The sequence below is a fragment of the Indicator indicator genome, chromosome 13 (genome assembly GCF_027791375.1).
Source record: "Indicator indicator isolate 239-I01 chromosome 13, UM_Iind_1.1, whole genome shotgun sequence".
NCBI classification, from domain to species: Eukaryota; Metazoa; Chordata; class Aves; order Piciformes; family Indicatoridae; genus Indicator; species Indicator indicator.
Window position 1 is genome coordinate 19,523,156 of NC_072022.1, and position 70,717 is coordinate 19,593,872.

The 70,717-nt window shown below is 45.1% G+C and overlaps 3 protein-coding genes across 6 annotated transcripts in view; 2 read left to right on the forward strand and 1 right to left on the reverse strand.

The window, feature by feature from the left end:
* Nucleotides 1-2,628, forward strand: part of PTMA (prothymosin alpha) — an 8,455-nt gene extending 5,827 nt beyond the window's left edge. For all 3 annotated transcript variants that reach the window (XM_054386160.1, XM_054386162.1, XM_054386161.1), the window contains exons 4-5: nucleotides 1,803-1,876; nucleotides 2,297-2,628. In XM_054386160.1, coding sequence (XP_054242135.1) covers nucleotides 1,803-1,876; nucleotides 2,297-2,344 — 122 coding nt within the window. In that variant the 3' untranslated portion in view covers nucleotides 2,345-2,628. The remainder of the gene's footprint in view (nucleotides 1-1,802; nucleotides 1,877-2,296) is intronic.
* Nucleotides 2,629-14,942: 12,314 nt separating this feature from the next.
* PDE6D (phosphodiesterase 6D) lies at nucleotides 14,943-56,607 on the reverse strand. The gene is made up of 5 exons (XM_054386059.1): nucleotides 56,587-56,607; nucleotides 24,309-24,397; nucleotides 18,808-18,933; nucleotides 17,873-17,978; nucleotides 14,943-15,540 (listed from the first exon to the last, which is right to left on the reverse strand). The coding sequence occupies exons 2-5, from the start codon at nucleotides 24,388-24,390 to the stop codon at nucleotides 15,459-15,461; spliced, it is 396 nt and encodes a 131-aa protein (XP_054242034.1). The 5' UTR covers nucleotides 24,391-24,397; nucleotides 56,587-56,607; the 3' UTR covers nucleotides 14,943-15,458.
* A 7,217-nt stretch (nucleotides 56,608-63,824) lies between these two features.
* On the forward strand, nucleotides 63,825-70,681 carry COPS7B (COP9 signalosome subunit 7B). Of its 2 annotated transcripts, XM_054385970.1 has the most exons (6): nucleotides 63,825-63,986; nucleotides 65,190-65,265; nucleotides 66,776-66,864; nucleotides 67,424-67,626; nucleotides 68,808-68,913; nucleotides 70,347-70,681. In XM_054385970.1, exons 1-6 carry the CDS (start codon nucleotides 63,825-63,827, stop codon nucleotides 70,503-70,505), a joined length of 795 nt encoding a protein of 264 aa, XP_054241945.1. In that variant the 3' UTR covers nucleotides 70,506-70,681. The 2 variants fall into 2 exon arrangements, with proteins under 2 accessions (XP_054241945.1, XP_054241946.1); XM_054385971.1 differs by lacking the exons at nucleotides 65,190-65,265; nucleotides 66,776-66,864.
* Nucleotides 70,682-70,717: the final 36 nt, after the last annotated feature.

Consider the following 70,717-nt stretch of genomic DNA (forward strand, 5'->3'; position numbering starts at 1 on the left):
TTGCTATTATTTTTGTTCCCAAGATCTGCTTGGATGAATAACATTGTTTATTTTTATCGCTTGTTAAGGCTGGAAGAAAACCATTTTTGTTATGCTGAAATGAACTTGGGCCCACGATTAGCTGTTACTGGGTTAATCCCCTGTGAATTTTCAGTTTGTGTGATGACCTACTAACCTGCTGGTTAGTTTTGGGAGACTAGGACAGGGCTGGAAATTCACTGACCATTAGGTCAGTACTTGCTGTGGCCTTTGGCAGGAACTGGTTCACTAAAAAAAAAACCTGGGAATCCTGGCCCTCTTAATACTTGGGGTTTTTAACCCTTGGGGACAGAGCATAGTGCTGCTATGTGCTATCCTGAGCCCATCTTCCACCCTGAAGTAAGGTTGGAAGTAGAAGGGGGAGTACTTGCCTCTCCCAGCTCCCCTCGGGCAGGATGGGGATGCATGTGCCGCATGCGCCTGTGTGGGGTGGAAGTGTTGCTTGGATACTGCTGTGACAAGCCCAGGGAGCTCTGGTCCTGCAGTGCCAGCCACGTTCTTCCCAGCTCACTGAGCGCTGGCATGGTTTGGAGCACAGTGCTTGGAGTCATGGATGCCTCACTGGGATCCTGCACAGGCTCAGTCCCTCCATGCCTGCTGCCCTCAAGTGATCCCTGCATGAGATGTACCTGGGCAGCTGAATGCTGCAGGAGAGAGATTCAAAGGCATCAAGGGCAGCTTGCATCAGCTTTTTCTGACTCTTGCAGCCAAACTCCATCCCAGAGCTTGACAGCAGCGGAGCAGCTTGAGGGTGTACTTTTCTTTCCTGTCTCCCCATCCCATTATTTGCTTTGTCTTAAAGCAGCTCAAAGAACTAAAAATGCTCTCAATCAGCTTGGCACTGTCACCTGACCCACCGTCCGGCCCGGTGCATGTGATGGCTGCCGGTGTTGATCCATTGCTGGGAGCTAATCTTGGCCCTTCCCACCACATGGACCATGCTGCTGCTGGGCACACACCAGGGAAGGGATAGGGGAAGGGAGGATGGGCTGACCTTAATCCCCCTGGCTGTCTCTGTGTGGCTCGAGGTGGTGGTTTAAAGCCAGCTTACTGGCCTTAACAGTCTAAGTTCTAGTAGGGTCTCCTGTTACACAAGAGACTTGTCTCAGCAGCTGGGAGGTTTCTCCTCTAGGGCCTCTGGTCTTGCCCGTGACACCACCTCACTACCTCCTCCCCTTCAGAGCTGGCTGAAGACGATGGACTCAGTCGTTCTGATCCACTGGCCTAGTTGAGCTCAAAGTGGGTCAAAGCCCAAAGCTCTCTGCTCATCCTGGCTGTAAGATAAGTTGGTAGCATTTGTTTGCTGTTCTGATAATTAGAAAGTGTTCTGACTCAGAACTAATGCGTTCTGGCTCTCTTAACTCATTAAAGATGGACTAATAGCTGCGAAGGGAAGCAGAAATAATCTGGAGTGGTTAGGCGGAGCAGCCACTAGAAAGAGTTTTTTGCTCTCCCCTTCCTCCCCTCCTTTTTTCTTTATTTTCTTCCCCCCACTTCTGCTGTGATTTTTGGTGCTTGTGGTAGGTGCTGGCTTTGTGTTGCTTGTGATACAAATACAGCATGAGCCAGGCTTAGTACCACTGACCCTTGTTTCCCCTTTAGGTCAAGTCAATTGGGGGATGCTCCAAAAGCCCCAGTGTCCTGAGCTGGGGCACTTAACATCACAGTGTGGGACTGAGCCAGAATTAAACCTAGAAGGAGAGGTGCATGGTGCTGTAACCCTCCAAGAGGGTTTCACATTCTTCCCCTTCTCCTTTGTGCAGGTGAGGAAGAAGATGGTGATGAAGATGATGAAGCTGAGGGAGCCACAGGCAAACGGGCAGCTGAGGACGACGAGGTAGGAAGAGTAAACAGCCACTTGGAGCTTCCCATGTCCCCAGAGGGTTCAGGGGAGCATTAGTAGGGGTGGAGAGGCCGTGCTGGACGCTGGGACTGCAACTCCTCCCTCTCCAGGGATCTGGCCCAGTTCAGTTTATTCGCTGGCTTTGTTAGCAGGGTGTCTGCTCTGGCTCTGGTGGAGCCACTAGCCCTGTGGGCCAGGGTGTGGGGGGTGCCTGGGGCTTCCTGAGCTGGCTGTGAGAAAGTACTTTGCATAAGAGGGAAACGCTTGTGTTGCTCTGTCCTTGTCCCTAAGGTGGGAAAGGGGCCCAAAACCCTCTCCTGCCTCACAGCACAACTTGGTGTGGCTCTTGCCAGCCAGCCCCCTTGGTAGCCCTGCTCCCTGTTACCTGTTCTCATGGCTTTGCTTTCCCCCTAGGATGATGATGTCGATCCCAAGAAGCAGAAAACCGATGAAGATGACTAGGCAGCATATTTTTTTTCTTTTTTCTTTTATTTTCTTTTTTTTTTTTTTTTAAATAAGGAGGAAAACAAACCAACAAAAAAGGCCAGCGTGTCCTCTTCACCCTTGGGACCCCCCTTGCCCTCCTGTTGCAGCCCCCTACACACAGACACCCACAGACACACCCACACACCCCTTTCTTTCCCTGTGGTCATCCTCACCAAGTAGAGTGAACCCCAGCCCCCCCAGCACGGTGCTGCCACTCAACAAACATACAAAACGATTGGCCCGTTAGCGGGGAGACAACCCCCCCCCCATCCCCCTTCCCACCCCACAGACCCCCTTCCCCCCAAGCACCAAAACTTCAAGGCCCTGCTTTCTTTCTTAAAAGTACTTTAAAGGAGAATTTGTTTGTATTTTTTATTTACATTTTATATTTTTGTACATATTGTTAGGAGGTCCACCATTTTTAAGTGATCTCGGATTGACCAAAAGGGGGGCTTTGAAGTGTATATCTCTTATCTTGTTACCTATCTCTGACTTTACTTGTGGTGTGACCAGGCCCAAAAAAAAAAAAAAAAACCATTATCTCAAAAGGAGAGAGAATAAAACAAAAAAAAAAAAAACCTTGTAAAAAAAATTTACAAAAAAAAAAAAGGACAAAAATGCAAAAAAAAAAAAAAAATTTACAATCTTATTCTGAGCATTCCAGTAACTTTTTTTTTTGTGTATGTACTTTAGCTGTACCATAGATCGTGGTTTGTATGAGGTGGCAAGGCCAAAGATAAAAAGGTTTTCTTTTTTTTTCTTTTTTTTTGTCTATGAAGTTGCTGTTGATTTTTTTTTTTCCTTTTCTTTTTTTTTTTTTTTTGGCCTGTTTGATGTATGTGTGAACCAATGTTGTCCAACAATAAACCGGAATTTTATTTTGCTGAGTTGTCCTAACAAGGCTGCCTCCCAACTGCTGCTTTTTGGTTTTTCTTTTCATTTGGTTTAGTTTATTTCTTATTTTACTTTTATTTCATTTCTTTCATTCCTTTCTTTGCTTTGGATGTGGACTGGAAAGAGAGCTGGAGAGGGGGGGTGTGTGTGCATGGGTGTTGCTTGGGAGGTGGTTCAAGGTGTGCTGTCCTGCTGCTCTTGGGGCAGGTGAAGCAATGTGTTCTCATGGCTGCCACTCCATGGAGAGCTGCAGCTGTGCCCCACCCCACCCAGCATGGCCTCTGTGTGATCCAGCCATGGTCTGGCCGCTCTTGGGGAGTGGTAGGTAGAGGTTAGACTGGGAAACCATCAGGCGTGTGGGTTAAGTGGAGGTGAGGTGGGCTGTGTGGGCATGGGGTGTGCAGCAATCCTGCTGTCTCTGCAGTCAGATTGTGTGTGCCTGCTGCAGCAGGGTGAGAAATCCATCCCAAAACCCCTTCTGTGCAATATCTGCTGTGGTTGGGTGACCCTCTCTGGTTGTGGGTGCTGAGGCTGTGCAAGCACCCTCCCTTCCTCTGGGCATGAGGCAGCACAGGGCTTGTTTACAGCATTTCTGGCAGCGGGTAGGAAGCTGGAGGAGCCAGCGCTCGGCGGGGAGTGAGTTTAGCCAGAACTGGTCCCAGAGGGATGCTCCAGCTGCCCAGCAGTTCCTGAGGTGCTGAGCTAGCAGGGATTTGTCTGCTTTAACCAAATCAAAAATGCTGTAACATAGCTTAGACCTCTGCTGCTTTGCTCTTAACCTTCCCACAACTCATTTTTCCTCCCTCCTCTAGGGCATTGGAGCTCAGAATAGCTCAGCCTGCACTGCCAGGTGTGTGGAGACCTGTTTGCAGGAACCAAACCATCACTCCAGCGAGTCCCCTTTCCCCTACTCAAAGCCCTGCCAGATGGCCTCGTTTCCTCCTCCTGCCCTGTGTTCCCTGCAGTCAGCGTTGGGATGCTGGGGGCAGATTTTCTTGAACAGCAGAGGAACTGTTGTGCATTCAGTATGCTGCCTGCAAGGGTCACAGCTCCTGACTCCCAGGAGCAGTCTGGTCACTTACACTCCACACCGGTGGCGAATAAGCCCAAAGCCTGGCTCCTTGTCCTTAATTACCTGGCTAATCATGGTGCTATCTGATAGCTTGTCAGATCTGCTGCCTCAATTCACAGGCCTGCCTCTTGCCTGCCTGGCTGATGGGGTGCTTGTGGCAAGGCTAGAGGCCAGTGCTTGGTTTGATCAGCAGGTGCTGTGATGTCCTTGATGGGATGTGGCAACATGGGAGCAGCAAACAGCAGTGCCAGTTGCCACTGTGCAGTGCTGGGAGCTGTGTTTGTGTCCACACTGTAGCTGCCCCATGCGTGGCTCATGCACCATGGAGGGCTCCAACATGATGAAGCATGATCTCTGCCTTGCAGATTTGCAAGGCAAATTATTCAAATGAGTTTCTCCAGAGAAGAAACAGTGAGAACAGGCTCTGTGTGTCACTGAAACATGGGGACCCTGCACACACAGCTGGTGCAAGGACCCCAGAGGGGAGATTCCAGGGGAGCAGTAGCTTTACTAGCCATGCATTGCAGAACAGGACATACCATACAAACTGCAGCTTGCCAGATCCTAGGGGTCTTGGATAGTTGGGTCCCCTTTGATCTGGGGTGTTCAGTAAACTGGAGGCTGCACCTGGCTTCCCAGCTGGTGATAGGATAGGGAGAGGTCAGGCTTAGGGGAGCCCCCAGCTCCACAGCTCCTGGTCTGCACCTGGCTGCCTTGAGCCTTGTGGCCAGTGATGGAGAGGGCAAGTCTGGCCAGCCAGGCAGAGGAGGCCTGAGGTCTGCACTCTGTCTCTACCCCCTCGTGTTTGGGGCTAGGGCATCGGGCAGCCGCCTTCCCCACCCTGTGGTCCTTGGATGTGCTCCTGTGTCTTCAGTGCAGAGAGTGCAGGTGCTGCCCCAGGAGCAGAGAGGGTGCAGGCTGGTCCCAGCACCCAGGGCTGAGATGGCACAGCTCTGCAGAGGCCACCACAGGCATCTTCTGCCCAGCCACACAGCCCCAGCCAATCCCCAGGCACTGGCACGGCCTCTCAGCCAATCCCATGCTGCCACCTGTCCTTCCCTCGCCCCCACATCTCTCTCCCTTGCTTGTGCTGCCTCCACCAACCGCACTCAAGCAACCCCCAGCCTGACCAATCCCAATCCACTACCTGGCACTTCCCCCCAGCCAACCACGTGCTGCCACCTGTCTCTGCTGCTGCCTCACCCTTCACAGCAGCAGCTCACCAATCACAAGAGCGATGGAGACTGCCCTGAGCCAATCCAGAGCTGCCACCTGTCAGTCATCTCAGCCAATCAGGGGCAGCCACACCCCACTGAGGGGTATAAAGGCTCCACAGTGCTGGAGCTCTTCCTGTGTTTGAAGCTGTCATAGGGTAAAGGAGGGATGGGTCCTTGGAAGAGCCTCCTACCTGTAAAGTCCCAGCGGGGATGCAAGCTAGAAGGTGGCTCTTCATCTGGTGCCTGATGCATGCAGGGCCTTCTGGGTGAATCCAAAATGCTACCAGGATTGCTTACCTGGATGACGTCTTGGGACAGGGACCTGGAGCAGGAAGTCCCCCTCAGCAGGAGAGGGCTTGCAGGAATCATGGTAGCTGAAGGCAGCTGTGAAGATCTTAGAAGTGGTCTCCCTTGTGAGCCAGCCTTGTGCCAGGGGCTGCCTGCTGGGAGCTGGGGAGTCCTACCTGCCTCTGGTGCACAGAAGAAGATGATTTTTACCCACTGCCTGATGATGAGAGCTGGGCTTCATGGTGGGCTGATGTCATAGGACTGGAGGTGAAGAGCGTGCAGCCATTGTGTGCCTTCGGACATGGTGTCATGATACTGACCTAGAGCTTCACAGGTCACATGTTCAACTGGCACCTGCAGAGCAGAAGGGCTGCTTGTGCTGCCCCTTGCCTGCAGATGTGACCCACACGTGATGGGTGAGCTGAATCCTGCTGGACTGCTGATCACACTTGCCCTGGAGACCATGGAGGCAAATGGCTGAAGCTGTTCTAGAGAGCGCTAGCTGGATGCTGACCACTGAATGTAGCCAAGGTAGCTCCCAAATGTAGATGGCAGGAGAGCTGCAGAGTGTCTCATACAGGCCAGGAAGGACCTAGGCTGTGCTGAAATGTACATGTGGCCACTTTGACCAAGAGCAGCCCTTCCCAAGGACTTTGCTGTGACAGGATCTTGGCTGGAGCAACAGTGTCCTGCGTGTGGCTGAAAAATGACATGAATTGAGAGTAGCTTCCACGTGGTTGGCCTGAAATGCAACACACCAGTAAAGCCATGCTACTAAAGGTCACAGCGTAACCAGTGGCGTTGAGGCCATGCCCTGCAGGCAACTGGACTGGGTGAAGACCAGCAGACCTACCTCCAGTCCTGACCTGCCTATAGTGGGTTAGAACCCGTTTCATTAGCTAAAGCTTGTCCTGCACCAGCTGTAGCTTTCAGTTAGCCTCATCCAAAGCTCTTGTTGAGTCTTGACAACCTTCGTGAAATTTGGAGCACCTTGAGGGCTTAGTGGAGAACCTGCCTGTGAGGAACGCAGGACTTGGATTCCAAACTAGACACTGGTGCACTCTGTGTCTGGGCAAATAATTGGCATCTACTTAAGAGTCTGAGTGAAACTGCCTTCCAGGCATAACTCCTCAAGATCACAAGAGCAGAAGAACTTTTGAGGGATTGCTGTTGAAAATAGACATGAAGAGCTGTTCCTCTGGCAGACCAATTGCTACCTGGCTCAGGGTGTGAGGTGTCCAAGGGGAGCAGACCCCTCAGGGCAGGCTGGGGAAACTGCAGGCCCTTGGCCAGTCTTGATTCATTCCACATAGCAAAGATCTACCTCCTAAGTGGCACAGAGATGTTTGCATGCTTGCACTGAGGGCTGTCTGGTGTGGCAGGAAAGCCCAGCCCCTGCTGAAGAGCAGATATGGGAGATCTAGTTCCTGTCTTATTCTTGTCCCTGTCCACAGCCCTGCCCCCTCGGTAAGCCGGGGCAGCTCTGGTCCTGGACTCTGACTTGCCAGTTGGAGGAACCTGGCAGTCCCCAGCCCGGTGTAGGTCCTCAAGATCTGAAACCCAGGTGCTGTGGGCACCTCTCTGCCCCACTCTCCTTTGCTGCAGGCAAAGCAGGCTCCTGGGCTTGGTCTTTCAGGGAGCTGGAAACCAGCACCCCTCTTCTGTGACTCAGGACTGGAGGTGCGAGGCATGATGCAGCTTGTACTCAGAGACATGGATGTGCAGCTGGTGCATGACCCATGGGCAGTGCTGAAGAGGACAATCCATAGCAAGTATGAGCCACCCACTCACTCCCTGACTAGCAGTCTGGGCACTGCCAGCCCCAAGATCCACAGGCAGAGAAGGAACGTGACTCCAAATTGCCTGTCTGGAGTGGCAGGGAGTGTGGTCCTGCGTGGGGCTGGGTAACCTGCTGAGCCTGCCTAGGGTTGTTTCCACTGCCAAGCAATGCCCCAAAGGCAACATGAGGGCTCAGAGCAGCTCCCTGGCAGGGATGGGTGCAGAGCAGCCCAGACCCCTGCTGAGTCAAACCTCACCCATTGCAGGGGCTGACTCCCTGTCCAGGGGCAAATCCCTCTTTGCCCTGCTCACCGTCCAGTGGCAAGGATGAGCTGCTTCCCTGGGATGTCCCCCAGGGCAGAGTGTGGAAGCAAAGTGTCCCAGTGGGGTGAGCAGTGGGGCTGTGGGAAGGGGCAAATGTGGGGCACCTGCCCCTGAGCAGGTACTGGATCTGCAGTTGCCCCTCCCCCCTGCTGCACCGTGGGGTGGCTGTGAGGTATCCCAGACAACAGGCTGGTTTCCATCCAAGGCTGGGGAGCTGTATTTGGTCATGGAGAACCACACCACACTGTTAGACGTGGCTCTGGGCTCTCGGGGCTTTTGTTGCGTCCCCCAGCGTGGGAGGGGTAGGGCTGAAAGAGGGAAGAAGGCTGGCGTGAGATACAGAGGTGGCAGTGTCTGGGGGAGGTGCTGGGACGCCTCACCCCATGGCAGGAGCAGCGCCAGTCTGCACCGTGTGCCCCTTGTATCCGCGGCGGCTCTGGGCTGGCTCGTCCAGCCCAATACAAAGAACTGCTTCTCTCTTGGGGTAGAGCTGGTGGCCCGTCCCATCCCAGGTGGCCCATCAGCCTAGCTGGCATGAGGCTGATCAGCCCGTGGTGGTCCTCGGTGGCTGGCCCAGGGTCCCTGGCTGACGCGGGGACGCCAAGCCAAGGTCCCTCCCGCTGGCTGTACCGGCGCTGTGCCGGCGCGGTGCGGGCAGCATCGCTGTGCTGCAGCACCATCTAGTGCTGTGGGATGAGCAAGCCCAGCATCCCCCGAGAGCTGTGGCAGCTCCGTGGGGACGGGCTGTGGCTGTCCAGTGCTCGTGGGTCATACTGCCAAGGTCATCCTGCTAGGATACCCTGACCAGCTGTTGGTGATGGGGATGAACAGGTGACCACTGCGTGTTCACTGGCCTGGGGCAGCCACAAATGTCCCTGCTCTATGCCCTTGCTCAATGCCAGAGGATTTCCTGCAAGGATCTCTGGAAACATCAAGTGGTGCAGCTGCTGCCATATTTCTGCTTGGCTTCTGCTGCTAATTTCCCACTTTCTTCCATGGAAATCAGGCTACTGTCTTCTCCTCCACCACTTCTGCATCTCTGTCAGCCAAATGACCCCCCAGTTCTGTAAGTCCATCTGTCACGGTCTTCACATCATTCTTGTGGTTTTCTCCTGCATCCCTGGCAGTTTCTTTGTTCCCATTCTTCCAAGGTGGTGTGAGTTTAATCCCCAAACTTGTCGCTCTTGCCCTTTTGCACAGCCAGGGGAATGCCAGCCCCTTCCAGACTGGCTTTTGAGAAACCAGAAGAGCTTTCTGCAGCACCATCCCACTGTTCCCTTCTCCTTTCCTCTGCATCCACAGTTCTTCACCCCTCCTCAGTGCCCTGCCTGACCCTGGGGTGCTGGGAGAGCAGGCACGATTTTGGCATGGGGAGGGTGATGCAGGAAGGATTTTGGCACAGAGCTGGATGCTGTAAGAAAGAGATAACTCTGCAAGAAGGACTGTGGCCATGGCTGGTCCCACTCCTGTCCTGAAGCAGTGGGGTACAAGTAGGGCCTGCTGCCGTGGATGTGGATGTCAAGTCTGCAGTGGGATGAGGTGGGTGCTGAGCCCCAACAGGGACTGCATCCAGATCCCATGGCACTGAGGGCCTGGGGGCTGGAGGCTCTTTAGAGCAGAGGGAATTTGGAACCTTGGGCTGAAAAGGGACCTTTTGGTCCTACCTCTGCCCCAGCTGCCCTCCTTTCTTTGGAGACAGAGAGGGCTGTGCCCAAGTCACCTGCCAGCTCCCAAGTGACATGGACAGTGGCATTCAGTGCACCCTCAGCAAGTTTGCTGATGACACCAAGCTGTGTGGTACAGCAGACAGGCTGGAAGGAAGGGATGCCATCCAGAGAGACCTTGACAAGCTGGAGAGCCAGCCTCATGAGGTTCAACAAGACCAAGTGCAGGGTCCTGCATCTGGGTCGAGGAAATCCCAAGCACAAATCCAGGCTGGGCAGTGACTGGCTGGAGGGCAGTGACTGGCTGGAGGGCAGTGACTGGCTGGAAAGCAGCCCTGAGGAAAGGGTCTTGAGGGTGCTGGTGGATGAGAAGCTCAACATGAGCTGTCAATGTGCACTTGCAGCCCAGAAAGCCAACCAGATCCTAGGCTGCACCTGGAGAAGTGTGGCCAGCAGGTCAAGGGAGGTGATTCTCCCCTTCTACTCTGGTGAGACCCCACCTGGAGTACTGCGTCCAGTTCTGGAGCCCTTGTTACAAGAGGGATATGGACATGCTGGAAGGTGTCCAGAGAAGGGCCACCAGGATGATCAGAGGGCTGGAGCACCTCTCCAGTGAGGACAGACTGAAAGAGTTGGGGCTGTTCAGTCTGGAGAAGAGAAGGCTCTGAGGTGACCTTATTGTGGCCTTCCAGTATCTGAAGGGGGCTCCAAGAAAGCTGTGGAGCCACTTTTTAGGATATCAGGTAGTGATAATACTAGGGGGAATGGAATAAAGCTGGAAGTGGGGGGATTCAGGATGGATGTAAGGAAGAAGTTCTTCACCATGAGAGTGGTGAGAGCCTGGAATGGGTTGCCCTGGGAGGTGATTTGCCCCATCCCTGGAGGTGTTTAAGGCCAGGCTGGATGAGGCTCTGGCCAGCCTGACGTAGTGTGAGGTTTCCCTGCCCATGGCAGGGGGGTTGGAACTGGCTGATCCTCGTGGTCCCTTCCAACCCTGACTGATTCTATGATTCTATTCTATGATTCTAAGTTCCTCTGTCCGAGGAGTTCAGTGCCTGGCTGGGACTCTACCTGCATTGTCCTGGTAACCTAGGAGTGAGATCTGTGCCCCTCAAAAGACATAGAGGGACTTGAACCTTCCCAGCCCTCCTGTCCCCTCTTGCAGTGCTCCTGGGGGAGGATGGAACTTGGTGAGGTGGGATGAGACACTGCTGACCCCACAGGCTGCCCACTGCTGCTGTGTGCCACCTGCTGCCACATACTGCCAGCTGCCATGCGCTGCCTGCTGCCATGCGCTGCCCACAGCCCCGGGAAGGTAAGAGTAGCAAAGCAGGCACTGAACATAACGTGGCCCTGGGCTGTTTGTGCACCTTTTGTTCGCCAGTAACCTTTGTGAATCAGCTAATTAACCGCATTAGGAAGGCTCTGCCTCCCCGCCTGAGCGTTATTGGGCAGGGCAGATCTGGGGCAGCATGCCAGCGGCAGCCCCAGTGCTGGGTGGGCAGGCAGCTGAGAGCCCCCACGGTGGCCAGGGAAGGTGCCCGGGTGGCAGCTGGGGTAGGTAGCACCCTGTTGGGATGGGCAGTGAGGGTGTGAGTGCCTGGTGCTTGCTGTGTGGTGGGGAGGAGGAGCTGACCCTGTTCCACCATCACCCTGATTGCAGCCTGCGGGCAAGAGCTCAACACACCCAGGGCCAGGGTCTCACTTCACAGCCAGCCTGCATCCCATAGTTGGGTGGTTTTCATCGTATAAAGCCATGACCCTGCTTTGGAGAGCTTCTGTGGTGTAACGGACCCCAAAACCATTCAGAGAGCTCCCCTAAAGCAAAAAATGTGTTATGCATCACCCTCCTTTCTGCTGCCTCATTGCTTTTACCCAGTGTTTGTGCAAAACCCTGGCTCAGAGGGCTCTCAGGGGGAGACATGGTTGATGGGCAGTGAGGGTGAAGCTTGCTCTTTACAAGCTTCACCCCAAATCTCTCCGTGCCAGGCTGCCCTTGCCTGCTTCCCCCTTCCACTGCTTCCAAATGTGCCTCTGTGGCCTCTGACTGCCTGTCCAGGCTCTGCAGGGCTGCCCTGCCCCTACCACCAGGCTCCTGCAGGCTGTCGGGGCAGCTCACAACCTTCCTGATGTAAGGGGCAAACCCCATGTGGTCTTCCTTCCTGCCCCTTTCGAAGACTGGAGTAACATTGGCTTTCTTCCAGTCTCCAGGTACCTCTCCTGTTCTCCATGATTTATCAAAACTGATGGAGAGCTGCTCAGCAACAACATCAGCAGCTCCCTCAGCACACGTGGATGCAGCCATTGGGGCCCATGGATTTGTGTGGTTTGTTTGTCCAGGTGATCTCTAACTCAGTCTTCACCGACCAGTGGGGTATCTTCCTCCAGTTTTGCTCTCTTATTTGCAGTGACTGAGATTCCTGCTTGCTGGTCTTAGGAGTGAAGTCTGAAGCAAAGAAGGCATTCAGCAATTCTGCCATCTTTGCACCTTCTGTTATCTCCTGCCTTGTTTAGCAGTGGGCCCACTTTCGCCCTATTCCTCCTTTTCTCATTGATATATTTGAAGGACCTCTTGTTTTCTTTAACCTCCCTAGCCAGACTAAGTTCCAAGAGAGCCTTGGCCTATCTTCTTGTGTCTCTACAAGCTCTGGCAACATTTCTATAATCCTCCCAACTGACCAGACCCTTTTTCCACATGTTGAAAATGTCCCTCTTCCATCTGATTTTTTTTTAGGAGCTCCTTGATTATCCACACAGGTCTCTTGCCTCCTTTACTTGTTTTTTGTTTTGCTTTTGTTTGTTTGGCTTTTTTAAGTGAATAGACCTGTCCTGAGCTTGGAGGATGTAGTGTTTGAATATTCACCAGTTCTCTTGGGCCCCCCTACCCTCTAGTGCTCTAGCCCACAGGATACTACTAAGTAGGCCTTTGAAGAGGACAAAGTTAGCCCTCTTAAAGTCCATGCTAGAAACTTCACTTATTGTCCTGCTTCTTTCCCTAACAATACTGAACTCTAACATGTCGTCCAGATGGGTCTTGAAAATCTCCAGAGAAGGAAACTCCACAACCTCTCTTGGCAGCCTGTTCCAAGTACTCCATCACTCTTACAGTAAAAAGTTTTTCCTCATGTTGAGGTGGAACTTCCTGTGTTCCAGTGTGTACCTGTTGTATCTGTTTGCCCTCCTCCTGTCACAGCACACCATTGTAAAGAGACTAGCACCTTCCTGACAGCCGCCTTCTGCTGGCTGGGACTTGCCTGTGGCAGCTGCTGAATCCATCCAGTTCCTTCTCCCAGGCACCACTTGGCCAGTCATATGCTGGTGGCTCCAGATAAGCTGGGGTTTTGTGGCTGGGCTTCATGATGGACTCTGGCAACAGTCTTCTTGCCTCACCCAGCTAGGTCCTACCCTCCCAGAATTGCTCCTCTTGCCAACATGGACCCTTCCCCTCATGCAGAGTCTGATGTGAGGACCAGGATGGAGGAAGTTTCCCAGCCTCAGAGGTGTATGCCGTGGCTGCAGGTTTCCAGGTAAGAACTTTTTTGGCTATATGAAAGGCAGAACACCTCTGTCATTCCTCACTCCCACTGCTCCCCCTGCCCATCCATTGCATAGAAAGACTGCCTGGAGAACATGGACATTAGTGGTGGTGATGAGACACACCCAGGACCTCCTGTCCCATGCTTGTCCTTTCCTGCCCTACTTTTGTCACTGCCAGTGCCTTTGCTGCCCCAGTGCCAATGGTCCCACGCCAGGGAGCTCTGGGGACAGCCATGCTTAGGGCAGGGCGTTGGTAGGCTCTCCTGTCCCTTCTTTCAAATCCCTGTCAGCCCCGTGGGGACCCACAGCTGTTTGGGCCAAGCACAAGCTCCTGCTCCCAGCACCCAAATGCCCTTCACCTGGGGTTTGGATGGTGTCCGGTCAGACCACGCTGTCCCCCCCGCCCTTCTGGGGCTTTTCTGCCGGCTGGGTCCGGCCCCTGCCCTCCCCCGGCTCCGGCCTTTGCTCTATCAGTTCTTTAAGGGAGGCTGCGCCCCGCACTGTGGGGGTGCTGGGGGCTTACTGGGAGAGGTTGATCCAGGGACAGGGGAGGGTGAGGTGCCAGCTATTTCCCATGGAGCCACTTGAGGGCGGCAATGACCTGCCGCAGAGCCGCCGCCGGGCCAGCCCGCTCCAACTGGGGGCACTGGGACAGCTCCGGCCAAGCCAAGCGGGGGCGGGCGGCGAGGGCAGGGCATCCTAGAAACAAGAGGAGACGCCTTCACCTTGCTTCTGACACACCTCCTGTGGGTCTAGCAGACCACCCCTCCTAGAACGTGCTCTAGTACCTGTCCCCAGGACCCTCCACCTTTTATGCTTTTCCTCTTTGGACATCTTTTGTCTCTCATCTGAGGGACGTTGCCACCACTGGGTGTCGTGCAGGCAGGTTTGGTTGATCTCTTTGTACACTAGGACAGGTCACACTGCTGAGAAGACGCTGCCCGCCCCTCGAGTCCAGCAGTCTGAAATCCATCAGTAAGGTCTCATCAGAAAGCTGCTACAATGGCTAATGTTCTTCTCGTGAGGATTAATGGTCCAGCTTCAATTCACCTGAAAAAAAACAGATGGCTGCATCCCTCCCACGTACACCCAGTGGCTGCATCCAGGATCTGGAATGGTGCACTGCATTTCCCTGGGTCTCTCTCGAGGATCTCAAGTTCAGCCACAGGACAGGCTGACCAAGGTGCTGAGTGATCATAAAGATGTCTGTGATGTTTTAAGAGCAGAAGCTGGAGGTGTTCCTTCCCAGGATTTACACATGCCAGGCCTAATTACAAATGACAAGGGGAAAGGGTAGCATGCAGCAGGGCTGGAAGAGCCTGTCAGAGCAGAACTGCCACTGTGTGTCATTAAAGCAACACATGCCTAGAGATTGTTGGTAGCAGCAGCCACAGCTGCACTTCAGGGAGCTCAGCCCAACACAGGGCTGGCGCTGGTGGGCTCTGGGGAACACAGGTTTTCCAGAGGGGTTTGGGCATCCCCAGGAAGTTAGAAAAGCAGAACAGCTTGCAGGGCTGCTCAAGAAACCTGAGCAAAGAGAACAAACTGCTCCAAAGGACTGAAAGGAGGCCAAGGAGAAACCTTGGTCAGAGCAGTCAGGAAACCTCTCCTGTGTGGTCAGCTGGTGGCAGAGAATGTTAACAAGGCTCTGGGGACTGTGGAAGAAGCAGGGCTGTGAAGAGCCCTGCTCTGCTGCTGGCTGGAGTGACAGGAGGTCAGGCCTGCAGAGAGGTGTTTTTACAACAGAAACCACACAGCACTGATTTTGCTTCCCTTCTTTGGACAGTAGGAATGTTTTAATTGAGAAATTGGCTTAATTACATTAGGTGATCTCACCGTCTATTTTACAGGTTTGGGGAAAGAGGAAGTGTGAACCATTTACACAGAAATCCAATGAAAGGATAAAAACCTACCACATGGGAAAAATGAAAAGGTTAACTTAATGCCCCCCTCCCTCAGATGAAACTCGCTGGGAGTTTGGTGTGAGTGGAAATTGGAGATGATAGCAGGATCCAGAGAAGTACAAAGGATGCAACTAACAATTTACAGTATTGGTTCTGCATGACCATTGTTTGCCCATGCTCAGAGACAGCCTCTATTCTCCAGTGCATCGCCGAGCACATGGTCCTGTCTCTGAGGGTTTGGTCTGGTCTTGTCAGAGGAGAAAGCAAAATAACTGATGGGCAAAGGTCACAACCCACGTTGAGCTGGTCCCCAGGGTCACCACCTACAGGAGTGTCTTCCACTGGATAGTCGGGGGGTTCTGCACCAAGAACTGTATGGAGGAAAACTAAACAGCTCCAAAAAGCCCCATCTCAAACGTAGAAAAGTCTCACTCTGGAAGTGCTTACGAGAAGGTCATCATCATAGAATTTAGTTTCTATAATAACATTACCACTGTGGAAGGAAAAAAGAAGAGGTATTAGAAGAGTGCCTGCACAGTAGAAAATGATGGCTCCTCTCAATGCTCTCACAAACCTGAGCTGACACCTCACTCCCTGCAACACACACTTTGGCTTGGAGCCACACGTGGTAAGCAGAGTCCTGATCCAGAGCCATCAGGGCTGAAGGATCTTCCCACTGCATTCCTACATGGAGCAGTTCCCCCCATCCCTCCCTTGCTGTTCCCTTTCTGGGCACAGTATTGATAACACAGGCTGCAGGGACTGCTCACAAACTGCAAACTTCTCCTCACTTCTGTGGCTAAAAATAAATGAGCAGCCCTAGCACCTTCAGGTCCCTCTCTCCTGCAGTGAACTGTGAAGACCTATGGGAGTTCTTTTTTTATTCCCCGTCTCTGTCCTCTAGTGCTGAGCAAGCTACTTCAGCCAACTGAAGATGTCATTTCCCTCCAGAAGTGCTTAAATGCAAAAGCACAAGCACAAGCATATTTTATACAGACTGCAATGGAAATGTAGATCTGGGTGTGACAAAAGCTTTGATGATCTAACTTGCTGACCTGGGTAGACAAAATTAAGAACTTTGGGGCCATTACAACACTGGTCAGTGTGGTCTGACCATGTCTAAATAACCTGGTTCTTGAAAACCAAAGCAGTTCCATCTCCATGGCAGCTGTTGGTATCTAACACTGGCAAAGCTGAATCTGGCAAGAGCATAAGGATTTTGCTCTGGTGTGGGCAGTGCCTGAACTCAAGTGTCTGGGAATGTTCTCACTCTGATATTCATTCAGTCATCCTGGGAATCCTTCACAGAATGCCTTGGTGAGCACCAAATACCACATCTCTATTCTCTCCTGCTATGGAAGCACTGAGACAAACATGAAGTCTTTGAGAATAGCTGAAAGTGAGGGGCTCTCCAAGCCTGAAAAAAGCTGATTTCTTTAGGCTGGTGATTCTACTTCAAAATTGACTTTAGGACATCTCCATGAGAGATCGGGGCTGCCCATGACAAGTGCACAGATTCCAGGGAATGAATGAGACACTGGAAAATCCTCAAGGTCATTTGAGAACTGGATTCTCTCAACTCCCAGTTGTGAAAGTACCTTGATTTCCTGAGATGGTCAAAACCAGCTTGTCTGTTTCTTTACTCTGATTCCCAAATCTAGCTCCTCCTGTACTGCCTGAAAGCCACCAGCTCTGGGAGACAAGGATGCATGTAGCACCTACAAGGTTCTGAGCAGACTGTGCCAGAGAGCACCACTGGAACACTGATGTTCTCTTCTGAGTCCACTCTCTTTGAAATGTGCTGCACATAGACATCAGTGATGGTAGTTCCCATCCCAGTGCCTTCTCTATGCGATTGGCTTTCCTCCAGAGAGGGAATGAGAGGGAAAATGCTGGAGAGGGAGGTCTTCCAGAGGACACAGGGACCTTGCAGTGAGACTGGCTGCTCCCTGTCTGCCTCTTGCTGGCAGCAAGATTTCCATCCCCTTCTGCCTCTGCTGGCAACGGGCTCCTCCTGTGCTTGCCAGCACCCATCTAGCACTGCAGGGAAGGTGGCTTTTTGTCAGTGAGTACAGCTTCCCAGAGGCCTTTTCCATCATCCCACCACAGCTTCTGCCTTGCGGTCCACGCTCAGAGCAATGCTCAGCATGCAACACTCTGATGTAAATCCCAGGGACTGCTGATCTACTCAGCAGACAACGTGCAAACCGCAGCCAGGACTCCATGTTTCTGAGGAAGGTGTGTAAATCCCATTACTGGTGACTGTAAAGTGACTATTTCCTACCTGTTAAGAGTATTTTATCCCCAGATACAACCTCATGTGACTAAATGTATAGTCTATAATCCAAAGTAAGAGACACAAAGCTTGGTAAAATGGTACAGCAAACACTGGGGTAGCTCCAATGCATGATATACTGCATAAAAAACAACTACCTTGGACAAGAGCCAGTGGTCAACAGCTGGATCTGAAAATGGCCCAAACACCTCTTCCCCCCCCCCCGCCTTGGATGTAAAGAGTATTAAGCTGCAAAGCATTTTAAAATCTTTTCACGGCTCACCTTTCAAAAAAATGAAGTAACTCTAATAAAGGATCAGCTCCACTTTCTCCAAACTTTTAGTATTTTAATATAACACTAATTTGACCTATGGCAAAGAAGGTAATGAGGTTGACTTCACCCCTTTTATCTCACAACAGCTAACAGTAGTGAGGGTGATGCAGAGTTGGTAGCAGCTCCCTCTTTTCATTCCCACCTGTCCCCCAAGGGAATGCCACACATGGCTGTTTCTCTGCCTGCTCTCAGATTCTGTAAGCCCAAGGCACTCACGTTAAAACGTTAGCTGGCATCATCTGTGATTCAGGTGCTGCCTCTATCAAGGACTGCCAAGTGTTTGTGGAGTTAGGAATCACAAAACCGAATTCAAAGAACCATTCTGCAAAGTAAAAAGAAGATCCAGAGGCATTTGAAAGAAGAAAAAAGCCACAAATGGTCCTTTTGCTTTTCACCTCACAGACTGGGGAACTCCCTAAACTGTCCCACTGTGCTGCCAACATTTTAAGTTTAAACTTCTTTGTACAGCTTAAACTGCACTGGACCCTGCCCTCCTCCCTTCCTAAAACAGCTGATAGTAATGATAAAGTCACACCACTTCCTCAGCATTCAGCAGAAATGTCATCACACCTAATTGGGAACAGGAAACCCACACTCCCACTCTCGCAGACATTCCCCAGCTCCAGTTGAAACGAGGGTATAGCTGCTTGCCCAAAAGCCAAGGAACTCAACTCCACCTCCTTCACCTCAGATTAAGAGCAGTATTGTAGTGAGGGAGATCAAATGTGCAGCTCTGGAGTCACACAGACAATGCTTGGTCGCATTGCTGTAAGCAAAGTAAACCAGAGGCTCCTTAAGTCCAGTCTCCAGCCTGCTGGTGGCCAGCACTAGATACTTCTGAGGAAGATGCATGAATGCCCATAATGGGTCACTCTAACACAGCCTCCTTCCTTGCCTCAGGCAGCCTGCAGTGGATTCATGCCCTGAAGCACGATTACCCAGACTTTTTGCTTACATAACAAAGTGTTAATACACTTATGAAATGCTATCCCTAATACTGTGGCCCATTAGTCCCGACAAGATGAGTGCTTCAGCAGTACTCTGAAAAATTAAAATCACCACATTCAACCCAGATCAGTCTCTCTAATCCCTGCCGTGCTGGGGTCACTCCCTGCACTGCAGCAGGGCTGCACAGGGAGCAGCTGAGTTACCTTCTAGACACTGCCCTTTGAAATAAACTTTCTGTTCCAGTCGGAATTTTTCCATTTGTTCTGCTGAGGAAAAGTTTAGCTCCCGGGACACTGCTTTGCACTTCAGGATTTTTTTAGGAACTCGAGCTGTGAAACAGATAAAGAAGCATTATTTGGACACAATGAGAAAAACCCAACTGCTTCAGGTGCTGAGGTAACACACTTTAAAACAACGATTAGCACTAGTACAGCAACAGCAGCAGGACAAACGAAAACACAAAGGACTTTGTTTTCACATTTGCAGGAGTGAAATACAAGATGCAAATAGGTTAAGTGCCTTGCCCAGAGCCAGGAACAAAACTTGTGACAGAACCAGGGATACAACACTGATCACTCAGACTCCTGGTTCTCAACAGTTTATTACAACCTCCCCCACAATTCTTCAGGTAAAAATATGAGATGCAACTTAAATTTCTACTTTAGGAAGTGTGCTGAAGACCACAAGCAGCCAATGTGCTGCTCGGTACACCAAGCGTGTCAGCCCTTCTCACTTCTCTTTTAGGCTGCCCAGCCCCAGCAAACCACAAACAGACGTTTCTCAGCCCAGCAGCACTCTTTCAGCCATCTCACACAGATCTGAAGTGGGCCTGTGTACAAAACATCTGTTCCCTAAACACTGAGGCAGTAAAACCAGTACCAAACTGGTGAGTTAAAAAGAGAGAGTAATTGGGCAGTCCAGGGTTTCTGGGCCCTCGCAGTGAGAGAGACCAAGGACAAGTGGCAAACTGCACCTGGGAGATATTTAATGAGGATTTTTTTGGAGGTGGAGGAGTAAAAGAAGGGACAGTGTGTGAGCACTGATTAATATGCTGAAAGGTGAGAATACAGGGGAGAGTTAAGGTACTACAACTCTCCCAAGCCTGTCATACTCCAGTGGTGTGATTGTACAGTCCTGCCTGTGTATCAGAAAACGTTTCACATACAGTTTTAAGAAATAAAGAGAGGAGGGAATACAGCTGGCATGTGCTTTAGGAGACAAAGAGCTCCTAACTAGATAGGGTATCAAAACAGCCATGAGCAGACAGCAGGCTGCTGTTTGATTAAAGGAAGTGTCTACCAAACTTCAGGCAAATCCAACTAATCTAAACCAGTTGCAAGGAGCAGGACCTTGGTATGAAACCAATCCAGAGAGCAGGAAGGCTCGGGAGTGTTAGCAGCTGTCCTATCCCATAGAGAAGTACAAACCCCATGGTTTGTTTAAAATAGTAATAAGGGGAAAAAAGGCAAGAAAGAAAGTTAAAAGTGTAAGGGAAGACTTTTAAATGTAAAAGCTCTCCAATTTTTCTTCAGTTAGTTTCTTTTTTTCAGCTAGAAATCTGCATGGCACCATCCTTCACTGGCCTCAGAAGTTCAGACTGCAGCTTGTTGTCAACAAACATCCCTCTGCAGCTAAGAGTAAAATGACTTTGTTACAATTATTCTGCAATTTAATGATTACGTTTCTTTCATCCTCAAGACAGATTGCTGAGAATGTTTGCTTTAATACTGCAAAACTACCAAATAAAAGGTTACTTTTAATAAAAGTAGGACTGCACAGTCTTTAAATCTCTGATTTAAGAGATTTTAATTGGTATTTACACCATTAGGCAGGAAACTTTAATTGAAAGTACTTTAAACTCATTTAACTTTTAAACTTTTTTTTTTTTTCTATTAAAAAGAAGAGAATGAGGCCTGATTCTCATCAGTTAGATCCACTCTAAAACATGCAGAAATGTGGGAGGCTCTCTCCTAAGTTTACTACTGCTTTTTGTTAATTTGAGGATACACTATAGGTGCACATTTATGTAAGCACTTATATAGGTAACATGTAATTATCAGATAATTCATTCTGATTAGAAAGTGATGAATGGCACATTTCTTATTTACTAATAAGCAAGTGATTTGAAGTCCAACTGCATCTAATTAGAAACCTGAAACTCAACTACAACATCTGGTTACAGCACAGGTTAGGAGGTGATCTGCTTGAGAGCAGCCCTGTGGAGAAGGACCTGGGAGTCCTGGTGGATACCAAGTTATCCATGGGACAGCAATGTGCCCTTGTGGCCAAGAAGGCCAACAGTATCCTGGGGTGCATTGAGAGGAGTGTGTCCAGCAGACTGAGGGAGGTTCTCCTCCCCCTCTACTCTGCTCTGGTGAGACCTCACCTGGAATATTGCATACAGTTCTGGGCTCCCCAGTTCAAGAGGGACAGGAACTACTCCGAGTACAACGGGGGGCTACCAGGATGATTAAGGGACTGGAGCACTGCCTTATGAGGCTGAGAGACCTGGGGCTTTTTTTTTTTAAGTCTGGAGAAGACTGGGAGGGGATTTACTAAATGTTTATAAATATCTGAGGGCTGGGTGTCAAAAGGGAGGGGACAGGCTCTTCTCAGTTGCACCCTGACAAGGGGCAATGGATATAAACTACAGCACAGGAGGTTCCACCTTGACATGAGGAGGAAATTCTTCACTGTGAGGGTCATAGAGCACTGGAAGAGGCTCCCCAGAAAGGTTGTGGAGTCTCCTCTGGAGACTTTCAAGACCCATCTGGGTGTATCCCTGTGTGACCTGCACTAGATTCTGTGGTCCTGCTCTGGCAGGGGAGTTGGACTCAATGATCTCCAGAGGTCCCTTGCAACCCCTAACATCCTGTGATCTGTATCATTATTATGTTTTCATACAGTTTAATCAAAGTATCTAAATTTTTTTGGACATCTATCTTAGCCAAACTTACTGGATATTTTAAACTATTATCTCTTCTTAGACAATGAAGGGATTGTTTGCATTTCCTGAATGAAAGCTGGCTGTGGTAACTGGGAATAACACTGGGATTCTAAAACTGCTGTACCTCAGCAGCTTATTCCAGGATTTGCTCATGTATGGGAAGAAACCAAACGTTATAGATTTGCATCTCTCAGATTGCCTCCCAGTTTTGAAGGCACTGTCACTGAACTGAGCTGACTGGGCACCTGGAAAAGTTCCTGCTGTCAAAATCCAGTTTAGATGGTTAATTCCAGTTTCAGGTGCTCAGGCAGTGGTTTTCACTACTTTCAGCAGTCTAATGTTAAGACTTGGCAGCAATTCAACACCACATTAACAGTCTTTTATTTAATCTAAGTGGTAAGTTCAGGCAGTAATACAGTATCATGATTTGAAACTTAGGAGTTTATTTTTTAAAGAAAACTGTACTTAAATCAAATCGAAGTCCTGTTTAAAAAGCAAACAGAAGTCCTGCTTAAAGGAAATATATTTTGTTCACTCTCCTATGTATCTGGATCCTTTGTTTTGCTATGTCTATACTGTGATTTGCCCTGAAGGGCCACAGAACACACACACAAGTACTCTACAATGACTTTGAGACAAACAGGGCCTTCCTTTTCAATTATTCTGACCGTTTGCCCTCACTGCTTCAGTTGCAGGCTTGTATTAGAACCATATTTCCCCACACCTTCTTTTAATTCATAGTCAGATTATCCCCCTTTGTTGGTCACCTCTCCCTTTTCTTGGCCTATTTATTGAGAATAATCTATCCAGCTCAGCCTTCTTTTCTTTCAAAGCCATACAAAGAGTGGCTTTTTTCTCTCTTCTCCTAAGAAAGACTATCCTCCCATCCCTAATCCTTTCAGTCCCTTCTCCTAATAGCTCTTCTCTGCACCTGTTCCAGTTTGCAGTGATCCATCTTCTAGATGGATGACTGAAGTGCACAGCAGATAAGGTCTTAACAATTCCTTGTACAATGGGCATTAATCTCATGCCAGAGTATGCTTTAATTAATTCCCCATGTTCCTTTGATGGAGGTGAGGGCTCTTGTTTTACATGTGAGGCAAATCTGAGGCACAGTGAGGTGACATGATTTGCTGAAGTGAGGAAGATGGCAGGAGGGAAATGGGGCAACACATCAGGCTCTCCTGTGACCCATCTGCAGCTGTCCCCTCTGCCCCAAAGCACACCTTGCTGTAGTGTGTTCTGAACCAGGGCAGTGCACCAGGCCGGTGAGCCTGCGTGAAGGGGATTCCAAGACTAGCCATGTGTCCAAGGAGAGGCCTTTGCAGCACAAAACATGAGAAGACTGGCAATACTTCTGGGCTGATTTTCTTCTGATTTCTAAAACCTGATTCCTCATTTCTCCTAGCTCTCCTGATAGTTATTTCCAGGAGGCAAAGCATCACTAAGATACAGTTTAAGAAATTTAGTGTTAAACTGACAAATTGCCACGCTTCTTTCAAAAGTTGTGTTTCAGTTGCTTTCCTGCATTTGTAGATGAAGGTGCTGGAATGTTTCTCTTTAGTGTAGGTATCTTGTATGGTAAGCAAGAACACATATCTGTTAAGTCCTATCAGCAGAACTGTTTGGTATGAGAATGGGTGTACAGGTTAGCAAGGCTCAAAGGGACAAAGCTTGGGAAACACTTTGAGTAATCAGTGAGTGACAGCTTTGCTTTCCTCTGGCTCTGACCTGCAACCTCTACGCCTGGCATCAGGCCCCTTTTAAACTGAGACAACCTACTAGCCCTAATCATGAAATCTTGTCATAAAGCAGATGGATGTTGACTGGGGACCAAATGAGGAGAAAGTAACTTGTTTATCTTGCACCTTAAGCTTGCTTTGAAAACAGGCATGTTGCTGGAAGAATACTGGCCTCAGTGTTTTGCTACAGCTCTTCTGTATGGTCTCTGCGCAGAGGACAATCTTTATACACTGGTTGCCTACTTCAGACACAACTGATTTTCCAATTTTTGGGAGAAGTTAAGTCCTACTAGTGCCAGGCAGAACTCAGTCCTTATGTTTAACCAAAAATACATCAATATCACCAGCAGAATTAAATAATCAAGTTCGCTCCACTTACTGGGGATCAGTTCACATTATACAAAAAATAATAAAAATAGTAATTTAGTGAGGTCAGACTCATCACAAAGCCAAAACAAAGCTCTTGGCAAGAGAGGTTACTTATCACAGTGCTTTGTCACAAATGGGGAAGAGTAAGGGACAGTGATGTCCTCTGCCACACAGAGAGGGCAGAAGTGGAAGGGCAACAGGCTATCCTAGCAATAGTGGAAGGACAGGAGAGCAGAGCAAATGTGCCACATATGCCATTTTAAACGAGTGGTCAAATCCAGCACAGAAGAATATTAAGACATTTGTGGCCAGGCAAGGTGGTAACTGTGTATTCTTCTTCTCCACTGGGTCTCCATTTGATCTTACCTGGTTACCTACATTCAACCTGGCAAAGGTCAGCCACTCATTCCTTACCCAGCTGAGCTCCCTGCTTTGCACTGTTTAACTTGTCCTATTTGCCAGCCACTGGCCAACTCCTACCATTCATTCCCTGTGTGTCCTGAGGTTATTGTGGTGGAAGCTTCTGAAGGTGTGAAGTCACAATCAGGACACCTATTCCTTCAAAGCAGGGGTATGTTCACAACTCTGGCCACCTAGACATGCAGCACCATTCAGCCCCAAAACACACAGTAAGGCTACACAGTACCTTCATGCTCCACTCCAGGTACAGACAGATCTTCTGTTCCTTGCCAGAGGATTTTCCCTGTTTCTGCATCCCGAAGGTTCATCCAATTTCTGATTGGGAAGCAATTAAGGAAAACAAGCTCTTTACATCCCTAAATGCTGTGCCCGGTACTCTTCACTAAGCCCTGAAACAGGCTGCTCCAGCTGAGTTCCGATCATGTTTTCTGATTCTCTAGAGGTCAAGGAAAAGAGATGCTCTTTCCCAGAAAATAAATTAACAAACCAACCCCTCACCAGAATGAATGCAGTGAGAGCTGTGCAGTCACAGATTTAGTTTTCACTTCGGTCTAAAGCTTGTTAACCTCATTTATCACCTTCCATTGCTTTTAAAGGATAAAGGCAATGTCACTGTGCTACAGAGAAGCAAGAACATTGCTATCAATAAAAGGTGATTCCACATAAACAATTTCTGTCCTCCAGTATTAAAGGAATGCTAGAGAAAAAGAACAGTGTTTTCTATATAACATCAGAAAAAGAGTAACAGTGGATCGAGCTTGCTTTCCTAGTTTACAACATATTGATATCAAAGGTTGTTCTATTGCTGTTGACCTGGTAACTGCCGCTCCAGGGAATTCTTCAGCTGCTGAGTGCTAAGCAAAGTGAGATCCTCTCTTCTCACTCTCAGCAAGTGAGGCTGTGGCAGCTTTCAGAAAGCCCAGATCAGTCAGTCAGTCAGTAAAGTTATAGGCAAGCATGAAATGCTCATATTTTCAAAGGGACAACTGATAATGAGCTTTTGAAAAATGTCCCCCATAACATAACAACTCAGACACGACAGATCAGAACAAGGAGCCTGCACACCTGCCTGATGCCATTTTGCACAGGGACAGAGTCATCTGTTAGCCCAAGGCTCTGCAGCAGTCTCCTGCTCCACAGCTCATCGAGGTGGCTCTGAGGGGTCACCAGCAAAAATGCAAACCATCTGACCATAGTCTGTGAGATAAGGCCAGGCAAAGCAGTGCTGTTCCAGGCCTTTCCTTTTGCTGGATTATGGCACTGCACCCCTCTTGTTTAGCAATTCCTAAACAAGAGACTGGAAACTATCTGCAAGTAGCAGAGAGACCAACTGCTCCACTGGGTGAGGAGGTAGAGAAACAGAAGAGGGACAATATGAACCTTGATGTAGGTATAAATAGGAGCTGTCAGAAATATGCATATTGAACTCATCCCCTAACATACACAGTTTCCAGGCAGACTCACACAAACTTGTCACATTGATCACATTCTTCCAGAGCTCCAGGGAAGAAACAGATGCTTTAGCAAATTTTGCATTACAGTGTAACATTTGTTTTAAAATTATGTGTGTGGAGGAGGGAAGGGAAGATGGCAGCTTCATCACAGATGTGAGGAGCCTTTCCCTTCCTGAAGGCTAGCCAGACTTTCCCTGTTCCACTGAAAGGGCAACAGGGAGGAGAAAAGTGGGAATGTGTGCACAGGGTCCATTTACATGGGAATGTTACAGATTCCAACACTTAGCAGCAGCTTGGAGCACGGCAAGAGGGAGGACAGGGCTGCCTGCTCATGTCCTTCTAGTCTTGTTCTAAACCACGTAATACCTACAACTTGTTCTGGGACTAAGGCAAAAGTGAAAGGGGGAGAACACAGAAGGCATCATCCTTGGATGCATCCCATATGCCACCTCCACATTTTGGCAGAAAGCTCCCTAGCTAGTAAACCAAGGGAGGTGGGGGCCGTAGGTAGGCAAATCAGAGAGAGAGGAATGAGCAGCAGCATGGCAAGAAGAACCTGCAGCAAGGCTGGGCACTTCACTTGGTGAGAAAACCCAAAGTCTTCAGCCAAGGAAACTCACAGGATGGAACCACCCCAACGGCAATTTAAAACGTCCCCAAAAAATCCACCTTTTTTGGCACATCTTCCCACAGACACAAAGGAGCCAGGGTGAAAGCTATTTGCATAGCAAGCAAGTGTGCAATTTATCAAATACCATATACAAGGGAAAAATAACAAATGAGACAGTCTGAGCATCTCCCTGATAAATTCATTTATCTTCACATCACCCTGCGATGCCAACACTCTCAACTATTAGCTGTACAATAACTCAGTAAATTGGGCACTTGATAAACAAAACCCTGTATTTCCTTTTTTTAAAAAATGATCCTTTTCAGAAGTATTTACTTGCTATTTGTTCACTATTAATAACAGTGAGAGTTATGAGCTCACAGGTCTGGCCACACACTAGACAAATTCCTCTGAACTGGAGATGAAACACCAACCAGAACAGCAAACCCAGCACTACAGAGGAACTGATCCAGCCTCCCTAGTGCTGTAACAGTACTCTAACTAATGGACTATCTTCTTTTTCCCATGCCATGCCATGCCCTGCTTTGCTTTATTTTCCTGTCCCTCTTCCCTTATCAATTTTTGAAGAACTCTGAAACTACATTTACAGTTTTCAAAAGTATTACATAAGAAGTGCCCATATATAGCCTCACAGGTTAATTATTATCCTTACTTGAAATACACAGTTACAGAGTGATAGTGACCTACTGCTTCTGGTGTTAAAAAAAACACTATTGTAGACTACACAGCTCTGTCACTTCTCCTTTCAAGGATTCCTCTTTCAATCCAGTCCAAGAAAGGTGACACAAGTTATGTTGCCATGCTGAACAATGCTAGATGTTAATCTTTGGGGTATTAAGACTTTTATGAAGTGCCATCGGACTTTTTTTGTATTAATGTTCCACTGTAAGAGTAAAAACCAGGCAGGACAGCCTGCCCCATGATTGGTCAAATTAAAGATGAAGAATAAATTAAAAGCTCAAGACATCCCTGGTGATGAGAGCAAGCACATCAACGATGCATGTCAGTTCTTAGAAAATCTCTTGTATTTAAACAATCTGGACATTGCCAACCCATGTAAATTCCATATCAAATGAAACAAAGGCTTAGTGTCAGTGTAGCCAAAGGCTTTCTGGCCTAGACAGACACATGTGCAGGTTCAGGACATGCTTTTCCAACTTCTGCAAATAAAAAAAAATAATTGTATCAACTTGCTATTCAAAGTCATGGAGTCAAAAACATGTGGATCCAGACACGTATTAAGGGATCAGAATATTCCAGCCAGTTCACAAGTTTTTCCCAGTAATTACTGATTACTGTAAGGGAAAGACAAATCATCAAATCTTAGATGTGCACACACACACACACACACACACACACACACACACACACACAATCCTCTTCTATTGGAAAAAACACATTCAAAAGATTAATTCCTTTTTTTTTTTTTTTAAATCAATGTTTAAAAAGAAACAGGGATCTGAAAAAAACAAAAACACTTCCTAAGGAAAAAAAAAAACCATGATCATTTAGAAAACTTTGCTGTAATGGAATTAAAAAAAAGGAAAAATCCATCACAAGTGATTTTTTGGCAAGGGAATACCTGACAAAGCAGCAGCTGCACTGCTTACCTAGTTAGCAGCTTATCACACAATTTCTGTCATCTTGGATAGGAAAGGCTGGTACTAGGACATACCCCAGAGCGAAGAAAATGGAGATCTTGAACCAAACCCACACACACTGTTATCTTCTAATGTGTTTAATTGGTTTAAGATTCTTCCATCCCAGCATGAGAGATATTGTTACTAAAAATAAAAAGTGCTCCATCTTCCGAGCAGCAGTGGAGACCTGCAGGCAGGATGAAGAGGGCATTTTAAGTATTATTGAAAAGGAGAAAGTAAATTAATATAGGTTTAACACAATTACTCTTTTTGAAAAGGCTCATGTCAAGCCACCTGGCAGGGGTAGCTAAAGGAGAGCAAGTAGAGAGCCAGGCAGTTGCAGCGTTGTGAAGTTAATATATATGGAAAAAAAGGAAAAACAATAATGTATCCCTAATTCAGCTTTTCATTCTAAAATACACACTCTTACACCATTATAATTTCATACTCATTGCTTCTGTAGGAAACAATGTCTGATTTAAGACTCAATAGATCAAATGCTCTTCAATCCTGAAGGCGAGGAAGGATTAGGTAGAACAGCAGAAGGAAGGCTGTACTGTTGATCTATTTATATTCCACCACCTATTGGGTCAGCAAAGTCTTATATAAAAGCTTTGTAGTAGCTGGAATTTGACTTGCTTTATATACATGGCATGAATTAGCTTCCTCACAGGCCTACTTTGCTTAGCCTGATGAAGGGAAATGGTTTCTGCCCTTCTAAATTCAAGTTTTGCTGTTTTGTATCTGATCTCAGAATAGAAATTCTTTTTTGTATCTGTCACAAAGATCACAATATACATACTTATCTTTAAATGCTTTAGCATTGCAAAGGATTCTCATGTATTACCAAACTGGTAATTAAGAATAACCTTGAAGGAAAAGAATGAGTGGAAAGAAAACTAATCATTGAAGTAGTATGGAGTTAAAGAAGTTCTGTCCCCCTCTCTCTGATTGTTGTTTTTAAGTCATAATGTTTAGCACTTCTTGAGTATCTCCAAGTCTGCAGCAAACACCAGGTGTCATCTCTTCCATTAAAATGCTCCATTTTTCATTTTATTCCTTGCTGGCTACACCATTCTAAAACCTTAGGTACTGCTGCACTCGCATCTTTCATAATAAAAGCAAACCTACCATTCAGTTCATAGCCACTCCTGGAAAGGAAAGTCCTTCACCACATTAGCCAGCTTTTTTTTTTTTTTTTCCCTGCACATGAAATGCAGTATTAAGAACACTTCACTACGTGCCAAGTGCAAACAGGATCTCAACAATTATGTGTTAATAAGAATTGTTCTACGGGATAAATAAGAGGCAAGGTTGAGATGGTAGAGCTGAAAGCCCTGAATGATTCAGACTTACACCTCTGCTGCAGACCCAGAAAAGCTTCTGATCTGGATTACCCAGCTTTCACTCCTGATTTGACATCCTCTGTTGTGAAAAGCAGACAACAACCAGGCACTCATGACATGGATGAGCCTATGACTTTAAAGAATATCAGTAAATAAAGATCAACCTTTGGGGATTATATTTGTATTTTCCCAGAAGAGTATTTGCATCTCAGTTGTTTCAACTCAGTCTGAGTGAGGACCAAAATAAAATACACAAAATAACTACCAAACTACAGGATTACGACACAGACCACCCAAACAGCCTTATGCTTCTACTCCACTCATGCCGTTTGACCTCTAATCTTTCCAATCTCTAATCTCACTTTTTATTACAAGTCCCAAATCCCTCTTCCACAGAACTCTTAATCATGTGCTTAAATTTAAGCATATGCACAGACATTCTGCTGAATCAGGTCCTTAAGTTTACTCTGTCTGCACTCAAGAGAAATGGTCCTTTCTTTGGTGTTTGATAACCTCAAGTATACATGTTGGCAGTGTGGTAAGAGAAAAAGGAGTCTTTCCTCCCAGCCTAAGGCTGAAATTCAGTACTAAACCATATCTGAAGCAAATGAACAAGCATCAATCCATTCTGACTAGTGACAGAAGTACCAAACCAAACACACAAACTAGAAGCTATTCCTCAAACACTACTGGAGCCTTTGGGTATAGCACTATCAACTTCTCCTACTTTAAGACAGCAGCACACTCTCTTGGCTTCCAGATGAGTCAGAAAGTGTGCTACGACAGCTCTTACAGGAGCAGGTATTTTTAAAAACTCCACTGTTATAAACCAACTTTCCTGGAGTAATGAACAAAATATGGGTTACTGTGCTCCTCCAAAAGACAGCAGGTGCTGGGGACTGGAAAGGTGCTCCATTAAATCCTCAAATGGAAGGAAGCCAATTATCCCTTCAAAGCACTCCTGATACTCCTGTACTCACTGTAAAAGAGCCTGCTTTTAAAGTCTCCTGCACAGACCAAATTGCTGTGCAACAGAGGCCAGGGAGATCCACAGATTAATGTGAACCACATGACAAAATGCAGCAGAAGTCCTCAGCAACCAACAAAGTCATTTCACAGCAAATTATGTAATCAGAGGGATATATTTAACAGCTATGGTATCACAGCAAAAAAAAAAAAAAAGTAATCAACAGAATATCATATACTCATACACTTTGAGCTTCCCTTTCTACATTCCCCCTTACACCTTTACTTGCAGGTGCTGCCTATACGGATCTTACATGACCACCTATTTTCATCCAACATCAGACAGACCTGGATGAAGCTGTTCTTGGCCTGTACTTAGAAAGATAGTCACACATATTATTAAAAGCCATGTCCACCCTACCTTGATTGCACTAGAAAATTATGATAATAGAGCAGAAGTTAATATTGCTGTATTAGATTAAATTAAGTAGCCCTTAGATCATTTCTGCTGTGGAATAAGGTTGGTCCTGTTCCTAAACTACAGTACTTATTGCTACATGTCATACTCTCCCAGTAGGAATTTAACAAAAACACTCTCTGCACCTTGGGTAACCGTTCTGAAGATGAGCGATGTTCTCATGATGAAAGGACTTCCTGCTTGAACCTCTGAATATAGACTGTTTTAGCAGGGCTCACATTAAGCTACCTATAAAAGTCTACAACAAAAATGCATCATAGGTCAATTAATAGTCAGAGCAGCTGGAAAGAGATGCTAATCAGACAAGAGAAGTACAGAAGTTGTTTTAACTTTGCATACCTTGGAAATGTAGTAAAACCACACCAGCATTTGCTAATAAAAATTTTATGCAGACCATCCAGTTTAACATCTGCTTTCAAACAGTTTAGGTTGAACAATACAATCATTGTTCACTATTTTCATCAAAATAGACAATTAACGTACATCTCTACTCCACAGCACCCTAGTGGCATCATGTAGAGCAAGGTAAACCAGAGAGTTTGCTTTCAGATAGTTCATATTTAGCTTTCATTCTTGTCAATTTACTGGCTGAAAGTATTCAGAGTGAAATCTTTCCCAAATCTTCAGTATTTAAATCAGAATTGGTGACACCTGTCATAGGCTTAACAAAAGCAGGTACTTGTATGAAAACAATGCAGATGGAGAGCTCCTAGACTCTGGAAACAAATGTATCCAGCATGGGCAGGCAGAATGGGAGAATGTGTTCTGCTTCTTCAGTAATACACAGGAGCATTACAAACTAAGCTAAGGCTTCCGTTTCACTGACTTCCTCAAACCAAAGGAGCAAGAAGTGAACAGATGTAGATTTGGAAGGAAAGCGTTATAGACCTGCTGAGATGAAACTCAGGGTCATCAGGAGGGAAAAAGGTAAAAAAAGAATCCAGTACAGTGGTTTGCAAGCAGACGAACTAGGGACAGATGTAGGCACTATAGTTTCAAGATTTACCTCTCTGTGCCCACGAATCTAGTCTTGTAGGAGCTTAACTCTTACAATTCCTAGCAACTTTTTGTCACTGCTGAGAAATAGGAACAAATTTAGGCAATTGCAGGCAGCCTTTAACTTTTTCAGACAAAAGCAACAACATGATGTTGCCCAGCAGCTCCTGTCTCTAGCTGATGAGGAGACTGCCCAGTAAAGGCCACATTAGGCAATGCTTTCGGAGCACATGCTAGGAACTTCTCTAGGAACCAAGCTCAACCTAAAAAGACTAAGCACTTCTAAACTCCAAAAGAAAACCTAAGATTTGAGATCCCTAACAATGAAAGTTAAAGCAAACCCCCAAATGGACTGTTGGCACATAGCATACCATGCTGTTTAAGTGGGAATAAACTCCAAATAAAAACTACATGTACAAATCGCCAGCTATGGGGCAGGTTCCCCTGTCGGAGGGAGCCAGCTGCCTTTTGTACCAGAGCTGTGGAAATGCTCTGTTTGCTACTATTAGAAATGTGTTTTGTTTTCTCTAGAAACAGATGTTAAAATGGTTCCTAGAACCAGATAACAGTGCCAAAACAAAAGCAGGCTGAAGCAATGTAGTGGTTTTGTGCTGCCTTCTGCTGCCTCTGTTTTTGAGGCTTTTCTTTGGCTTTGAAGAGGCTTGACAGAATTCCTTTATACCAATGTCTCAGCAGGAAAAACACCGTGCAATTGCATCTGGAGATTGTTTTAGATCCTAGGTAGTAAAACAATCAATAACTCAGTAAAACTCATCATTGCTTGCAAGGCCATCTCAGAAGCATGAATTGCACAAAGAAAATTATGTTCTCTTTTCCAGTGTGGTAACACTCAGCTCCTCCCTATCTTTCCTGCATTTTAAATGGATTTCAAAAATTATCATGTTAGAAAAGCTTGAGCTCATGCTAAGAACCCTTTGAATATTAACATAATTAATGTCATCAGTAATACTCTGAGTTTGCAGAAACAGCAGGTGAATCAAGGGGAATGATGTATTCATCTGAGAAAAGAATGTGACCTTTAAAATCCAGAATGCAGTTTTAAGTGGGTTGCTTGCAGCTTAGTGGAAAGAACAAAACTGAATGTAACTAAGGAGAAAGCTAATACAGACACCACATACACAGGGGAAACTAAAAATACACTTGAAATATAAAACACTGGGACCTCCTTACAGAAGATGCCTCACCTATATCAAAAAGTGAGACAGATCACAGGACAGCTAGAGAAGCTACTCCAAGAAACTCTATGACAAGGGAAAGACAATTAAAAGAACATTCCTGCAATTCAAATCTGGCCAGAGAGTTTTTTAATCCAGAATGCTTAAAATTAAATGTTTTGAACTCCAAAACAATTTGGAGTAAGTTTGCCCACTTTTAATCTTAGCACATAAAACAATTTTCCTCTGCAAGTGAATGCTGAAAGCGATTCAGCGATTGAAACAACTTCATTTAATCTTTGGAACACTCAATCATTTCAGCACAGCTGAACTATTATGATAATATTTCAAGGTTCTCAGCAATAAGTGAACTAGAGGGAGTTTCATGGAAATAATCTATCAAGGGGTTCTGGAGAATAACTTCATTTTCATAGATGAGGTTGTAACCAGAAGCCCTCAGAGGAATTCATCTCCCTGTAAATCGTGATGGCTTATTGTTCTTTACTGGGTTGAAACACAGGATGTCATGACAGTCATGCAACAAAATTAGCTTTAATGGAATGCTGCATTTTGAACCTTGACATGCTTCTTGATTTTATACCATTGTTCAACTGTTTTAAAATATGCATTATATTGGCTTGCTTACCAAAGAAAGCTTGGCTTGATTTCATTTTTTCAACACTGTAGGAGTGGATTTTTTTTTTTCTTTCATGTGTCTAAAAGGATCTTCACACTTCCCCATACTGACAGGGCATAGACCTGAGCAGAGGAACAAAGACTTCTTTGACCAAATTTTTTAATGGGATAAACATGGCTGCTTAGCTGGCGTTTTCATCGTGTTTCACTTGAATGACCTGTAGCCTCCTGTGAAGAGTGGGGAAAAAAACCCAAACCTAACAGGCTTTAAAAAGGCAGTTTTATACAGCACTGTTTGTGGTCAGTTGATGCCTTTGTTCCTTGAAGGCCTCTGCAATAATTTCTCTATTGAGCAAAATGATGTTTATTGAAAACGGCACAGCTGAGCATCAGCAGGTCCCCCTGCTGTTCTGTTTATCTATCCTCTGAACTCCAAGCAACATCTCGGTCTGAAACTGTCCCCCTGGTAAAATAAGCAACTGACAACACAAAAAGCCTAGATGACTTCCAACTGCCAGTGCTTATGTTGTGAGTGCACACTTTTCCCCCATTAATGAATTTCTTTTTTTCCTCTTCTCACAAAGCTGTCTAACACTGAGCTCCAAAGTCTACTTCTGCTAATTCACAGATTTATCAGATTCACGTATTTCAGAAGAATATGTAATTGACTGGAGGTATTAATGTATCATTCTTCTAAGAGCAGATCTGCAGATTGGAAATTGACAGGCAACAGGGCTTTGGCATGACTTCATTCACCGTGCTACCAGTTTACATGGCTTCACACTGTCACTATCATCTACCTTGGGCTACCCCAGAGAGGAGATGAATCTTAGAACTTAACTAGAAGGCAGGATGTCCCACTGAACAGACATTATAGTACAGATCAGTGCCTAACAACTTCATTCCTAGTACTACACTGTGCTTCAAAAACTTCAAATATGCTCCCAAAGTAGCTTTTTAGTAACTGCTTATTGTAGAGACTGGGAAATAAGCACAAGGACTTGCCCACAGCCATACTGTGCACCAGTAAGAGAAGAGGAAAGACATCTCTGAAAATGTTTGGCTTCAAGTGTTGTGCTTGAAAAGACAATGCTGCTTCTCTCTTTCAACAGCCAGGAACCATGCTCTCCAGCTAATGGAAACTCTTATTCTAACTCGGTGTGACCGTGCAGAAGCACAGATTGCTGCAATCACGCTATGGAGTGGGTGCCAGTGGTTCCCTTTGCTCCATGTTTTTCTTGCTTCTGGTGGTTTCTCATTTGCCCTGACAGAAAAGCAGGGTGGTTCTGAATCACTGCCAAGCATTACTAATGGAAGTGGAGGGGCAGGAAGGAAATAAAGATGACTGCTTGCAGAATTAGAAGTAATTTTTTGTGTCTAAAATGGCATATTAAAGCAGGACAAAAAAAAAAAAAGGATGTATTAACTCTGACAATCTAAGCAAAATGCTTCTAGGTAGAAAAAGAGTAAACACTGAAACTTATCAATAATATTCTTGTTCATTAAGACAACTTAAAAACACCAGAAATATAAAATAGGAGTGATGGGGGGAAATATTGCATTTATTCCTTTCCTGGTTCATATTGATTCCATTAGAGTTCCTGTGAAAATATTTGCTCTTTTTCTTTTTTTTTTTAAACTCTGGACACTCAACTGTATTTTGAGCTCAAAGGGATTCAATGAAGTCCTTATATGGGGCATGCTTCCTATCTCAGGTTGTTTCTTCAAGCAGTCAGCTAAGTTAAAGAATTTCTCCCCCACTGTCAAAATGAGAGCTGGCCCAATACACAGTTTCTGACATCCTTTCATATACAAGGTTTCCTTCCACGCGATTTCATTACCTGCGAGAGGGAGCCCAATGAAGGAGTGAAAACACAACACTTTTTCATGTATTCAAACTGTCCTCAACATTGCCAGCTCTGAGAACTGCAGCAATAATTCTGCAAGCCGCAGTCAGCAGCTAATCGGAAAGGACAAATTCTCAGGACAAATGCTGCGGCTGTGCACTGCTGGCAGGGACAGGCAGGGCCCATTTTGCACAAAGCGCTCATCCATTTTGTACAGAATGACACCCAGAGATTACTGACCCAAGGACTCATAAGAGCTGAACCAATATAAACATATTTTGCTGAATTAAGTCCAAACAGCCTGATACCACCTTCAGTCCAGCACTCTCAGATTCAGACTCCTTCAACACAGGCAGCCAGTGATCGAGCCGTTAGTCTAAATTTCAGAGACAATGCCAAGTCTTGAAATGGTTTGGTTAAAATACCAAAAATAAGCTCTCTGTGCTAGGCAGAGCTGTACTTCCAAAATGAATGCCACCCAACCAGCTCTGGTACCTGGATCCACAACCGGACCTCCATAACATTGAGATATTCCCTCACACTGTATTGTAATGGAACTGTGTTTTGGGATTAGCTATTTCCATATTCACTGAATCTTCCCAGAGTTGGACTGCAAGCATGCAGCCACTACAGGCAAGCGTCCACCCTGTTGCATCCTGCCTTGTTTTCTTTTTCTCATTACATTATTTCAGAATCTGTTAGGATCAGAGCAGAAAAACGTCTGATCACAGTCCTGGAATTAAAAAACAAACAAACAAACAAACAAACAACAACAACAACCCTTCTGTAAAAAAGCAGTGAATTCCAGCAACAGGCTTTTCCTAACTTCACTTGAAAAAGTTTCCAGTAGCTCCAGCCTCACCAGATCCACCTGACAATGGGTAAGGGCTCATTTTTCACTAATTGTTTTATTGCTTTTATGCAATCCATTAACACACACACACAGATTTCAACATTTTATTGGGAAATTCTCAGATATCTACCTGTAGTGCAACTGATGAAATTTTGAGCCTCCTGCACTTTGGGAGCCTTTGCCCACGTCTGCTCTCTCCACCAGAGGAAAAACTTGTGAAAAAATATCGGCTACTTAGTTTAGTTACAGGAATAGGTAAAAAAAAAATTCAGAAAAGGATGCAAATGCACTTAGAAGAACTTTAAATGAGCAGCTAGATAGACACTCTTCAAAATGGTAACTGAATCTTACTTAAAGTTAGAAGAAACAAACCTATAGGGAAGGCAGTTTGTGTGGAGTGCATTTTAGTTCAACCAAGATGAGCTGCTTGGCTTCCTAACACTTGTGCTATTTATTCCCCTACTGCAATCTTCTCAGTGTGACGTATTTAACAAGGAGATCACAACATCCTCTACACTGGCCAGGAAGATTAAGCAACACACTCACACACCCTGAGAAAGCAAGAGTCTTTGAGATTTAACTCAAAAATTATGCTGGTGTGCCATAAAGATTTTACATTTAAGTGACAGGATAATGTTAATCTTCCATTACTATTAGAAGCAGGTATTATAGGATAAAACCAAGCCATTTCCTTTTGAAAATATATTTACCACCGTGTAAAAGATATCTGCTGATTTTCCCTAGTATTCTTTTGTTCCTAGGTGAATTTAACGGTGGACCGGCCCATGTCTGGCTGACACTTAGACCTCAAGCTAGGGAGCAAGGGGTTTGGGTTTTTTTATTTTCATTAAGCTTGATAAATTCACTTTTCCCTACTAGAATGTCAACTGATACCCGTTCAGAGCAAACACCATCTTTTCTACATGACCAGTACCAGATTTTGTAGTATTTCTCTACAAGATTCATTGGTATAACAAGGATCCCAAGAACATAATGGAAGTAATTAACCTCTCATTTCTATGTTCACATTCATACGAAATTGCTTTAGGGTGAGAAGCGGAAAGAGAGAGAAAAGATCACAGCTGAAACAAAGAGAGAAAATTTATCTCTTGTCAGTAGCTTGGCCACATTACAGAGTAAGTATACACAGCAGCAGTAAATTAGAGGGTTTTTAATAAAAAACCTAACCAACAATCTTAGCAAGAAGTGCATAGCTGAATGCTCAGATTTATGGTATCTGAACAGCCTTTCATTTAAGTAAGTCTGCTTTAATTGCTTATTTTCTATCTTTTTCCATTATGAGAAAACAAAGACGCCATTGAAGATGCCTGGATAAGGCAATCGGAAAACGAGCCTGCAATTACAGGAATGTTTTGCATAAAAGCTCCCCTATTAATCCAAAATATTTAAATCCCCACCATTTTACTACCCTGTCATCCTCAACACTCCAAGAATTCTTCTGGACCCTTTGTGTCTGTACTCCAGCAACCCAACTGTGCTTCCTCTGTATGAATTCAATTTGCAAGGACAAAAAAGGCATGGTATGGTAGCATCACTGGATGTCTAGCAGTTCAACAACACCTAGTCCTTCAAACTACCATTCTGTTGGACTACTGCCCATGTCAAAGATCAGCACCACATAGTTCATTCATAGGATTCACATATCTAGACATCTATGTTTATGCAGCTTCCTATTAATCATTCCTGTACTGCCAAAAATTAACATTAAGTAGGTGATTAGGAAACAGTCCTGCTAGCACTAGCTTAGTTACTTTTTTCAGATGGATACTGTTCACTTAAGAATTTTAGTTTAATCTCTGTGGCAAAGTATTCCATGAAGAACAAATAATCCTCCCTCCTTTTAGTCGTAATTTAAAAAAAGAAACAAACAACCCAAACAAAACCAAGCAGACAAAAAAAAAAAAAACAACCCAAACTTGTAGCAGCTGCAGACCCACAAATTTTGCACAAGAAAGGGGAATCTTCCTAAATACATCCCTCCTAAACTGAACTGTATGCCCCTTAAATATCCCTTGGAGAAACACTCTTCTGCGAAGAACTATGGGTAAGGGAAGTAAGGTGCCTTCCAAGAAAATGTTCTCACAGGTGCCATGTGCTAGAGAAGAGAGAAGAACAGGTTATTTGCCACAGGAGCAGCTGTGTCCCTCCTCTCTACCAAAATCCCCCCATTGATACAGTTCAGAGACTAGAGGATTAACATGGATAGTAGTTGTCTGCAATAGTTTAGTCCTAGTGTTCTTCTCAACTGAACTAAACAACTTGGCTACTCAAAGTCTAAATCATTAAAAAAGGCTAATTTTAAGACCAAAAGTCTTTATAATCCCACTTTAGTCCAATGATGAAGGCAGCCAACAAGTATTTTAAGTGATAGACTCACATCATTAATTGACATACACATTGAACATGTCCTAAAGGAGATGGGTCTTGATAAGAGAACACATTCTTTTTAACTCTGGTTGAATCAGCTATGCTTTAAGTCTGAAACCTTCTTAAATTCCAGAGTATCCGTTACCCCGCATTACCTATACATTTCAGATCTAGTTTTATACTTCCTCTTCATTTATCAGTGGGAACATTGCTTTCTGCTAAATTTTTGCTAGATTGGTCAGTGCCATTACAATGTGCTTAGGTGGCCAAGAAGGCCAACAGCATCCAGGCCTGGATCAGCAATAGTGTGACCAGCAGGAGTAGGGAAGTGATTGTGCCCCTGTACTCAGCACTGGTGAGGCTGCACCTCAGTACTGTGTTCAGTTTTGGGCCCCTCACTAAAAGAAGGGCATTGACTTGCTGGAGCATGTCCAGCGAAAGGCAGCAAAGCTGGTGATGGGTCTGGAGAACAAGTCTTACAAGAAATGGCTGAGGGAACTGGAATTATTAGGTCTGGAGAAAAGGAGGCTGAGGGGAGTCCTCACTGCTCTGTACAAGTACCTGAAAGGAGGTTGTAGTGAGGTAGTTGTTGGTCTCTTCTCTCTAGTATCAGGTGATGTGATGAGAGAAAATGGCCTGAAATTGTGCCAGGGGAGGTTTACATTAGATATTAGGAAAAATTTCTTTACTGAAAGAGTGGTTAGGCATTGGAACAGGCTGCCCAAGGAGGCCGTGGAGTCACAGTTCCTGGAGGTCTTCAAGAAACATGGGACATGGTTTAATGGCTGTGATGGTGTTAGGCCAATGGTTCAACTTGATGATCTTAGAGGTGTTTTCCAACCAAAACAATTCTATGATTCTATGAAAAGGATTCTTCTTGTTGGGGCTATAACTAAAACAATAAAACCTTAAGAAGAAGCAATGCTTCCACCTGTGAAGAAGAATAACAGATTTTGAAAGCAATCTAGGAAGCATCCTGTAGAACTTCTGAGATTCCAGAGTTCCTGAAATTTAAATTCCAGAACACAACAGCTTTGGCAGTAAGATTATTTTACGTCACCTGTTTTAAATAAAGCTTTTTTTAGTTATCCTCTCTGGACTAAAATGAAAGCACTTCTTCAGATCTGCATATGCACATCTATATAGACTATTGGAGTACTTTTTTTTCCACACTACAATCACAAATATTTGTGTAGCTGAGAAAAAGTACTATACACAAAATAAATATTATTAACTTATTGGCAAAGCAATCCTAGTCAATGTTACTGAATACTTATTTCTTCTTTCAGGACCTAGCAGCATGAAGAAATCTGAAGCCAGGGCAGTGAATACAGAGGCTCAGAGACCAGCTCTATGGGATCAGGTCTGTTAAGGCACTCCTAGGACTTACAAGAACATTTACTGTGCCAAGTCAATCTTCGTTATGGTTCAGACACCGATTACATCCCAACAGAAAGAGACAAGAAAGTGATATCCACCTGCTTCCATGCAGTAATTCACTCAACATCTGTGATTTGGTTTGGATATAACAAGATCTGGTAAGTCAATGGCTTATCTATAAAAGGTGGCACTGACGACGTTAGCTTCTCCCTATCCTAAGACCTCTGATAAGCAGGTTTGCCTTTACCTTCTGTTTCAGAGGGCACATACATGTGGGAAAGGTGCACTTTGTGGGTACTTCCTACATCAAACAAAAGGTCCACAATTTTACTCTTGACTTCTGAGACTCAGACTCCCTGGAAGTGGATTCCTAAGTATTCCAAATTACCCATCGTGGCAAGGAGAACACCACACCAAAATGATGCCATTAGTGGACAGTAAGTTGTCAGAAGAAAAAAGCAGCAAATCAGAATTTGTGTATACAACATGATAAGTCAACATGTAGGCCATACTAGCAAGGACTGTGACACAAGCCCCTGAATCTAGCAGCTGGGAGGGACTGTCAGTTTTTAAAATGTTCTTCAGCAGAAAGCCCGGACAGGGCAGAGCCTAGGAGTACATTTGGAAGATTTCTTACTTCTGGTTCACCACCCAAAGACTGGAAGAGGCTATCAGCACACTGCATTGTTACTGGGAAGAGATCCTGTTCTGAGCTGGCCCTTAAAATACTCCTCCATGCACAGGAGGGCAGATATCCTTAACTCTAGATACCCAAGCAACAGCAGCTACCACACAAGTCTTCAAGAGCTGTAAGTTTAAAGCACTCTCAGGTGGTACTTTGTTATTCCTTACTGATCTTACATAACTGGGGAATGTTTGGCACACAAAAGCCAGCATCTTTCGTATCAAGAGCTGTTCACCCTCCTCTTTCATGAGGGACAGATAGTTGTCCCTAGAAAGTCCTGTCCTTGACTTTTTGTATTTCTGATAAATTTGATGTTGCTTAGCCTCGTGCTCTTCCAGGGAATCAGGGGTGCACAGAAATGTATAAACTGTCTTCAAGAGCATAGTTGAACACACGGAGTCCCTCAGGGATCAGTCCTGGGACCAGATTTGTTCAAAATCTTAGTCGGCGACATGGACAGTGGCATTGAGTGCACCCTCAGCAAGTTTGCTGATGACACCCTCAGCAAGTTTGCTGATGACACCAAGCTGTGTGGTGCAGCTGACACGCTGGAGGGAAGGGATCCATCCAGAGGGACCTTGACAGGCTGGAGAGGTGGGCACAAGCCAACCTCATGAGGTTCAACACGACCAAGTGCAAGGTCCTGCACCTGGGTCAAGGCAATCCCAAGCACAAATACACAGTGGGCAGTGACTGTCTGGATGATCAGAGGGCTGGAGCACCTCTCCTATGAAGACACATTGAAAGAGTTTGGGCTGTTCAGTCTGGAGAAGAGAAAGTATCTGAAGGGGGCCTACAAGAAAGCTGGGGAGGGACTTTTTTAGGATCTCAGGTAGTGACAGGACTAGGGGGAATGGAACAAAACTAGAATTGGGGAGATTCAGGATGGATGTAAGGAAGAAGTTCTTCACCATGAGAGTGGTGAGAGCCTGGAATGGGTTGTCCAGGGAGGTGGTTGGGGCCCCATCCCTGGAGGTGTTTAAGGCCAGGCTGGATGAGGCTCTGGCCAGCCTGACGTAGTGTGAGGTTTCCCTGCCCATGGTAGGGGGGTTGGAACTAGATGATCCTTGTGGTCCCTTCCAACCCTGACTGATTCTATGATTCTATAATTCTATGATTCTATGTGCTGCTGAGAACAGAAACTATGTCAGGGGAGAGTTCAGAGTTACTCTCAAGTGAGATATCCACCTACACAGAATGAAGAAAAAAATCACTACTGAAAAAGTCTGTTTGCAGAAAGTTTCTGTTTACAGAAAGTCTGCAGCTCAGTCTTCACAGAGACATGTCAGATAAGTCTGTAAAAGAGGAAGAATTTATTTGTGCAAAGGATTTCAGGGACTCAGGGATTTTTATTTGGCTGTGGAAACTGTAGGCTGTCTGTTAGCACTCCAAATCCCCATCAGATCAATAAAGCCTGAAGTCATTACGTCTGAGAGCTCCTACCTTCCAGGAAATGAGCTTGTGAGTTTTATTCTAATTGTTAATAGGCAGGTGTTCACACCAGCAAAATCAACAGTAGCAGGAGCACTTAGAGATTCTTGGCAGTCTCAGAGAAGGTATGAATAAAAGGTCAAGCACTGAATTTCTCTTGCATTCACAGGCTGATTCTGTCTAACTACCAAAAGATAATTTGTTCCTCAACATCTTATCAGAACAATGTTCATTTTTAAACAGTGTCTTTCACCAGCAATTAAATTCATTAGGAGTTTGCCAATGCATAGGAGCCAATCTAAAGCATGGAGTGAATGTAGGATTCAGCTAACTATCTCTTATGTAACTTTTGTCTGGATGTTCCTATTCTGCATCATCAGGAGAGTCCAATTCCAAAGCTTTCAAGTGACTTTTGTGATTTGGAACTGGACACACATCCTGGAATAAAGGTGGGGGATTAAGCAGAAATAGTTAAAACACAGTGGGGAAATCAAGCAGAAACAGTTAAACTGGAATAAATTTTAGGCGTATAAATCCCATATGGTTTTATCTAGATTAGAGCTTTTTGCAACAGCATAGCCACCTCTTCTTTGACACTGGGGAAGAAAAGTACAGACACTGCTCTGTCTCAGTGCAGTACATTTACAGAGTGTAGCTGCATCCGTTCAACAACTCCTGGCACTTGGCAAGAGCCATATTGCCCAAGCCAGTTGGCATAAAGACGGTGTCTGTTCCCTCAGGGGGGGATTACAGCTCCGTGTGCTATTCAGTAATTTAGGCCAGACAATTGAACTTCCTCTTCCAGGTGTGCTCATGTGTCCTCTCTCACAAGTAATGCCAAATAACTACAAAAATGAATGAAATCCTGAAAAGATACTCTTTACAAAGCAAATGCCTTCAGGGAAAAGGTGAAACAAGTGCTGCTGCCACAACAGCTGCCACACAGCATATCCTTTCCTGTTTCAATTCAGTGTTGTCCTAAGCAGGGATGTATCTGGAGACAACCACAGGTTCTCTGGGAAAGCAACTCAGTTTCTTTCAAATGTAAACAGAGACTCACAAGGGGATTGAACTAACACTGGCACTAACACTCTTCACCTAGTAAACAAAATAAAAATTCAAATCAGCCACAGAAACAGCTATGACAAGCACTTTCAGGAGGTCCACAATGACAAATGCCAATCTCCTATTTGCTGACACAGCACAACAGGGGAACAAGCCACCCTTTCCCTGGCATTAGCTTAAATGGTTCCTTGGATATACATCAATCTGGACAATACTGGCTGGAATTACAGAATGGCTTAGGTTGGAAGGGACCTTAGAGATCATCTAACTCCAACCTCCCTAGGGCAGGGATGTCTCACAACTAGACTCAGCTGCTCAAGGCCTCTTCCAACCTGGCCTTGAACACCCCCAGGGAAGAGGCATGCACAATCTCCCTGGGCAACCTATTCCAGAGTCCCACCACCCACCACCCCACCTCCTAAGATCCAGTCTAAACCTCTTCTCCTTCACCTTCAAACCATTCCCCCTTGTCCTATTGCTAGATACCCTTATGAAAAGTCCCTCTCCACTATTCCTGTAGAATCCTTTCAGGTATTGGAAGGCAGCTATGAGGTCCTTCCAATCATAGAATCATTAAGGTTGGAAAAGACCTCTAAGATCAAGTCGAACCATCAACCCAACACCATCATGCCCCCTAAACCATGTCCCAAAGTACCACACCTGTATGTTTTTTGAACAGTGACTCTACCACCTCCCTGGGCAGCCTTCTCCAATGCCTGATGACTTTTTCAGTACAGAAATTTTTCCTGATGCCCAATCTAAACCTCCCCTGATGCATCTTGAGGCCATTTCCTTTCGTCTTATCACTAGTTACTCGGAAGAAATCCACCTCACTGCAACCTTCTTTCAGGTAGCTGTAAGAGGGTGATAAGGTCTCCTCTCAACCTCCTCTATCCAGACTAAATAACCCCAGTTCTCACAGCCACTCATCATAAGACTTGGTCTCTAGTCACTAGAGCTACAAATGTTTTGGGTTTGGGTTGCCTCTTTCTTTTCATTGGGCTCTTGTGTGCGTAAGGAATGGGCATGCTTTGGCATTGCAAGCAGTACAAACCCTACAGCTAAGGCCTATATGACTAAACATGAAGAGCATCTTCACTGCCAGCTACCCTATCTTTAGAGATGAACCAGCAAAGAAGCAATTCTGAACACTCTTAACACCATGCTGAGGAAGTAGGTAAGCATGATGTCAGTGGCCCTCTAGACTCCCAGCACAAGACCACAGTGAGAACCAGATGCAGTTCTCAAGGGGACAAGATAAAAATAGGTCATGGATCTGAGACGCTAAAGCAGTTCTACGTCTGGAGCACTACAAAAATCATTGAAAGAACCCTTTTAGATCTTAAAAATCTGCCTTTCCTTTGCTGACATGGCACTGTTATTTGTCAGAGCCAGGAACAATTTCTGCTGATGTGATAGGAGGCTGCTATACAAACAAGAAGTTGAGGACTCATTTTAGGACACGTGGTTATTAAAAACACAGGATATAAAAATCAATAGCTGCTACATGGGACATGAGTAAGTTATTTAACAAAGTGAAAGCAGTGCATTAGCTTAATGGCAGGACCACAAGCTGCAATGTAGCTCAAACAATTTTTTGTTTTCCACTTGAAACTGATAGTAATAAGAGTATTCACAGAAAACAAGTTCATTATCTTGTCTCTTCTCAGGAAGGGAAGAAAACTCAGAACGTGTAGACCAAGTGGAGAATCAAAACAAAATTGAAAATACAGTCAGGAGGGAATGATTGGCAGGCACATGAGGAAACTAATCTTGTAAATGGACCAGAGGCTGCTGAAAGCACAGGCAGGGGGAGGAATGAAGGGGGATTTATGCAGATTGAGGCAGAACTCTCACAAAACAAGGACTCCAGATCAGAATTACCATTCTTTTTTTAGGAACCTTCTAGAATCTGAGAAGTGCTTAGATTTTGGAGTGTGCCTTAGTGATCTGTCCATTCAACCATCCCAACATTTCACACAGTGCTAGACAATGTGGCAGTCTGAAAAGCGACTGAGTTGTTTGGAAAAGCACTACTGCAAAACATGGATGAGTAAAAAATTAGGTTCCAAACTAGGTTAGAATGGGTAAAATACTAATATTTGGTTTTCAATGCTGTACTTTAATCAGCCTCTATGGATATACTAAGGTGAACTATACCAATATAAACCTCTGAGCATGTTACCAGGGTACCTCTTGAAGATGGAACATCTGTGCCCAAACCAGCATCTCTGCTTTAGCACACACTGGAATTCAGCTGAAAAGCTGTGGGGATACAACAACAGAATCTCCACTGAAATGGCAAAAAAGTAATAACCTCTATTACTTCCAAACAGCTCCTATAGATTTCCTTGTCAATAAAATCTCAAGTTATATTTATACTGGTTTTAATTTTATTATTTTAACAAGCTTGTAGCTGTATGTTAAATTTTAAGAGTATTTGAAATTTGATTTTTATAATTTTAATAAAAATCTATTAATGTATTTTTCAGCTGAAGCAACGGAATGTCATATTTCTGCTGTGAGAAAGAACAGCATGTATAAATACTACAATCTGTTGTGATTTACAAGTGAATTCTTTCAATTCAGTGATTAATAATAACAATTAAAAATTAATTCTTAATTCAGCTAGTATAAACATGTTTTTTCAATATTATTTTGTTGTTTGGTGTTTCAAATGGTGGACTTCATAATCATGTTAAGATGAATGCTACTATTGCGGAGTTATATACAAAAACCTCAACAAAAGACATAATTGGCACTATCTGCACCCTTTACTGGTGTGCCCACATTAAAGTATAGTTTTTACTGATTTGAATTTGCACCTTTTCAAATATTCCTGTTCCCCACTCACTGCACTTACAGTTTCAGAAAAACTAGCAAAGTTGGGACTTGTGCAAATAACGCTGTTAAGAAGGAAAACAAGGAATTTTATCAGTGACATCATGATGCATCACAATGAACCATGAACCATTTTCACCTGGCCACTGGCAGGGCTGTTTTGAAATGAGAGAGGGGCTTAGTGAGGGCAGTGTGGCTCAATGTCTTACAGGAGCAGAAGCTTGCTCTGTGATTGTCTGAGTAATACTTTAGCTCTTCTTTGTATAGACATGGGGACGGAGGTCATGGTAGGACTTCCAATAGGGAAAAAGGAGCTTTGATCTCTGAGGAGCAGACCAGAGCCTTGAAGAGGTAAACTGACCATTTTCCCTGAGGAATCTTTGTTTTTGCAAGCAGTACTTCAGTTCAATTTACTTTAAAATACATATAGGTTTGTGGGGAGCTTAATCTAATGGAAGATGGATAGGAGAACTCTTTATTTTTCCTCTTTCTATGTAGCTGAATGTTTCCCTACAGAAGCTGAACTTATGGTCAGCTTTATACTAATATAATGCAGTTCCCTTCAAAAGAATCATGGGGGAAGCACATTAAAAAATTTCTTCCTGGAGCTCTTTAAATATTACACTTTTATGGCAACAGTGTAACTGCAATGAGTCCTTGTGGATTAACGAGACTGCCATAAATTAACAGCCCAAATTGGCTTGAGGAAACTTATTGGCTTCTCCTCCTCTTTCTGGAAAGAATATTTAAAAACTAACATGCATTTTTTCTCCAAGGCTGCATTGGATTTTCAGCCAATGATTTCCTACATCTGGCTGCGGGACAATAAAGTCTCTAATAGAACTTGCTATGTGGTACCAGCCCCTGTTTGTGACTTTGCCAGTTGACTGGGCAGTAACTTGTCACAGCACAGTAATCCTATACCTCTTGCACAGAGCAAGGGGAAAGAAAAAATTACTTCCTTATCAAAGTAATCTCAAATGCATTTCTCTCAGCAGGAGTTATGTGACCACAGACTCAGTGTGAAACTAAAATGCTCACCTAGTAAACCTAAGCTAAAATTTCAGAATTGTTGCTGCAAGGGTAACTAAACATAGTAATGTGAGAAGTCTCTTCAGGTGAGTTGGTGCTGACTGCTGGAGAAGACAGCATGTGGTGGCACTATGAACCAGTTCATCTGATACAAGACTGAGCTGTAAGCACAACACCTGAGGACTGCTCTTTACAACCCTCCACAGCTGCTTCTTGCTTTCTACCTCAAACCTAAGAGCTGAGCTGTCTGTAGAACTGCTAACCTGATCTACTTGACCAGCACAGGTCTCTGCTCCTTAACCTACTGCTTAAGCTGTTTAAGATAGCGTGCCTCAGCCTGACTGAAACAGGAGGTTGCAGTGCTCATCTCAGCAGCTCAGCTAGTAAATCTGAAAATGAGGTAACAAGCAGCTGGGGATGGTAATCTGGGCTCTGCACAGCTGCTGTGATAGAAACACACATCCTGAGGAGAATATAAGGACAGGTATCTTTCAGATGTCCTCTTTTCCTCAGAAGCAATAAAGCCATACCACTTCCTGGACTGAGCTCTCTTTTAAATGTCACTTGAAGGCTGATAATGTTCAAGTGAAATAACTAACAGAAGGGTTTTTCTTCCTCTATTTCAGCTTTGGGAAAGAATGTTAACTGTGCCAGAGAAACAATGAAGTCTTAAGTTAGACTGCAACTGACAGGCAAGTATTCTAATGCACTGAAGAGTCTACCCTAAGGACTTAAATTGGAAGTTAAATGTCTAAAGTATCTCCAGAAGATCACTCTGTATTAAAGGTCAGTAGGCATTTCTTAGTTTCCAGTGTTTCAAGATGGGTTGGTCTAGTCTACCACATGACAGTATGCTGATGAGGACAATGGTTTTCACCTATCCCTCTCTGCGGACCTTTTCCTTCAAGAGGAGTTGGGGGTGATGCAGAACTCTTTTTAAGCAGAGAGCTAGCAACAGTCCATGCCAACACATGAACAGAAACCAGGTTCCTCCTTAGTGAAGATCTTTATAAGCATATTCCCATGCACAGAAAGAATTATTTAAAGCAATGCAAATAGTTTTTCACTGTCTCCTAAAATAGAATTTCCTTTGACATTCCAAACCAAAGTGGCTTGATGTTAACTCTCTGCATGCATAGCAGGATGCACTCGATTAGGAATTTCTGACACTCTTAAAACACTGGATGGTTTCTTGGTTCCAAGTAGGTCTAAAGCAAGTGAGGAAGAAAGATGCATGCAGGCCATCTGCTTAGCTGGGTATACACTCACTGGTAAGATCCCCTCCATTTCCTTGACACAGTAAATGGAAAAGCCACACAAAATCAACTGTCCCAAAGAACAAATGAGCTTCTGACTTGCTGTGGTGTGGATGTAGTTATATACACAGTGCAGCATACATCCAGACTGACCCATCTAAACACCCCTCTCCAGAATTACTAAGGACTGAAAACCCTGCACTCCCATTCTCTAATGAAAGACAGCATTGCTCCTAGTTAAGCAAATCTTTCAATACAGGAGTTTATTAAAGTTTATTAAAATGATGCTTCTGTGCAGTTATCCCAAAGGCTGACTGAAAATAAAACATTATTTTTCTTGCTCTTTTTACCTAAGCTTGCCATTCTTCAAAAAAAGAATGTTGCCTGATAGTCTAGTCATGAACACAATCAACTCAACGGTTCACTCATGGCTGAGTTAATCTGATAGTTTCCCTTAAGTCTCCTCTATATCTATCAGTTCTGTCACAGTGAGAACTCTGTTCAGGAGAAACCTGACAATGGAATCTTAAATTCATATTCACAACTGAAAATCCTGGCTGTCAGCTGGGATTTAACAACACGCAGCTGAGATGCGTTCATGAGAACCTCAGGTACTGCTGCATGTCTCTGGACAGAGCCTCGCAATGGTCTTCCTGTCTCTACTTGGACATAGTATCAAAGGGTTTTGGAAACCTCAGAGTAATGCCCAATGCATGTATGGGCATGTTCCCTCAAAAAATGTCATCTGCTCTTTAGTAATGTGCTGGGAGCGATACTACACAGATGCCAAACCTTTTGTTCCTGTGGATGCTCCTGACACAGTCTCAGGACAAAAAGGCAGCCTCTGCAAATGGTTTTTAGCATTCAGAACTCACTGCTATAGTTTCTTGCACATCAAGTGTAAATACATGATCTGCTCCTTAAGATGCATGCAAGTCACCTTTCTGGTACTTGCAGAGTTAACTTTTGATAAATTTTGCTATACCTAATATGTAAAGACAAAATTCAATATTGCCAGGTGGACCTTGATAGATCATAAAATCATAGAACTGTCTTGATTGCAAAAGAGCTCTGAAATCATCAAGTTCAAACATTGACCTAACACCACCATAGCCATTAAACCATGTTTTGAAGTGCCATGTCTACACATTTTTCAAATGCTTCCAGGAATGATGACTTAACCACCTCCCTTGGCACCCTGTTCCAACGCCTGACGCCTGACTCAGTAAAGAAATTTTTCATAACAGCAAATCTAAACCTCCTCTGGTGCAACCTGAAGCCATTTCCTCTTGTTCTGCTGCTAGGAAGAAGAGACCAACCCCCACCTCACAACACCTTCCTTTGAGAGCAATGAGGTTTCCCCTCAGCCATCTCTTCTCCAGAACAATCCCAGTTCCCTCTGCTGCTCCTCACAAGATTTGTTCTCTAGACCCCTCACTAGCTTTCTATACCCTTCTCTGGCCATGCTCCAGCAATTCAATGTCCCTTTTTAGTGAGGGGTCAAAAACTGAACACAGTACTCAGGGTGCAGCCTCACCAGTGCGTTTCCTGCTTTTTATTTCTAACTGGGAACCTACTGTACCTCATCCAAACTTTGACTATCTAAAATGCAAACAAAGAATTGGTTTATCTTTAATGGAGGGTTTGAGCTGAAATTTGAAGCTACCTTAATTTGCCATCTTAGAGAGAGAGAGAGAGAGAAAGAGAAGAGGTTTGTATTGCATGAATTGTGGAAGTCAAAGTGCAGTGACCTGCTTTCTTACAAATCTCATGTAAGATTTTGACTCAATGTTCTTTCCAGATCAACTTAAATTCAGACATAAACATAGGTAAGAGCCAGTTGATCTGGCCTCCATGCCAAGCTGTTTTAGCTAAGAGAAAAATATTTTTTTTCAGAGACACAGGACATACATCAGATATTTTTATTAAAAAAAAAAACACACACAAAAAAAAACCCAAACCAAAACACCTACTTGAAACAGTATCTGCTTAATCTGAGGATTTTTAGATGTCTTCCCTGCTTGTCTACATTTGTGTAAGCTTGGCTTTTTTTCCTGAATGTTGGCTGTGAAGATGTATGAGAGAAGAAGCTCTATCAATTCTCACTTGATGGATTAAATTACTATTTTCTGCTGTGTGGATACTCAAACACCCTAACAACAGCTAATGCATAAGACACCAATGACTTCCAAGGATGCAAGAGCAACTGATATCATCTTAATATCATATAAAGCAAAGAAGAGGAAATAACTTTGCTAATGACAACTGCCTTATTTTAGGTTCCTTATTAGGTCAGCACTAGAGCAAGCAATTAAATGTGGTAAGCTTTGAAGAGATGAAAGGATAAATCTTAGAAATACAATTCTAACTACAAGGTGCTGAAGCAATATTGCTGACAAAAAAGAAAAACACAAACTTCAATGTCAACTTACACTTTTAAATCAGTGTTAATTTAGACATGTTCTCTGTAACACCTGGCAACCCATTTGTTTCCTGTGATGCTGGAGCTCTTGATGTCACTTGCACTGTCAAGGGCACAAAGCACTACTTCCAACACCACAAGGGGAATGTATTAAATCTGAAATGCAGAAATCTGACTGTAGCTCATTCGGGTATCAAGTTAATGCAAATCAGTGTTTAACTATAATTAAATATTTACACTTTTTTCAATGAAAATTAACAAGGAGAGGACATGAAGCTCTTGGTGTCCACTGAAGGCAGGTAAAACCAAAGCTGGTAAAATTGTTTCTTTATTTGCAGGTATGCCTCATGACTTAGGCATATGAGACATGATGAGCCTGTGCTTGGCATGCCGAAGCTGCAGATGACCACACACTGTGGAACTTCTGTCAGTGGTGGAAACAACTCTAATATGGTAAAGGTATCTGGACTACAGTGACGCTTTACCAAGTACAGCCTGGCTAAAGCTTCTGTCAGAAATGCTGGCCTCTGAAACAAGTATCTCTTGATGCTGCTAGGGTGGGAACTTGCTCTGCAGTTGGACTAACTGGAATCGGGGGCAACTCTCTGTGAAGATGGAGTAACATTCCACTATCTAGAAGCCAGAAGCAAACTCATATTTGGGCGTTCCTGTTACCTCTTTTAGCTGGCCAGTGACTCCTTTCAACCCATGAATTTGGTGATCCCTTACAAGATGTCTGAACAAACTGAGATCTGAGGAAGTACACAGAGAAAAACTCAAAAGGGGATTTTAAAGACAGTCAAAGATGCTAGTTTTGTAAACACTGCCACAGATAAGCATTTTAAGGGAATAAGCAGCTAAAGATCTACTGGCCTAACAACTGGAAACTCAATTTAATGGAGCTTCCATTTGGATACCTCTTTTGAATGCTGCATCAAACTAGTTCAAAACTTCAGTGAGTATTCAATGAATTGATAGACAAGGTTATGACTGACTAGTTTCTGTGTGTACAGCAGAAACCAGGTGGAAGTTGGAAATACAAGTCTCTCTGCCTGCAGAGTAATATGAAGCTTGTAGAAGCTCTTATTGGTTTCTGGTATAACTGTTCTCATTACAGTTCTATCCATTTTTTCTAAGAGGTGAATGCTCTGCAAGAATGATTTTCTAGACAGAAAAACAATGCTAAGAGGAGGACTGGCAGAAGTTCTGAGATAGGAGGATGTTGCACAGGGGACCTTGAGGATTCCAGGAAGTAGAACAACCTTTGATATAAACTTTTGCCTAAAAATGTCAGAATGCCCGAGCTACAGGTGTATATTTATACTGACCACAAATTCTGTTTTCCTAACTCCATAATTATTCTGACCTACAGTTAATATTGTCTCTTCATGTTTACATTCACATTTATTTATTCCAGACTTCTGAAGTACAGTAAGAAATACTGTATAGCCTTAAATGGAAGTTCATGGAAACAATTATACTAAACTGATAAACTGATATAGGTGCCTATAGGGCACCTAACACTATGAAGAGCCAGTTCTAGTGAGACTCCTCTGTACAGAAGCAAATAAATAGGTGGTATCTTGTTTGACTTTTAAAAGAGGAAATGGATGTGCTTACTCATTTGCTGAGAGGCTCAACTTAGCACCTTAGCTATGCCATGAGACCAAACTGACTTGTTTGGTATTTTTTCATTGCTATTCTGGCTGAAATATTCTAGGAAGAAGTGCATAAAGAAGATGAACTGTGGTCCCTCAAGAGCTGGATGTAAACCTGTTGTTGCAAACCATGACTGGGTATTTGCAACCTACAGCATGGATGCCATGTAAGAAAGCAAGACCTGTATGCTGTCCAAATGCTGGGAAACCAAATTAAATGGATGTCACCAGTGTCCTCCTTCTAATGAGCACAGCCTAACAAAAACATTTTAAAATTTTGCTACTTTGTATCAGAACAAAATACACAGAGAAGAGGAAGCCATCAAAAAAAACCCCAGAGTTATGACTGTTAGGGAAATACATTATCAGTGTTATTGCCTTATGAAAAAGAACACTAAATACATATATTTAGTAGTACACACTAATTCTAAAGATTAAATGACAGAATGAAACCTGAAGAATATGTTGAAAGGATAAGTGAGGCTCAAGCAAAAAGCCTGACAGAGTAACTGTCCCATCTTCTAGAAGAAAAAGGCATAACCATATTTCATGTACTTGAGACTGTAGGAGCAGCTGTGCATAAATACTTTTGGAAATACGACTTGGCTAATATTCCAGAGGACTGAATCTTCAGTTACCAACTGATGTCACTTATAGTCAAACAATGAGTCTGCATTTTTATAGTAGGCTACCTGTAGATGCTATGCCTACCTGCAGACACAGTAGGCTACCTGTTAACACCTGCTGCTCAAGCAAGTGCTTTCAAAACAAGGAGTTGATGAAAGTACTTACAAGCTTTGTAACAAATACTGCCTCTGTGTGACAAACTATAAAAAAAATTTGCTGGCTGCTTTTAGTCTTCTACTGCACCATGCTTACTGGACTGTCAATGTTCAGTTTTTAACTGGTGTCATAAAAATGTTTAAGACAAGTATAATGAAGTATAATGAATATGCTTATTTGCCTACAAGCATCAAATATTTCTCCTTTCGGGTTTAATCTTTCTAAAATCCATCAGAAGAGGGAGTAAATGTTTCTGGCTTGAATTCAGGAACACTAACCACAAACATGTTTCTGCACTAGTGTCATAGAGGAAGGGAAGCCTTATCTCTGCATTTAAGTTAGAGGGTGGATTTGGGCTATAATTTGACTTCCACAGTGGCATGTCTCAATCAGTTGGAAAGCTTGTAATTAACATCTCTCAGGAACCACAAGTAAACAATTTGTTTGATTACTCAATGTGAACTGGATTTCCAGCTACAGTGCCTCCTCTCCTGTGTTAAAGCAAGCAAGTATTTCTGAAGTCTGCTTCCTCAAGGATGCTCTCTGCCCTATCAGCTGATCTTGCCACACAAGGAATCTAATACCTACAGACCATAGGTGTAATACTGTTCTAGTTTCTTGTGCTAAAAGCAAGTTCAATTTGAAGTGCCAAGTTTGCTGGGTGTGTTTAAGTTGGCAGTTTTGAAGTCACTCCCTCCTGGAAGCAGGGGAAAAAAAGTTTTCAACTACTCAAAGTACATATTTTACAGCTTTTCAGATCACATTTCTCTCTCCCTTTCTATTAAGTAAATTAAATTAGCACAGGCAACAGTAAAGCAGGTGGAAGATAAATGATCTATAAAATATAATACTGTCTAGAATACACATTTGCTTTCAGAAAAGGAAGTTTGAGCTGATGGCTATCATACAGAGACCATGGTTACATCTGGAAGTGAGTCGTTTCCTGTGTGGATGGCAGTGTCTCAAGGCTTCCTCTCATAAATGAGGAATGTCTGTTCAGCCCCTCTTCTGGTTTACTTAAAGGCACACACAGAGAGTTTTCAGATATTTTAATTTGCTAAAAGTTCCAACTACTAAGTGTTTCTCCAAACTTCCCTGTTTCTCAGACTTCATGCTACCTGGCCCCTATGGCAACTTAGTACTCTAGAACATTTTTGGAGAAGCACAGTCAAGGTTTTGCCTAAAGCTGTCCTGTCAGAAGTAAAATTGGTATCAGATTTTTGCAACAACGAGCAAAGGAAGACTAAACTTGGGGTACTCCAACATGGAACTACAGACTATTTCTATTGAAGCTTCTTTTCTATGCTATGGCTGCTTGAGTTAACAGAAGTTTGTCTAACATCCTTCTTCTCAAAGGGCAAAAACCATTTTCTCCTCAAGCCAACAAACAACACAATGGGTTATTTCAAAGTCGGACAAAGGCCTTCATGCAAATTCTAGCATCCAGCAAAGACCACACAAACATATGCAAAAAGCACTCAAAAGTCTGTTCCCTATGCTTAACTTTCCAGATACTCCTCACTTCTACCAGCAGCTTAGCCTGGTCTTGTCAGAAGCTTATTCTTCTAACTGCCAACAAAAGATTTATAAATCATGCTTTGACAGCTAAAATACTACATGTCCATAAATAAAAAGCACTGTCAATAATACTAGTACAAAGGAACCAGATGCAGATGCAGTACCTGGGGTAGAGGACAAAGATTCAAAAGTTAAGAAAAGCATCTGTTTATAGTTCAATAGCAGCTATCTGTCTAAATCCAACCTAGAAAACTAGATCCTGCTACAGCTGGCATAGAGATTATGAACATCTCACTGGACAGAAAAAACCCCAAACATTTAGAAATACTAGCATGTCCTGGTTTTGGCTGGGATAGAGCTTATTCTTTTCCTCTTAGTAGCTGCTACAGTGCTACGTTTTGGATTCAGTATGAGAAGAATGCTGGAAATATACTGATGTTTTCAGTGGTTGCTAGGAAATCGAGGACTTTCTAACTTCCAATGATTTGCTAGCGTGCAGGATCACAAGAAGCTGGGAGGGAGCATGGACAGGAAAGCTGACCTGAGCTAGCAAAAGAGGTATTCCGTACCATAAAATGTCATGCTTAGTATGGGAAGAGTTGGCTGGGGGAGAGGATTGCTGCTCAGGGACTTCCTGAGCATTGGTCAGAGAATAGTGAGCAACTGCACTGTACATCACTTAAGTCTTGGGTTTTATTTATCTTTTTTTATTCCTTTTCATTACCTTATTTTTATCATATTTTATTATTGTTGTATTATTTTATTTTAGTTATCAAACCATTATCTCAACCCAAGTTTTATTTTTTTTCAGTTCTCCCTACCTTACTGGGGCAGGGGGAAGGAGTGAGCTAGCGTCTGTGTGGTGCTTAGCTGCTGGCTGAGGTTAAACTATGACATAATATTAGATCAAGGGAGTATTCTGTTCACTTCTGTCCATTCATTGTAAAAAAAAGGAAAAACAACCAACCCACAACAATTTTTTAGTGTCTGTGCTTGTCTTCCAAGCATAGAAGAATCTAATATAGTAAAGTATATTTTACATGTGGCATATTTCTTCCACCCTTAGTTTGCACGTGGGCCTTCAGGTCGAGCCTTTCTTTACTTGACTGAAATCCTGGGTTAGAAAAGTGAGCACAGAATCTCATTTCTCTTCAAAGCTCAGCTCTATCTCATCTCATCAGCATTATTCATATCCAGGATAACCACAGACACAAAATGAGAATGCTTTTTAAAAGCCACACTATGAAAAGCTGTAACATGAACTGCACAGAAAAACATGAACTTCACAGAAAGGCATTAACACCTACAGCATGTCAGCATTAGCAGTAAGTCATCGTATAACCAACCATGACCAATGCAATGTGTGCCAGTATCTCATGGTATGGAAAGGAACGAGATATTTAGTTGATTCTGGACCTGAAGACCAGGTATTCCCTTTCCAAGCTGAAATGCCTAAGCGCAGGCCGAGGGAGAAAGGATCAGATCCTCCTGCGACCAAGAGTACCGGGCGCCTAGATACTTCACCTGTCCTCGCCGCCGCGGCGGGGGCTGCCGCTGGTCCAAGGCCGCCCCTCAGCAGCCGCCGGCGGACAGCTCCAGCGCGGTGAGACGCTGAGGTGGGGGCCGCCACCCAGGTGGGGACTTTGGCCATCTGCCACCGCTCCGATAGGGACACCTCCCACATAACAGCACTCCCCTGCGGAGCAGTGACGGAGAAGCCAGGCCCCGGCGCAACGAGAGCTCCCTCCCAGCCCCGTTCCCCCCTCCCCAGCCAGCTCGGGGCCAGTGTCAGCCCCGCGGAAGTTCAGCCGCGTCTGGGAGGAGGGTCACCTCCCCGCGCCGCCACCGGAGGGGAGAACGCCGCTGGGGACAGCCCAGACGGGGAGACGTTTCCATGACAACCCCCTTTCCGCCCTGGGGACCTTGCACGTGCCCTTGCCACAGTGGGGCGATGAACCCCAGTACCCCCGCGCCCCTTCCCAATTGGGTCCCGCCCGCCTTACGGCCCCCGTCGGGAGGATACAGCTTGAAGCCCCGGAGGATCTCCTTGGCCCGCTCGTCCGTGGCCGACATGGTCCTGCCGCGCCGCGCCGCGGGCGGACGGGGCTGGGCCGGGCCGGGCCGGGCCGGGCTGGCTGCGCGGGCCTGGGCGGGAAGGCGGCGGTGACAGCGGCGCCTTAGGACCCCCCACCCCTCCCCCCTGACTCCCTCGCACCCGCCACTGGCCGGCGCAACCAACCCGAGCGGCCTGCATCCACCCCACCCCCTGGCCCTCCGCTTTGGCCAATCATCCACCGTCTAAGGCTTACAGCCCCGCCTCCTAGGGCATGAAGGACGGCGCATCTGACCAATCAGATGGCGCGTCCGCGAGCTGGCCCCGCTCCCTATCCAAGGGCGGCTGCGCAGCGGTCGTTAAGGCGTCCGGCTCGGCTGGGCCTGACGTCGCCAGGGGATGGGAGTCGCCGCAGGACAAACATCTCCCGGACGCTCCGGGCTGAGCTATGGGTTGCGACAGGCGGAGGGAGTGAGCGCCTCTGCAAGGCGGCGGCCTGGGCGAGAGGAGGCCTCAAGAGAGTGTCATCGAGGGTGTGAGAAGCTGGCACAGGCCTGGTCAATGCCAGCCCTACCTGGCGAACACTGTAAGCTGTGCCCGAGCTGCTGCAGCTCGGTTGGCGCATCTACTCGGGTGCTGGGCAGTGAATTCATCCTTAGGCTGCTTGATTTGAGTCCAAACAAGCTCTGGCCATGAATTTCGGTGATATGGGGGACCTGAGTTCTTGCTGTGTTCAGGTACACAGCAGCTTCTGCATACACTGGGGATGGAGCTAACGGGACCAGCATTATGGATAAAGTTTACAACGAATAGTTTATTTTCCCTAGAACAAAAGCAGCCTTTTTTTTTGTACTGCAGAAATTTTCGCTTTGTGTTTGTGCAACAAAGTAGATTGTGGAGGAGAGTCTCTGGTTCATTATCACATCCCAGAAGCCAGGCTGCTCTTTTGTATGAGCATAACAAATTAACTCCTCTGCAGCTAATGTGAGGCAATAATATGTCATGAGAAAAATAAAGGCTCAGAATAAGACCAATGAACAATCAGAATGCCATCAATACATTCATGGTTCCACTTGCCTCCAGATCAGCCACTGTACAAATGAGGAGCACACAAACATTAACAAAGGTCACGTTTAATGCATAAGGACAAGGCTACTGCCAGTATAATCAACAAGAGATCTTAATAATAAAAATAAGCAGCATTTCTTTTCCTGATGTATGTGACCCATGCTCAGTTCCACACCATCAGTTTCAAAATGCATGAATGGATCATTTTGAATCTGGGCAGAGTGCCAGGTGCATGCTATGCTAATATATATGTTTTATTAAGAGTCCTTCTGGGGTTTTAGATAGGCTGTGTAATTGCATGCTCTCTAAGGAAGAAGGACTGAAGACCACTGAGGAGAAAAGCCTCATTGGGGGGAAATGGTGAGCAAGAAGAAAAGTAGACCTGAAGAAGGCAGAAATAAATGGTTGTGTGTGGGAGAAGAACCTACCAGGTAGAAGTATTGACATGCTGGTTTACACAAGACATAACGAACGCATTCTTGCCTCCATTCAGCCTCTTCAGGGATGAAAAAGTCAAAGACCAAATGAAACCCTTGCAGCACTGAAAAGTTTCTTTAACATACGGGTAAGAGTGTTTCCAGAATTTACAGTTGGAGCCTTTGGTTTTCTGGCTGCATTGCAGAGTTCCCCAATTCACCTTGATGTGCAAGGAAGCACAGGTCTCTCATTTTTCAACATCTGAAAATGACAAGAGTCATGGCTGAAGTGTGAAGTTCTTGTGACTGCTCTGGGCAGAAGCTGCAGTGGAACACGTGATGCTATAACTCAAATGTTACAGAAACCCTGGGATCTGTCTCCTCTTAAAATGCTTTGGCTGCGTTAGCACAAACAACACCCTTGAGCACATTGTCTTTCCAATCTGCTTGCAAGAAAGTTGCTGCAAGTCTCACTGTTTCTTGGTGCTGCTTTGTGCTGAAAACTTCACCTTTGCTTTCACATCTCTGGCAGATGTGACAGTTCTGAGCTGCCATTGCAGGTGAGAAGACGCCTCCAGCTGTTCTTTCAAGGTGCAGATAAACAAGATGGTGTTTCTGCAGATAAGTAGGAGATGATTTCATAAGCTGGGGGTTCATCTCACCCCACGCTTGATGGAAGGGATTGTACAGCTGCATATCTGCAACCACCCAGATGCACATCACTCCTCACTTGCACAAGGTGTGAGATGAAAGTCTAGCAAGCAGCCAGGTCTTTGGATCCTGGAAAATGCAGGGAGCTTCACAGCCTCTTCAGCAGAGCATGCGAGCTCTCATCACCCCATGCTCTGGAGATGTGTTCTGGCAGCTGTGGGAGTCAAAGCCTGGAAGGAGAGAGGTTAAATGGATGAAGCATGGTAAAAGCACACACAGATTAAGAACAAAACTGCATCCAGGACTGTGTTAGCCACTACATAGCCCATCTTACCCCTACAGCTGCCAGCCATTCAGTCATATGCAGACGCACCTGTAAAATGGCTGTGGTGCCAAAGTTGATTTTATTTTGCTTTAAGTTGTTAGGAAGTAGAACTATTATAGACACTTTAGGAACCAGATCCTAATCGTGGTGGCTAAATCTAGCCTAGTGTGTGATTTCTGAATGGAATGTGTACTATATGGGTTATTGGTAAGGTCCTAAGTGTCCTAACATGCCTCTTTTCACAAGAGTTTTTGATTTAAAATACCTTGTTTATGAAAGATAAGAAAAAATAAGAAACACTAAAGTAGTTGCTTTCACTGCTGGCCCTCTCCTTGGTGAGGCCAGATGATAATTTTCTTGCCAATAATACATCAGAATTGGAACTTTAGGAGAGGAAGAACCCAGGGTACCAGGAGGTGCCCACTTAGAAGGAGTGAAGCTGGTGTCACCAGCCTGGCATGCAAGAGGCAGAGACAGGCAGGGTGAGGACACTGGCAGGATGAGCAGCTGGAGCCACAGGGTGCCGAAAAGCCTTCAGAACCAGACATTGAACTTGGTGTGATGGAAACTGCAGGACAGAGGGGTATCACTGTGCATTAATCACACCATTCCTTACCTCTCTCCCTTACAGGTGACTTTACAGCTTCATGCCTTGGCTGCTGGCTCACGACCCCACTGCTTGGGGAGATTACTCTGGATTTATGGTTTCCTTTCTCAGGCAATGCAGGGAAATAAGGTGAATTATCTGCTGCCTAAAAGGGACTTAGATTGCAGAATCACAAGGGGAAGAGACAGGGTAAGTCAAGAGATAATGCCAACATTAAAAGATAAAATGGATTAGCATCTCCCTGCACACAGAAAGCTGCGTGGGTGGAGCAAGAGGTTGCAATAGCTGTTTAAAAGGGGATGAGCCAGCTGGGCAGCCTTGTATTTTTCTCTTAAAAGAAAAAAAAAAAAAGAGAGAAGTTCATCCCAAAAACCGAGGTTAGCTGATGCTATCTTCCAAAGTCCATGTCAGCCTGCCAGGCTGGCTGTCGGCAGTCAGGCATGTCAGGATAGCCTGACTAACAGACCCTCCTGGCTGACCTACACAGGGCTATCATGCAGCTGAATTTCACCCGCAGAGTTCAGCAAGAGTTTGCAAAAATGATCCTTGAGAAATAGCTCACAATCATGTATTTCCATTTCTATTTCAGCCTGGGATTTCAGCTTTAACAACTCTTGAGACAAATGATGCCACGCACTGCTCACCTAAGGCAACCATTCCAGCGTGTCTGCAGGGTGACACTAACTGTGGTGGCGGGCCTGTTTAGGATCTGATTAAAGAGGTAATTCTCCCTCCCCATGCAGAGGAGATCTAAGTGTGGCTTAAGTAAATTACTGAATGGCTTGTTATAGCCCTGGCTGAGTTCCCTTGCTGTGAAGGGCCTGTTTCTTTTATATCCAATTTGCTTTGAAGCCCAGTGTCACAACAGCATCCTAACACCTGCATTTCTGTGCTTGTCTGACGCTTCTTCTCTGGAAGATGGGACCCCGGGGACCCACTGTGAATGGCTCTGAGGTGCAGGCTAAGCCCCATCAGTTTTCCTAATAGTTTTTGATGTTCACTCCCTGAAAGCTGCGCTTTCCTGACAGTGCCAGTCCCAGGGACTAGCTGACTGAAAGCCAGAAGCACTTTACTCTTGGCTAAAGGATTTTTAAGAGAAGCATGCTTTATTCACGTGTGGTACAGATGAGTGTCCAGACCTTGGGGAGGGTAACAACCCCTCGTTTCCACCCATGCACTTCTACCCCCATAAGAATGTTTTGGCTCCTGATCTATGTCCTGGAGAGAATCTAAACCCCAACAGCTACCTCCCTGGTCCCCCACATCACAGAGTGAGCTCTGCCTTTCAGTTTGTCATGTGTTTGGGCCATTTTCCTATGGAGTTTAAAATCACTTCTAGCACCTTGTAAGCTTTTGCCCCATCTCTCCCCACCACCCCAAGCAGGACTGAACAACCATTCAATCTACGTATGGCCCCACTTCAGCTTCTTGGGCATTGCCCAGGTTGTGCAATAAACTCGAAGATTTATTCCTCTCTGAAAGCTGTGGTGTATGCAGGGGGAATGGGAACTGTTCGTGTGAGAGACCCGCACTGCCATGCTGTCAGAACAAAGGACACTCTGGAGTGTGGCCTTACAACGGTAGCTCTTCGCACAGATCATTTTGGAGTGCAGAAACCCCGCAGTGCTGCAGGGCACCTCGGGTGCCCTAAAGACAGCAGGCAGAAACTTCCCTCTCGTGTAACTAAGCAATGTTGGGGACGCGTTGGAGCCAGGCAGGTGGCGTTCGCTGTGCCACAGCTCCGCTGTAGCAGCCGCCAGCACAGCCAGCCTCCTGTCCCTGCCTCGGGGGACCCGGCCAGCCCATCGCCGCCAGCGGGCGTGCCCCAGCCATAGCAGCCCGGTTGCGGAGGGATGGCGCGGCGCGGTGCCCGGACTAGGCCGCCGCTCGGGGGCGGAACGCTCCGCACGCGGCCGCACGTTCCGGGGGAAGGAGCCGTGCGCGGGACACCGGCGCCGCCATCATGGCGGCCTGAGGCGCGGCAGGCACGGCGCCGGGAGCCGCAGGGCGGGAGGCCGGGCGGAGAGGCCGTGAGCGGAAAGGTAACGCCGGGGCAGGGAGGAGCGGCCCGTCCGCCCCTCCGCCCACCGACCCTTTCCTCTCCCTGTTCCGCGGCTGAGTCCCGGCTCTACCGGGCATGCGGCTCCCCAAACCATGAGAGGCGAGCGGGGACCGGGGAGGTGGTGAGGGGCGAGAGGGCCTCGTGGCGGGACCCCGGCTAAATCCCCACTTGCGGCAGGGCTCGGCTCGCCCAGTGGGGCACAGGCCCCCATTCCGGCGGCCTTTAGGGCCCTGCCGGGGGTCTATGGGGCGGGAGGGCCGAGGGGCCTGGCCGCCTCCCTGCTCTGCAGCCTGCCTCCCGCCTGTGGGGTCTGTGCGCCGCTGCCTGCCGTGAAACCCCTCCAGGCACCTTTGAAAGGCTGCAGCAAGGCATGGCGGGGGAAGAAGCCCTGTTTGTCCTCTTGTAGGGTTAGTAGAGTTTTTGGGTAAGCTCTTTTAAAGTGCTTTCTATTTGTGTTTCAGTCACTTCTCACCAGGGTGATCGGCTGTGGAAAGAGCAGCGAGGTGGCCCTGGTGACACGGTTGTGCAGATGGGTTGCAATAGCAATGCAGTTGTCTGAACGTTAACTTGAAAAGGGGCAAAGAACTGGCGTTCCTTTCTTAGCAGGGCATGGGTAATGCCAGCCTCATATACCAGCATATCTTTTGATTACCTGAGAGGGAGGGCAATAATTAAGAAGACCTTAAATTTGATTCTCATTTCCAGCTAAGTTACTTCATGTGAAAATCACCTGTCCCATGTGTCTGTTCCTTATCTGTGACCATGGAAATTACCACTGATGCTCAGGTGCATTAGGAGGCCACATTGAGTGTTACTCTATTTCTTATTCAAAACCAAGGTGCTGTTCAGCCAGGCTGCATGCATGTCTCTGATGAAAAGAGACTTTACTCTGAGAACCAAAAAGCGTTTGTGTGGAGAATGCAAAAGATTGTCAGCTCAGGTTGGGACCATTTGTTGCCTGCAGGTGGAATGGAATGGAGTAAAGTGTATATTTAGAAGCTGACTAATGAAGAAAGCTCTCTATGTTTCCTTCACAAGTATTAATTTGGTTAGGCCTGGTTGAACAGTGCAATTGCCTGTGTGACTGTGCCAATCCTGCAGGGACAGATGTAGTCTCACAGAATGAGACAAGTTTTCTGGCTGGCTGGTTTTCTTCACCCGGGTAAAGGTTACCTGCTAGGCTCAAGAATGAACCAATGCAAATTTAACACAAAATGCCCTTACCTGTTAGGTTTTCTTTGTTATCTGAATAATATTTAGACGTTTTTTTCTTAGTTGTTTGTAAACAAAGAACTTATTTTGTTGAACTTGTTAATAAACAGTGTTTTACATTTCAAAAGCAACATTTTGGTACTGGGAGACAACGTGCACACCGGAAATGTCAGGCAACCACTGAAGACAAAGACCTCTCTTTTCAAGGAATTAAATAGAGCCTTTGTAGAGAGGGTATTTTTATCACATAAGCTTTCCAGTTAACCCAAAACACTTTAACTCTACTGTGTAGACTGGTAAGCTACTTACAGTCCATAGTTCCTTTTGCCTTTTAGGCTCAGAGAGCAACAGGAATTATTTATGTATGCTTTATCTATAGTCAGTGTCAAACAAAGAGGTACAATGTACAGGCCTACAAGGTGGATCAATTTTTCACAGGTCATTAAGTTAGTAGTTATTTTGAAGCAGTGTAATGAGGAAGGAGGAGGTCTTAGCTGGCCTCTAATAGACATAATAACAAATGTCTTTGCAGTTGGCATTATTTGGCTGCATCAGTAGAAGTCTGAAACCAACATGGAGTCTCCTTTCCTCTTAGCAGGAGTAGATCTTTTTAGGGAACTGACTAGACAGTCTGCAGGCATTTTGCTGAGATACTGTGTAAATAATTTTTGTTCCCTAGATAAATCTGCATTCAAACCTGCTGGGTTCCTGGCCTGCCCTCTGAATAAAGAAAAAAAGCCCTGGCTCTGCTGACTGGAAATATTATTATGCTGGGCATACCTTCTGATCCACTGCCAGACAGATCCCAGCAGAGGAAAAAAGATTCATTAATATCATGTTCTTTTATTGACAGATTGAAAACCTAGAATGGCAGGAGAACAGAAACCGTCCTGCAATCTTCTAGAGCAGTTTATTTTACTAGCCAAAGGTACAAGTGGCTCAGCTCTCACTGCTCTTATAAATCAAGTGCTGGAGGCTCCTGGGGTTTATGTCTTTGGAGAGCTATTGGAGTTAACAAATGTGCAAGAGGTAAGAGATGAGTTTCTCTCCTAATGCCCATTCTGCACTCCCAGTGTAAGGAGTTCTCAGAAGTTTCCACAGCCAGCCTGTACATAAAATTTCTGTGCCAGGAAGGGCCTGCTGCAACTTACCTTGTTTCTGAAATGTTTGTGTATGAGTGATTGAGGTTGCATTTGCTTGTATATATTAGATGTTAAAAGGTACATGTATAAAACTTTGCTTCCTTAACGCAGTTACTAGTACATCAAAAACCCGGCAGCAGCAGTACAGTAACAATTTAAGAAGGCACCTAGCCAGCCAAGAACAAAAAAATCCCTTTCTACTCCTTCACTGTCCTGGAAAGCACAACTTCAATGCTCTCCAAAAAGTGTTTGTGAACAGATGTTTAGTGTAGCAGGCCTGGGTGGTAACCAAATCCAAACCATGGCAAAACAGGTTGGAAAGTACGTTCCAGAGCTTTTACTGAGTATGCCTCACCAGCAACCCCCTCTACTAAAATGATGGAATCTAAGTTGAGTGTCTCTGCAGCTGTGGTAGCATGGCATACAGCAAGTCTGGCTTTCCAAATGGCCTCTTAGATAAGCTGAAAAAAGCCTCTGTGGTTTTCAGCATCAGCTTGCAAGTGTGGGTTTTTTCCTGGATCTGTGTGCAGCAAATGGTATTAAAAAACTGCGCTTGATAAAAACCACTGCTTGTTGCTACAGTTATTGCAGTGAAGTGTTTGCATGTGAGAAGGGTGCTGCTGCTTTCAAATGTATTCACAATGTTGTAGCTTGCTTTGTTTTGATTTTTTTGTGGCTCTACAGGTAGATTGTCTTAGCTTTCCCAGTAAGAGCACAGATGCTTAACCAAGCACACCATTGCCTGCTTGCTTGTTATATGGTGAGAGGAGCTGGGCCAGTAGGATGTCAGCTGAAATCAAGAGTCAGTTTATTCTTTGACCTCCTAAGTGCCACACAAACCAGCTGACAGTTCAAAATATGCCTAACTTCTAGTGCATAGAAATGGCTGGATCACCTTGACTGAAGCTTCTGAAGTTTGCTGCTGCTCGTGAGGCCCGTGGGGGTCCAGCTCTTTAAAACTGGGACATAATTGCTTTTCTGGGTACTGTTTTATGTACACTTAGAACATTCTCTGGAGAAGTTACCTACCAGGGGACATGTTGGCCGTTGCCATGTTACATGGGACTTCTTTTGTTTCCTTCCCATCCAGCTTGCTGAAGGGTCTAATGCTGCTTATTTCCAGTTGCTGAACCTGTTTGCATACGGAACATACCCAGACTACGTAGGTAAGAGACTGCTGCCTGTTTGCAGAGTACTGAGTGGGTTGCCTTGTAGAATTGTCAGAGGCAGCTCTTTGCTTTCTGTGGTTTCTGGTGTAGTGTGGCAGGGTCAAAGTGTCCAAGAACAGAACCTGTGTGGGAAGAGAATTGTTCATAGGTGATCTCTGGGTCATGTGTGCTTTTTTTAATTACTGCAATGTGAAGGAAGGGCTGGAGACTGTGGTTCAGATTGGACTGCAGCACTGGGTTGTATTGGTCTGTAGCAGTATTCATTGACATTCACAGGCTGCTTACCTCTGCAGAGTGCAATTTCAGACATCTGTTTTGAAATTTAGATTGCATCAGTTATGGAAGCTGCAGAAAACTTAGGCAAAATTGTTCTGCATTATTTATAAAAAAAAAATATAAAAGAATAACCTTTTATTCTGTGACAGCATTGCTGAAAGAAAATGAAGCAAATGAAGCATTTCTTAGCTAGAATACAAATGGAAATAATTACTTTTATACAGCTTCAGAAGGACTATGTGTGAATCATTTTAGTGTTTGTCAAAATGTGCTGTTATCCCTGGTGCTTATGCTTCCGTTCTGCTACAATTTGATACTTCATTTGTGGGTGGCAACCTAATCCAGACCATTACAGTGTGACAAAAAATTCTGTCATAGTGCTGGCTATCACTGTGATGGATGAGATGCCTAATTCCTGTAAGGAGAAGTTGCATCTGTAAGTGCAAGGACTGGAAATTTCAGTGGTTGTGGAGTAACACGAGCCTCATGAATTCTGTGATGTGTTTGCTATGCATGGGTCTTGTGTCCCAGCATGTGACAGCACAGTCTATTCTTCCTTTTCTAGTGAAAAAAGAGAAAGGGGGAAAAGTAGTCCAAATATAGAGCATTGGGTGTGGTGGGATGGATAGGAGAACTTGAGTGGCCTGAAACACTAATTTCCGTTAAAGCAGGTATTTTAAAGAGTTTCTTTTCATTGGAAAGCTGCCTGTTTTCTTCCTATTTTTAAATATTCATGAGGCACATGAATACAATACAATCACAGTGAAGCCATCTAAGATTAATAATTTCTCCCCTCTTCCTGGTACTTTCAACCCTAAATTTACTTTACACTTTCAATTCTACGTTGTGCAGGTATAAGACCATCTCTCCTTACAGCCAGATCAGCAAAAGGAGATTTTATTCCTCACTAATGAAATAAAAATTACTTGGTGGTAAAAACAAAGCATCGACCAACTGTTTTGGCAGGACACCACTTGTGAGATATGAATTATATTCTAATTCCAAACCCAGAATTACTAAAGAAGCAGAGAATAATGGAATGGCCAACTTGTTTTTTAACTTTTCCCCTCTCTTCCTGGGTGTGCTAATTTGTCATCAGTATCAGCTCTCTACTTACCAGCACCAACAGGAGCTGGAGTTTATTCAGCCTTTCAGAATGTAGTGTTCTGCAGCCTGGATTATACAATCCTTGAAGGAAAGTCCTGATTCTCATCTTTTTTAACATTAACAGCAAACAAAGATAACCTTCCTGAATTAACAGTGACTCAGAAGAACAAGCTGAAACACTTGACGATTGTAAGCCTGGCTTCTAGAATGAAGGTAAGTACACCATGTGTCAGAGTAGTTGTCTTTTTGGTTTTGAAAATGGCATCAGCTCCATGGACTGAAGTTGTATGGCACTGCATGAGTACTCACAAAAAGTCCTGCAGCTAGGCAAGTACCAGTAATGTACAGCCTTCTCTCTCGGTGCATTTGGGACGTTAACCTGGTGGACTTTCACAAATGAGATATGAGGGTTCCTGAGCTGACATGCAAATTAGTCAGGAAGGGCTGGGAAACTTTGTATGGCTTCTTTATTGCTGGAGCTGGAAAATGATTCTTAAAAACACTGACTTTTTGTTTAAGATGAAAATAAGCACTGTTTTTAATTTTGTATACAATCCCATTACCTTTTTTCCCCTCCAGAATGTGCTATGCCAAAGCTTCAGGACTTACCAAAGCTCTGGCAGAGTGGTGGCTCTGCCATGACCAGTCACTGCTGTACTTGCAGGCTGAAAAGTGTAGCATACAATAAACTTTTGGGTCCTGACCTTCTGAGACTTAGCTGTTTATTTTGGCTCTAGGACTGTTAACTTATTCTTGCACTTACTGTTTTTAGTGCATTCCCTATTCTGTGTTGCTGAAGGACCTGGATATGAGGAATCTGAGAGAGTTGGAAGATCTGATTATCGAAGCGGTTTATACAGATATTATCCAGGGGAAGCTGGATCAACGAAACCAGGTGCTAGAGGTGGATTTTTGTATCGGCAGAGACATTCAGAAGAAAGACATTAGTAACATTGTCAAAACACTCCAGGAATGGTGAGGCAGTCTCTCCATCTTTCTTGTACATAGCTTGTTTTGTGGTTTGTTTGTTTGTTTGTTTGTTTTTTTCTTATTCTTTACCATTTCAGTTTCTGGCTCAATTTCGCTGTGTTCTTCTAATCAGGAATCTCATACCATAAGTAGGCACTTGGAGGAGGAGTCTGTTGGAGAGGTTTCCAAAGATCCCATCTGAGGTTCAATTTGTATTACATATCAAGTCAAACGGTACTAGATCTTGAGATTCTGCCTTTTCTGTAGTTTTTACATGACAGAACCCTAGTAAGGAGTTAAGGCCTTTTCAAACTGATGTGCCAACCTGATCTTATGGTGGGAGCTACTCCCCTTTCTGCTGTTACACTTGATAATCAAAACAGAACTGTCTTTCGTGGGCAAATTCTAGAGAATCAGTTCTTTGGAGAGGATGTCTCTTCAAATTTGAAGTTTCAGTTGCCTTTGCCTTCTTTTTGTTCCTGAAAATGCAGCCTGCAGACAACCATATTGGGACTGTGGCACTATCTTTCTGTACCTTTGCCAGAAAGCTGCTTCTCATCTTTTCTGTAAGATTCTCTTCCCACCTAAGGAAATTCCCTTGTAGAGTGTGGAGCCTGTGGCAGGTTCTGAGCTGACTGGGAATTGCTTCCTAGTCACTGTGGTAATGAGTGTAGGAAAAGTAATTAAACTGTTGGGTAAATACACTGTCCTGAGGTGGGGACAGGTTTTTTGCTTCTCCAGCTCCATCAATCCTGTCACAGCAGGAGGGCTCTGGCAGCTTCCAGAACCTTACAGCACTGTTTGGAAGGTAACAGTGAACCCTCTGCCAATTCCCTTTCTGCCTTCTCCAGTCATGAGTTTTCTATTGGAGGAGTTTTGGTTTAATTTTAAAATTGTACTTTTGAAAAACTCCTGCAATTCAGATGGAAAAGGAAGTTGTAAGTACGCTGAACCTGCACTTGCTTTCTGACAGTAAGAGTAGCATGGACTCTAAAGAATGCTGTGAAATGCATAAGTAAGCTGCAGAGCTTTTTCTTGCCAGCTTTTCAGGACTCTAATCTTTAAGCAGGAGGTATAAATTTAATAATCCCCTAAATGTTTAGGTGAGCATGGCTTTCCAGATTGCCTTACTGAGTTGCTCCAGAGAGGACTTGTAAACAGTGCTTGACATGGTTTGTATCTTGCAGGTGTGATGGTTGTGAGTCAGTTCTTTTAGGAATTGAGCAGCAAGTACTTAGAGCCAACCAATACAAAGAGAACCATCACCGAACTCAACAGCAGGTAGAGATGGAGGTGCGTACAGAGTCACTTCAGACTGCTCTATGCTCTTTGGTAAATGTTTGTTTACTGAAGAAAATAATCTGGTAACACCTGGTTAATGGTCATGGCTTCTAGACTGAAGCAGGCTAGCAATCATGCAAATCAGATGTGGTAGTCTGGGGTAGGAAGAAAACAGATCTGTTTTCATCTGCTAGTAACACCACAGATATCAAATTTGCCCACTCTGAGTAGGTTGGAACTTATAAATTTAGGCTAGGTGGCTGCACCAGCTATTGGTTTCCTGAATTGATTTTTCAGGAAAAGTGTGCTTTTAACATAGAGCTTTGATGCAGTTCTGTTCCTTCTGTATGAGACAGGAAGGAAGGAAAAAACAGTTCTCTTTGTTTTTTAAACCTCAAAGTACCATTAGCAAAAACCTCTCGGGTCTCATTGTTTCTGCAAAAGGCGCCCTCAGCAGCTTCCTTCGAGGGGCCGAACTAAGCCCCCAGACAGGGGTCCTGCACGCTCTCTCCAGCCCCATGAGCTGGGAGTGCTGCTGCCGCTGTGCCATGTGCAGCTGGACAGTAGGTGGCAGCACGGGCACACGGTTTCAGCCCCTCCTGATGTGTAGTTACTTGTGAGAACAAATCTTGGCTAATACAGCTGTAAAGGTGAAAATGGTCCTCCGGAGACACTTGCTCAGGGTTTATTTCTTGCAGAGTGCTGCATCCCTGCAGGTTTACTTTTGCCTTCTGAAGCAGCATATGCTTGGCAGTTTGATTGGCATCTGTAGTGCATTTGACTTGTCAGATGCCTTTGGCCTGGAGTGGGCACACTCAAAACTTGTTTTGGCCTGTGTTTGTTTTTTTTCTTTTTTTTTTTCTTTTTTCTTTTTTTCTAAGATTTGTTCATTGTATTTCTGGTGAGCTTTACAGGCTTCCAGGGGACAGAGTATGGTGCCTGGTGCTGTCTCTCTGCTTTTCAGCCAGAGCAGCAGAAGCAGTGCTGCTGCCTCCCACTAAACCAATTTCTGTTCCTGCTTCTAACAAATATCTGTGCCTCAGCCAGCAAGGCCAAAAGGCATTTTTCCCTTTTAAAGTGCTGTCCTAAGTGCTGTTTCTTTCACTTTCCTTTGTCTTTCCTGCTTCTTGGCCACCAGAATGCACTAAGGCAGGAGCAAGACCCTCTATCCAGGCAGAAATGTGAGACAATATTGTGCCACTGCCTATTAGGAATAAAAAAAAAAAATATTCTCTAGTTATTTTGTATTGGACCCAGAATAGAAATATTAACAATTCTGGCTGTAAGCGAGGGTGAAACATTACCTTTAATAAACTCAAATGGAGAGCACATTTCTGGTGGGAGAGTTTATTTTATAATCTCCACTCTGTACTCCAGGGGCTTTTCAGTATGTTTATCAACAGGAGGAAGAAGCAGGTGTTGATTCACTCTCTCTTCTTGGCCAGGTCACAAACATAAAGAAAACATTAAAAGCTACAGCCTCATCGTCGGCACAGGAGATGGAACAGCAGCTGGTAGAGCGAGAGTGCCCTCCACACACAGAACAAAGGCAGCCCACAAAGAAGATGTCCAAAGTCAAAGGGCTGGTCTCCAGCCGTCACTAGAACATACCATCTAAATGTCATTCAGCTAGGAATGACAACAGGAGGAGCAAAAAAAAAGGGCCTGTGTCTCCTTTTTCAGTGGGTTCTGGGCCAGTCACTTCCAGGCTGGCAAATAAAAGCCCTCTCTGAATACAGCTCCCAGTTAGCAGCACCTGGCTAAGTTACACTGTGCAGCCCCTATGAATTCCCAGAGTGTCCCTGTTGTGGTCCTG

What these genes read in the sequence shown, in the direction of transcription:
- COPS7B (XM_054385970.1), top strand. Translation starts at nt 63,825, where the DNA reads ATGGCAGGAGAACAGAAACCGTCCTGCAATCTTCTAGAGCAGTTTATT. An exon ending in AACATACCCAGACTACGTAG is followed by an intron (nt 65,266 to 66,775) that starts GTAAGAGACTGC and finishes TAACATTAACAG; the next exon opens with CAAACAAAGATAACCTTCCT. An exon ending in GCCTGGCTTCTAGAATGAAG is followed by an intron (nt 66,865 to 67,423) that starts GTAAGTACACCA and finishes TACTGTTTTTAG; the next exon opens with TGCATTCCCTATTCTGTGTT.
- PDE6D (XM_054386059.1), bottom strand. Translation starts at nt 24,390, where the DNA reads ATGAACCTTCGGGATGCAGAAACAGGGAAAATCCTCTGGCAAGGAACA. An exon ending in ACCTGGAGTGGAGCATGAAG is followed by an intron (nt 18,934 to 24,308) that starts GTACTGTGTAGC and finishes TCTGTTTCACAG; the next exon opens with CTCGAGTTCCTAAAAAAATC. An exon ending in CAAAGGGCAGTGTCTAGAAG is followed by an intron (nt 17,979 to 18,807) that starts GTAACTCAGCTG and finishes TTTACTTTGCAG; the next exon opens with AATGGTTCTTTGAATTCGGT.